Source organism: Haliotis asinina, chromosome 1 (assembly GCF_037392515.1).
Source record: "Haliotis asinina isolate JCU_RB_2024 chromosome 1, JCU_Hal_asi_v2, whole genome shotgun sequence".
Taxonomy (NCBI): Eukaryota; Metazoa; Mollusca; class Gastropoda; order Lepetellida; family Haliotidae; genus Haliotis; species Haliotis asinina.
The window spans coordinates 34,905,237-34,977,325 of NC_090280.1; the positions used below are offsets into that span (position 1 = coordinate 34,905,237).

Here is a 72,089-nt window from a genome sequence, read left to right on the forward strand (position 1 = left end):
TTTCAAGTCGGGGGTCATCTGTTTCATTTTTGAAAAATATCTTTCATACTCGCAATGACACGAGCACCTGTGTCCTAAAGGTGTTCCCCTCGTGAGGGAACTGTTCAAAGATACTGATATTTTGCCCCTTGAGTTTCTTCCATGCCACATTGACAGCACTTCTTTCCACAGTGTATATAGACTTAGCTATCATGGGACGGGGTCTTGCATTTCGTCCTTGAGAGGGACGTCTCCTCACCTGACCAAGACGATGTACCCGTTTAAAACAGATATCTTAACCATAACGTAGGTGTAATTTATCTTTGGTAATGCAAATGAAACAAATGGCGTTCTCAGTGTCAACTATCGATGAGATGAGATATTTTAAGAGGATATCGTATAAGACAATCACGTTTGGTCTCACTCATTCCCTTCAAATGAGTGTTGATGCTCCTGTGAAAATTCCTTATAAATGTTAGTATACCATCACACAAATACTTTTAGACTGAGTGGAAACTGCATCGATACGTGAAACATATTTCATTATCTTACCTACATGTAAAATATCTTAATTTCAATGACGCTTTAACAAGTTCCCGTGACATACCCTGACAACTGGAAAAAATATACGCTGCCACGGTAATCGCCATACTCTCCGTCAAGAAGTTGTATCGCAAACAATCGTATGGCGTCATCTATGAAGGCGAAAACCGTTCGATTAGCTGTTTCTGAGTTCACTATGTACACACGTAGTTTACCAACGTTACCTGCATTATTTAAACTACTTTATACACCGAATCATTAGCTCACTCAACTTAAACATAACTAACCATTTCAGTTTTAATCTTGTCAGAATATGATTCACTGATTTCAAAAATACAGTAGAGAGGCAGACGCCATTTTGTTAACATGTATCTTCAAACATAAAATAAAGTGAAAGAAAAATAAAATGATGGAGGTAAGATAAATACTTTGTATGCTTCTTCGGATAATACGGCCTGGTGTACGCCTCTGAATTTGTAGTAGTGTTATCCCACGCCTACATAATAACGCTATAAGGTGGACCATCATTAGACCGTGCTACCCTCGAGAGAAGCATACAACTGATAATCTTCCTATACTGAGTGAATTGGTTATTATTTAGTGTGACATCGGCAATGTTTCAGCCATATCGTGACGAGGACAATCTGGTTTATATCAAGAGGAAAAGCAATAAAGTTGGAGGAAGTACCACAGGTATATATACATAAAAGTAGTACGCTATCGTAAAATGAAATACCTACACTGAAATAAATTTATGAAAAACTGCCTTGTTTTTGTTCATCTGTGATATGACGGAGATAAAATATCCAATTGTGTATTATATTATTATTTTCAGCAATACAAGGATCCTTCTTTATATGTATATGGATATCAGTGTAGGCTTGTTGGACCCAGGACATATTATTTTCAGCAATACAAGGATCCTTCTTTATATGTGTATGGACATCAGTGTAGGCTTGTTGGAAATTTCAGAAGTCATTGCAAATCTAAACAGTAATAAATCGACCTTGATTCAAGAGTTCTTTAAATATTCATCCGAAATCCTCCTCCCCTACCTTGAAATCCTTTTTAAAGGGCGTTAATGCGGGGCAATTTCCGTTGACTGGTTGTTCCTTTTGTTATTGTTTTGCTCCCGTGAGTACCCGGATGATATCCCACAATTGGTGACTGGTTTGTGATCTCTGCGTCGCAGCCCGTATGCGCAATTGACAGTTTAATTATAGACAGATCAACTAATGTGTAGTCATTTTTACTTCATTACAAATGTATTATGAAAACAAATGAAATACTTTGAAGGTTAATCATCTGCCAGTGGTAAATAAATGGTAAAAAACTATTAGGACGGGGAAATAACGAAGTCAATGCACGTCTTTATATTTTATCTCATAACCCTAATTAGTGTATTGTCATATTTGCATGATTTTGAAAATTAATAAAAGAACACACGGTCTGCTTATACTTTCTAACATGACTGTACCATTTAAACATTGTATAGACTGTCAACGTGGATCGTATGTCACACACGCCCTCTGCGCGATCTAGTGTGTGTTTTCTTTCATACAGATTCTGCTAAATGCTACAATAAATAAATTAAAACAAAACGCAAATAATGAATTTAAAACAGACTAATGTTATAGCAACATTATCAGGCTACTACCTAGTTCAGGAATGTACCCATCAATGTCCACATAAAATAGCGATATTCCATTTATCTGCACCTGGTAAATAATTATGTCGTGTGTCTTACAACAGTCTAATTTGCGAAAAAGTGACACATGTTTCTTTCGATATTAATGTGATTGTTGGCCATCGGCCCACGATTCAGATACATTTGCAGCCTTCAAGCTGCGGTGACGCCGATCATTAGCGTAAAATATAAACACGGCAAGACGTCGTAAGACCTTAGCAGTAGCATTACACATTAGTCGGCTGAACTTACACACGGTTGGATGAGTGAAAACATCAGCGGGAATAAAACGGTTACGTAGGTCATCGTAAGCACATCAACAAGAAATGATTTTCCACGTAATTACAGAAACACATTCTTGATAATTATGCAATGCAGATATGGCTCAATACCTAAAAGAGGTTTAAATTGATCATATAAAAGGGTTTTAGGGCCAGTAGACGGCGCGAAATGCCATTCCTGTAAATATATGTTTCGGGGTCTAGCTGTGAACTCAGAAATGAAAAGGTTTACATTGGGTATGAATTGATTTTCCCACACGTACCCAAAACCCATTGTATACAATAAGTTTCTCAGTTTTGGTGTCCAGTTAATTTTACCCTTTGAATCATCTAACAGTAGTAAATTATAACATTTCACAAGAAAGGGCTCAAGACACAGCCTTGGCGAACTCCAATATTACAATCAAACAGCTGTGAAAAATAATTATTAGCCTTAAGACAAGATTTAACACAGCTATAGATGGATTTAATGCGGCCTAACATCTTGGGTGATAATCCTTTCTGTTGCAAAACTAACAATAATTTCCATCTATTAACCAAATCAAATGCTTTCGAGAAGTCGACGAAGAAAGCATACAGTTTACCCTTTTGTGCCAGAATCCTCTGTTTAATGGAGTGGAGAATGAAATTATTGTCGACAGCTGAGTATCCTGTTCTAAACCCTGCCTGTGCTTCAGATATTTTAACATTAGCTTCACTCCAAAATTTGAGTCTGTCGTTAATAACTGATATGTACAATTTACTAAATACACTGAGGATAGTAATTCCTCAATAATTTGAAACTGAATGTCGAGCTCCCTTTTTATGAATAGGGACAAAAAGACCGACCGACCACTGATCAGGAAACACACCGTTCTAAAAAATCATGTTGAATAAAACTGTTAAATACGGAACAAGAATGTCAGAAGAATATTTAAAGAATTCAGCGATTAACTTATCATCGCCTGCAGATTTAGAGCATTTGAGAGTATTTGTTACTTTGGTAACCTCATCTGCTGTTATGGGAAAATCCAGAATTGTTGTAACATTACTATCCGTAGGCTGATAATTGCCCATGTAACTTGTATTTAGATCTTGCAAACCCGCGGCGTCCTTGTACATATTACTAAAGTACTCATACAACTCTTGAAAAGAATTTATTGTATGGAAGAATGTATCCACGTCGTCTTCTCCCAAGATATCTGCAATGGTGGCATCAATATTATCTGATTCTTTGTCGGTTCTAGCGTTAAAGTCACCACCGACAATGACAATGGGATCCCAGAGGTCACACATAATATTTAACAGGGCTTCAAAGAAAAATGATAAACCGCATGTAAAGTGTTTGGTCGTATACTACGGAGAACCAGCGGGATTGATATATACAACAGCGAGTATAACTTCCCTGTCGAGACTGAACATAGTCTTGTCGAGTACAACAACAATAGCATTGTCAATTATTTTCACAGATTTCACAAAACGGTCAGCAAAGCATTTCTTAATTAAGAGCACTATACCACCGGAAAGCCTTCCTGTGCATGATATTTTCACTGCGTCAACACAATAGCAGTTATAGTCCGTGAATAACGCTGAATAATCATAGCCGGATGTCCATATCTCTTTGAGGCCCATGATATCATAGGATTTGAGAAATGATATAAAGTTCACATCATCAGCTTTATTACAGAAGCCTGCAATATTCCAAAATAAACAGTTGAGTAAGCCGAGGTTCTTGGGATCCCTGCGTTGTGTCTGGGGTCGGCCACACCGTTATCCGCTGTTGTCAGCTCTTGCCATGGTGTTATCAGTCTCATCTAAAATAGCAGGGTCTGGTATTACTCGGGGTATAGAGTCACGAGTAGGTCGCCCTTCCATCACCACTAATTTACCATTTGTAAAGAAGCCATATTTATTTTGTTGTTTCAAGGCAGCTAACGTTTTTCTCTGTTTGCTCGTGAGATCACTGGAGATTCCATACCCGCTAGATTTTAATTTATCACGACAAAGTAAGTCACGCACTTTACACTGGGTAGATGGAAACTTGGCTAATATAGGTCTAGTGCCATTGCTTCTGTTAGACGGGGCACCTAGTCGATGAGCATCGATAATGTCATGCGTATGAAACGGCGTATCACTAGTGGCATGACGAGTAAGAATATCACAAACAATATTTCTACAGTCAAAAGTATCTTCATCAGGCAAATCACTCACCCTATGAATGCGAACATTGTTTTTCCTGGTGCACTGTTCCGTCCTTTTCAGGCTGTCCTGAACCTCGCCCATGTCCTCGCCGAGTTTATCTATGGTTGATTAGTCAGTGCTCCGTTCCACACAAGACAATCTTTCAGAAACATCGTCCAAGTCCAAACGCAGAATATGTTTCTGAGATTTAATGTCCTCAATGTTCTCCTGTATTTCTTTGACAGTCGTGATGAGCTTCCTCGTATCGGTCTTCAGATATCTCATGTCACGGGATAGGTCACCTTTCAGCAGTCGAAGCTGGAGAAGAATATCATCTTTAAGTTCACTACTATCACTGTGTTTCGAGAGAGGGCCGGGGTTGGTTTCAATGTCTCCAGATAACATAAGTGAGTTGATGCTCAGCAAATTGCGTGCTAACACTGCTATACGGTCTAGAGTCAATATTGTTGCCATGAGTCGATAGCCTACATCTACACCTTGAGACCACTTCGAGAACGGGCAATATGGCGCAATATGGCTGACTTGCCTTGTGCCTCGTGGCTAACGAAAAAATCTAATTCTCATCCTCCATTGTCCCACGGTCACTCCCATAACGCTCAAAAGGTCCACGGTCCGACTTAGCAACCTATATGTTCGACAGGTGTACTTGTCGACTTTAGGTGTTAGGCGAAAATGCCTGTTTGCGAACTAGTTACGAGCTGTAAGTCGGGAGGTTCCGGCACACACGTCTTGCCCGTAGCAGGGCCGGTAACTCTCCAAAAAGTTTCAGGTCTTTCACATTGGTGAAAACCTGATGAACCTCTCATTGGTCACCCAAGATAGCACACCTGGAAACTAATTGTATGGTGTCCTCCATTCTAAGTAACTTAGTTAACCAATAATGATGAATCAATCAATCAACGCAATGGTTGTTAATCCTTTGAAGGGAGGATGCTGTATTTACACTTGCACTTTATGACAGGGTGTAGTCAGTATAGATTAGTACATCTACACACACTGCCTTTTGACAAATCCGCTGTAGAAGATCAAAATAATTATCAATCAGTGTGTTATCGGTTAATCCTTTGATCGCTGTTTGTTTTTGTAGCTCATCTGATAAACCCATACACGCACATATTACATAACATGTCATACATATGCCACATCAGGCCTTAATTACTAATGTTGAGTATTTACTCCATACAGGGGAAATGCCAGATGGGAACCTTTTATCGAGTACTCTGAGTGGTGTCACCACTAATTTAACCTGTTATAAATCCATTAACTGACCATCAAGTGAATGATGACAAATTGCACGTGTAGTTTTATACCACCAAACGCGAGTTTCGGCAAGAAAGATGTAATCTCTGTGTCGCATGCAGCCTGAAAACACGTATGGGCCGAAACTGTTTTCAGGATACCAACGGAACTTCGTTGATACATAAGAAATATACATACAGGCATTTGCTGTGTACTTGGCTAAATAGGTGTAATCAGTTTTTTTACGTATGGAAATTTTCAGATTTCTCTACCTATGGAAAAGTCATTGCTTTTAGATTACGAATTCAAATAAATCAACTCTGTGTTTTTATTATCATAGACAATAAACCAGGGTAGCTACCATAACTACCAGAATTTACGTATGATTTTTGCTACGACAGATGGGCCAACCCTCAAAACTATCTCAATATAAAGCTTTGCAATCTTTCAGACTTATATGAAACAAGTGGCTTGCTACTTGCCTGTAGACATCATATTTTCACATGACATGATTAAATATCGACGTAAAAACCACAGAAATAGGATCAAATTGGATCAGTCACTATACCATCCAGGCATCAGAAAACAAAATACACTGCTAGGATATTTTGTTACAATCAGACAAGGAGTACCATGCATATTTTAAAATAATGGCATCCGGCCTCCTGACTTTGTGGTGACGAAATTCTGCTACTGTGGACAGGAGCCCAGTCCCTTTGTCCGTTACGGTCGAGGGAGCGGGTGCTGACCAATTTGCAGCATGGTTTCGTAATTAGACCGTTGGCAAGAAACATCATTCGCTCCGCATCAGTGCCCCTTTAACGTTATGCTTGAAAAGTCTGTCTTTCCAGAGCAAAAGAGTTTGGGGATTGTAATTCCCTTGCACAAAAAGGGATCAACTAATGATACCAACAATTATAGGGGTATAACTCTTTTAAGTGTTTTCAGTAAGATTTTTACCAGTATTATTCACAGACGTTTAGTATTTTGGGCTGATTTTTTTATAGGATAGATGAAGCACAAACCAGTTTCAGGCACGGGTACTCTACAACTGATAGTGTCTTTATTTTGCAGACATTCGCGCAGAAATATTTAGCCCGGCAGCTTAAGGGAGATAAAATATATGCCATATTTGTAGATTTCGCAAAAGCGTTCGAATCGGTTAACAGAAACTTGCTGTGGTCCCGTTGTAAATCCCAAGGTATCAGTACTAAGATTGGTAAACTGCTACGCTGCATATATCACAACGTAAAGGCTTGTGTTCGAAACAATAATAACCTATTTCTATTTGGACCCCGAGTAGATAAATTCTATACCCTCATGGCATCACAAAACCAAAGTCGCAAGATACCTTGCAATGTTTACATACCATGCCACGAATGTCAGATCCTCTGTGTTACAGGTGTGACAATGCATACTATATGTTTGTGTATATTGTGTTCGAAACAATAATAACCTATCTGATTCCTTCTGCTGTAACACTGGAGTAAGACAAGGGTGTATACTAAGTCCATTTCTGTTTTCGTTCTTCATCAACGAACTATCGCTACAAATATATGAAAACTGTAATGAGGGCATCCAATTACATCCAGAAATTATTAAGCCTTTTCTTCTCCTTTTTGCTGATGACATTGTTATGTTCGCGAGCACAGTATCTGGACTTCAAAATCTAATACATCAACTTGAGTACTACTGTCAGCAATGGAAATTGAATGTCAATATCGATAAGACAAAGGTCATAGTTTTCCAAAATGGGGGAAATTTATCAAAACGGGAAAAATGGTTTTATAAAGGTGAAAGATTAGAGGTAAGAAATTACAAATACTTGGGTGCACTTTTTACAAGTCGACTAACTTGGTCATTGCACTGCAACAAAGCCGCACTACAAGAAAAAAAGATTTTAAAAGGCATTTTAAGAACCCTAAGACCACTTCCAAATATTATCTTTGACACCCTTTTTCAAAATTTTTGACACTAAGATCAGTCCTATTCTACTCTATGGAGCAGAAGTATGGGGCCAAGAAATCTATTACACTGTAGAAAAGATTTTTAGGAGTAAACTTCAACACTCCCAATGTCATAGTTTATGGGGAATGTAGGAGATATCCTATGTATATATCTAGGTACATACACGTAATAAAATACTGGATAAGATTGCTTAAAATGCCAAGCACCAGACTCCCAAAAAAATTGTTACAGCATGATGATACTTTACTATATGGTACTTCCGTCTTGCGGCTACCATTACATATGGTACTTCCGTCTTGCGGCTACCATTACATATGGTACTTCCGTCTTGCGGCTACCATTACATATGGTACTTCCGTCTTGCGGCTACCATTACATATGGTACTTCCGTCTTGCGGCTACCATTACATATGGAGAGAACAAAACGTAACAGCACCAGAGCATTTTATACATGATCTTACACAAAGACTACTAGATATGTAGTTTCAAAAGTGACACTTTTCATTATCTTTATACAATAAGTTATACCATACTCCTGTTCAACGTCATTCATTGTTACAGAAAAATATCTTCTAGACATCAATGTCAAGAAGATCAGAACAGTACTAGCCCGGTTCAGATGTAGTTCCCATGATCTTAGATAAGGGTAGGCATTTAGGGATACCACGGAGAAAACGATTGTGTAAACATTGTAGTTATCAATAAGTAGAAGATGAATATCATTTCTTGCTTATTTGTCCATTGTATGCAAATATCAGAGAAGAATACCTAAAGACATATTTCTACTTGGACCCCGGAGTAGATAAATTCTATACCCTCACGACATCACAAAATCAAAGTCACAAGATACCTTGCAATGTTTACATACCATGCCACGAATGTGAGATCCTCTGTGTTACAGGTGTGACAATACATACTATATGTTTATGTATATTGCACCCTCTGCTACTGATGTAAAGCGTACTGTAGGACTATGGCCTCTTCAGTACTGTATATAAAGATTGAACTGAACGCCAGAAGGAGGCGAACATCAGACCGTGCTACCCTCGATTGACATACAACTTATAATCTTCCTATATTGATTGAGTTGGTTATTATTTAGTGTGACATCGGCAATGTTTCAGCCATATCGTGACGAGAACAATCTGGTTTATATCAAGATGAAAAGTAATATTGTTAAAACATAAAATCTGTCATCGAAGGACAGTAACAATACTAGAGTATCACAGCTATATAAATTTAAAAGTAGTACGATATCGTAAAATGAAATACCTATACTGAAATACATTATGAAAAACTGCCCTGTTTTTGTTCATATATTTTGTGATATAGGACTCAGTAAACTGTCCTTAAAGGCACAATGTCACATCATACGTCAATAGAAATAACACAATTAATTCCTGTCAGTATAGCTAATAGCAGTCCTCATGAAAATACCATAAAATTTATCAATAAAAGTTACGCATTTATGCTACGATATTAAATTAAACATTTCGAATGAATCAATGCATTAAATCGCGCACTCTCTCGACCGAACGTTATCTCAAGCGAGCCCAAAAGAGTTATGTCACTTGAAACACTGTTTAGGAATATCATACGAACAACTAGTTCAACAACTACAACACATACTCGATGTACGTAGTGATTCTATACATTTCATATTTGGTAGCTCCATTTTTTGGAAGCTGTTCGCCTCGAAGTTCCAATCATCGATTTCAGGCAAGTCGTAAGGGATAATAAATCTCTTCTTGCATCAATAAGAAGCTAAAGTGAGTGCATGAGCGACAGTAAGTTCTGAAATACAAATGAATGAAAACACAAAACAGTATTGTTGAAGACCTATTCACTTTAGTTACTTCATTTTAATATATTTTATTCAGAAAGCGAAACGGATCGGAACTTTAAAAAACCCTCTCCTATTCAGATTGTTTGGAAATAAACTTGATCAAAACAACTTCTTTCCGAGTTAAAGATTGTTTCTGCGTTTACATTGTGTTTCAGTACATATTATTAGCAAACATATTTGCCTTTACGATCATTCATTTTAGTTCTGTTTTATGAGCATGTCCGAATTCATACTTACTGGTTCTGTTAGCTGAAAACCCGTGAAGGTCCTGGGGTATAACATGCCTTCAGCAACCCATGCTTGCCATAAAAGGCGACTGTGCTTGTCGTAAGAGGCGACTAACGGGATCGGGTGGTCAGGTTCGCTGACTTGGTTGACACATGTCAGCGGTTCCTAATTGCGCAGATCAATGCTCATGTTGTTGGTCTCTGGATTGTCTGGTCCAGACTCGATTATTTACAGACCGCCACCATATAGCTGGAATATTGCTGAGTGCGGCGTAAAACTAAGCTCACTCACTCACTCTCTGTTAGCTCAGTGAAGCAATAGTCTTTAACTATATGTGCGTAAAGCAATATTAATTCACTATAAACGTGCGTGACCAGTTTGGCAACCAGCATTCACCTCACTCTTTACTCTACATTGGGCTGGCGATGGGAATAAAAAAGGTGTCATAAAACCATCTCATTTAAGACTAAAAACCATTTAAAAGAAATAATAATATACTGAGGGAACAAATACGGGATCGCATGGAAGCACAAGTGTTCCCTTATTTTTACCAGGTTTCTTTTCAAGCTATTCAATAGAGAGCCCCTGAAGAAACCTTCGGGGGGAAAAAGAACGCTTGTCCTTTATGTGATCCCTTATATTTCACGTCCTCATCGAAAAAGGGTTGCAAAATTGTGTGCACAGCCACTTCTACTGATCTGCACGCATACAAAAGAAATTACTTGACACTGTCGTTGATCTTATTTGGTAATAAATGGTCTCTGGAATATCGGTATCTGCTTATGTTGCAGGCTGACGGAAGTACGGTTAAGGGGAATTAAACCATTTAAAAAGAGACATAATTGTACCTTGTTACCCAAACCGTTTACAAAACTATATACACAGGCTCATCCGTGCTTTAGCCGGTATATATAAGGAGTAAACGTTGCCGTTGATGTCATTTGATAGTAAATATTTCCTGCAATATTTACTTGTATTTCAGAGTGCCGGAAGTACGGTCCAAGCTTTTCCTTGTACAGGGAGCTCGCAATTACTGAACACAACGACAGGACGCTGTTATTTGAGGCATCTTATAAACTGAAAAGCTGCATTGCCAAGTGTGTTTCCGAGACCTCCTTTGTATGTCGGAGCTTTGATTTCAAGGCTCACTGGGGGTGTTATCTGTCCGCTTCTGGGTATCTCGACGTTGACAAAACATATCGGCTGACGAATGACGCAGGATTCTTATTTGGAACCCGAAATTGTGAGGACTAGCTCCGTCTGTGAAGGTGCCTGCTTGACGTCTACTGATTAGACGTTTAGAGGATAGTCGAGCATCTACACATTCAATGCTGGTTGGTTTGTTGGTTTGTTGGTTTGTTGTTTAACGCCGCACTCAGTAATATTACAATATTATATAATCACACTGGTCCAGACAATCCAGAGGTCAACAACATCCACATGGATCAAACCTATTGGGATGCGATGCCATCCAGTGTAAAGGTACTGTTTACACACGAATTGATGTATTGTAAAACAAATTCGTAACTTTTAAAGGTTATTGTCATGAGTTCAATAAATGATTGAACCTGATGATTTGGGGCGAGTTCTTATCAAAATTTTACACCAGAACGCAGCTGTTCACATTCACCATACTTGCACATCTTCTGTAGCAATTAGATGCCTGAACCTCGTGCAATACATACGGTTTGCCGACGGTTCCCCCAACTCACTGGAGAAACCGTCCACCCATCCATCCATCAATATATACATGTATGCATGCATATAGTATGTGTTTTAAGTGAGTCTATAGCATATCATCATAAATAGTTTACAAAACTGAATGACCAAGTCATGATAGGACTCAACACTCATCCGTTAGTTTGGGATTAATACTTAGGGAAAAAATAAGGGATCACATGAAAGCACAACTGTTTCCCTTTTTTTCAGGTTGCTCCACAAGCTATGCCATACAAAACTTGTGAGTGAGTGTAGTTTTACGCCGCACCCAGCAATATTCCAGCTATATGGTGGCGGTCTGTAAATAATCGAGTCTGCACCAGACAATCCAGGGATCAACAGCATGAGCATTGATCTGCGCAATTGGGAACCGATGACATTTGTCAACCAAGTCGGCGAGTCTGACCACCTGATCCCGTTAGTCGCCTCTTACGACAAGCTGAGTCGCCTTTTCTGGCAAGCATGGGTTGCCTATTCTACCCCGAGACCTTCACGGGTCTACAAAACTTGTAGAGAAACCTTGGAAAAATTGTGGACACGTGTCCTTTTATGTGATACCTTATTTTTCCCTCAGTATATTTATGAAATATAAAGTTGGAACATGACTTTAGCAAATCATCGTCATTATCACCATTGTCATCATCATCATCATCATCATCATCATCATCATCATCATCATCATCATTCAAAACAGATTATAGTCTTTTAAAAGCAGCCATCTTCGATGGCTTTAACTGCAATTAAGCGGAAAGGGACTTATCGTTTTATTTTAAATTCATTTTGAAATTCCTACGCCAACATGAGGTCCTTCTTGAGGTTCACGAGTCGACTTGTTCGAATTATGGGCAGACGGCTGGGTAATGTTTTTCCCCGAATATTGCCGTAAGTTATTTATTGATATAGTCTTATGTTCCACCATATTTCCATCAATACCGGAGACACAAATACAGGGAACAGATTTAGTCCTTTTAACGGGTGAAGCAATGTGATTTTTACAATGTACACAAAAAAGGTCCGAATGTCAGTCAGTTTTGTGTGACACTAGGTCGGATCTTGAGGAATTACTGGCACTATACACGAGTTTCTGAATGTCACAATTAACAAGCTATTTCTGGCACTTTCCAGTTCATTCAACCTGCATGTCGCCATCCAAACTGTTAATGTTTTGACACAACAAAACACGAAATGATGACTCAAGCACCGTTTTATTTCACAAGGGAAAAGTGTTTACAGAGAGGAGACTCAGCCTAATACTGTGACTGTGAAAGGTGTGCATTTTTAAAAACAAAATTAAACAATAGAAATACCTGTGTTTGGTTGCCATTTTAGAAATCGATTAATAGTAGGAAAACTGGGGCAGCTCTTTCATAAAGCCATGATATTGCTGGAATATGACTAAAAGCAGTGTAAACTCGTATTCGCGCATTTTCGTAGCATGCTAGTTTTAAGTCTAAATATGTGGTACTCCAATGTAACTCATCTTGTATAGAATAGAATTCTTATAGAATACACCTTAGTCCGGTGTTTCTAAGATCTACAGTCAGCCATGTCCCCCACCGCCACACATGATACCAGAAAATATAACTGGATTTACACCATCCATTCGGTTGTTGTCAGTTTCGATATATTTACGCCTGAATATAAGGTGCACATATTCCAAGATTAAAACCATAGTGCAACTAAAGCTGCTTCTCTAGCTGGGAATGATGAAGTGTAAATTCACACGCATATGCGTAACGTTAGGCGCATTCTAACAAGAGTGAAAAGTGAGTGATTTATCCTATCTGATGTTGTATGGACGACTCTTAGCCAGATTTGGTTTGGTTTCGTTGTTTAACGTCACAACAAGTAGTCATTACTGATGATCAATTCTAACCCTTTCCTCCGCGAGTGAGAAAGAAAAAGAGAATAAATTGAATTATGTGTTTTTGAAGCATGACAACAACAGATGCCGAAGTTATTTGAGAATTCATGCCTTCAAATGGAAAGTTAATCTCATAGCACATATCAGGTGGCAACAGTCTATTGTTTGAAGCTAGATCATAGAGACTGAGAATTGTTAACTAAATATCGATCGAGATTGTGTGGAAAAGATTAAAGAAGACTAATCCATAAATATCTTGGTCATTAGAAAAATATGTCTGAATTAGAATGAAAAATTTCACATCACTAGTGAGTGGTGACATGTGTTTGCATGGATTATGAACGAAACAGCGTCTTAAATATAAATTAAAAGCAGACCATGATTATATTCCTAAATATGTTTATTGTGTGTGAAAATCAACACTTTTTTCTATGAAAAAAGTTATGTATATTATCAAAACAGAATTGTCATATTGATAAATAACATCGTTTCCTGTTTCAGGATATTTCAGATTATCGATGCTTTAGTCAGCCCTATTGTAATGTTGCAAGAAAATCTAAACATAATACAACATACAAATTTATGAATAGGAACTTCTTAACTATTGTATAGAGTGACGCTTCGATGTAAGTTCGTACATCGTTAACAAGCTAAAAATGAATACAACCAGATGATGAGATGTGTGTAGACATAGTATATATTGACGAACAGATGTTGTACTCGCTCAAAACAGTCGATGCGGGTTGGATTTTGTATCGTTTGTTGAACTCGATTAATCACTCAGACAATGATATGGCTCAGACATTCGGCATATCGATCCAAGAGGACGACCCGTGTGAGTCCGTCTTTAGGCACAGTTTCTCACCAAAAGTCTCCGATATGCTACTCCAGTCTGTCTCTCTGTTTTCGGTACATCTAGGTAACCAGATTTCGAGAGGTAGCAGCAGTTGCGCAACTCGTGAGTCTCGTAGGTAATGCAAGTAAAGTTTTTCTCTCTGATGCACATTTCATCACATCTCGTTGAGGTTAGTTTTCTGTTTGCGTCTTTGTGGCCAACGATATGGAATCCGTTGTATTTAGTGAAACTGTCACCATAAGATTTGCAGCCTGTGGAATAGATTGTAGGATGTCACGTATTATATTGACCAGTGAGCTATCGTACAGAGGAAATCGGGCGCCCTTGAAGTATAAATACGAAGAAATCTGCATTGAGTTAGATCAACTAGGCTTTAATGTAGGAGTTTCAGTAAAAATACTGAAATATTAGCAATATGTAAACAGGAAACAGACTGACATAAATCTGTCATAGATCAATATACCACCGCCAACTGATCTTGCCTTGGCGGTATGTATATACCTTCAAGGGAAGTAACTCTTGCGGTCCTAATGCGCTCACAATATACAAAGACCTGACAGCTTCTAAACCCTTACGTCAGAAAAGAATTAAACATTGCTAAATGTGATAAGTAATTACACAAAATAATCCCTGAATGAAAGAAAGATGCATCAGAAGAAATCCTACAATACGTAATTACTGGAGATTAAATGAGTGTTTGCGACGCCAATACCGATATCTGATAGTAGCAATAGAGGGATGTATGGTCATCGTGACGCTTTTAAAATCAGCTTCACGCTATATTCTCACGTCCTTTTCACTAAATTTCTCAATTTACTACATATCCCCGAACGCTGCCATTTTTAGACTTTTCTTCGTATTCGAAAATCCGATACAACACATCTCTTGTGGAACAATGCACTAGATCAGTGAGTTTGTGCTTTTGTCGGGATCTTCACAACGTCGCGTTTAAATTGTTTTCTGGAAGTGTTCCCAGGATAGCACCTATTTCTGTAAACCTGCCGTAGTCTGACACAGCGGTTGTTGGCAGGGTTGAAACTGTACCCATACATGTCCTGTAAAACATAATGTATCCTGTTATATAAAGAGTGCCCCCCTACCACCTCCGAAATATATATATATAAACAATGAAATAAAAAAAAGGATATATATATATATATAAACAATGAAATTGAAAAAAAAGATAAAATGTAAATAGGGTTGAATCTGTACCCCCTGCAAGTCCAGTAAAGCACACTGTATCCTGTCTGTTATACAGAGAATGTGCTAACAAAAATCTGACTCACGTCTGACACAACTGTTGTTGGAAGGATTGAAACTGTACCCTGGTACACACTTGCACGTCCGGGCGAAACATGTAAACATTCTGTGAGCTGGGCAGTCAGATTTAGTTGAGCATCTGGACTCCAGGGACCTGCTGACTGTGTGACCTGTGCATGTTCTCACTTATTTCAGGCTGCCTTTTGAGTTTACGGTACATGGCATTATAATTTCACACAGCAGATTGTAAAGTGGATCATTTGGTATATTCAAACTTACTAAATCCCAAATGCCAGTGGTTGTTTTCAGTCAAGCCGCTTTTTGCGCAATATTTCAGCAAAATATCACGGCAGTGAGCACAAGAAATGGGCTTCACACACTGCACCCGTATAGCGAATCGAACCCGGGTGTTGGTTGTGACCCAGAAGTGAAGAGGTTATGTGTACAGTTAATTCTATCAATCTGTAATAAAGATGACAGGATGTTCAAATAGGAGACAACCATACTCTCTTTCTCATACACGTTTTAACACACGTGTCATCGTCATGATTTGTTGTACTATTGATATTAAACCCTATTATTCTTCTGGTAAAACAAAAATCCCAGTTTCTATTTTAACAAAATCAAAAGAAAAACCAAACCAAATCAAAAATAAAAACAAACAAAAAAAATACATTTTTATGTTGCATATGAACATAATATTGTTATGAATACTGAAAACAATCCTTGTTAGACATAGCTCCGTGAGTTAATCACTAATATCCTGTCTATTTTTGCAAGATCAGCTTGTAATGGCTTTCCAAATAAAAGTGACTTACGCTTTATACAGCTGTTGTTGGCAGGGTGGAAGCTGTACCCTTGCACACACTTGCAGGTCTTGGTGCGACAACCGAACTTCCTGTCTGCTGGACAGTCTGCGTCAGTTGAGCAACTGGATTCAAGGGAGCTGCTGATCGTGTGACCTGTGCATGTTCTCACTTATTTTAGACAGCTATTTTAACAAAAAAGGATACAGTTAAATTCAGGGTATTAATTTGCAGCCAAGAGTGCTAAATCCAAGCTGTCGAAACTGTAATATCAAAGAACTTGAAGTGAGGTGTTCAACATGTTGTAATTTGTAACTGTATCGGCATCGTTACCGTCACCTTCAGCGAGATCCTCATCTATAACATCACCATCATCGTTACCGTCACCTTCAGCGAGAGTTTCATCTACAACATCACCATCATCGTTACCGTCACCTTCAGCGAGATCCTCATCTACAGCATCACCATCATCGTTACCGTCACCTTCAGCGAGATCCTCATCAACAACATCACTATAATTGTTACCATCACCTTCAGCGAGATCGTCCATCACCATTACCATTTCGTATATTTCAACCACAAGCCCCACCAGCAACGCAAGCGTCTCGTACATCTCAGCTATCTTTGACACCATGTCCCACATGCTACCAGAAGTGTGAGTGAGTGAGTTTAGTTTTACGCGAACTCAGAAATGTCCCAGCTATATGGCGGCGGTAAATAACCTGGACCAGGCAACCCAGTGATCAACAACATGAGCCAGGATCTGCGCAATTGGGAATCGATGACGTGTTTCAACCAAGTCAGCGGGTCTGACCACCGGGATCCGTTAGTCGCTTCTTATGGCAACCATAGGTTGCTGAAGGCCTATTCTACCCCGCACTTTCAAGGGTCCGTTTCCAGGAGAGCCCATCAGTTACTCCTGAACATCAGTTTTCTCTTTGTTTTCTGCCCAGATGAATTCCTTGACATCATATAAAAGAAATACAGTCCGTTCTCTCCCCATCTATAGTGTCATAAAGTACACATTTGCCCTGACCTTACAGTTAACGTACCATGACACAAGCCCCAGTTCTGCTCAAAAGTGTCTTACATATCAAATTAAACAGGGGTAGAACGAGCTGTATTTCTTAAATATGTTTTGGATTGTCCTACACAGTCTAAGATCATTCAACGTTATAAAAATACATCATTTGTTTTCCAAAGAACAATGCTGATATACACCAACATCCAATAACATATACACCAGTATCACCAACATCTACATCTTCACCCTCATATACACCATCACCCTCACATACACCATCACCATAAGGGACATCACAACTCTCCTGTACACTGTCACCGTCATGTACACCATCATCTACATCCTCATCCTCATATACACCATGATAGTCATCTACACCGTCGCCCTTATCTATGTCCTAAACCCTCACCTACACCACCACCTTCATCTGTCACCTATACCGTTATTCTCATCTACACTGTCCCCATCGTGGACATTCTAAACCCAAAACTACCCCGTCACCCTCACCTACGCCACAACATTCGTCTACTCCATGACCCTCAGATACACCCTTCCCCCGACCTAACAATCACCTTCATCTACACCGTCGCCCTAAGCTACACCACCACACTTCTCTACCCCATCATCCTCACCTACACCACAACAGTGGTCTACTTCATCGCCCTCACCTACATCATCATTGCCCTTTTCTTCACCATCACCCTCATCAACATAATCTACATTATCACCATCATCTACTTCCTCACCCACATGTACATCCTCACCTTCAGCTACCTAACGACCCTCATCTGCACCATCACTCTCATTTGCACACAGCAAACAACATGTTCAGAAAGTCTTGTCTTCGCAACAGCCATAAAATTAGTCTCACCTTCAACACAGACTGCACCACCACGACGTCTCTCCACACAACGAGCGTTCGATTTACAGTTCACCTGGGAGCATGCACCTGCTGAAGCCTGAAACATTCAACTTAATCCCAGATCCCCAGATGGTTGACGTTCCTGTCAAGATTGTGATGTACGTAAAGGCATATGAAACATGTTTTCTGTTCGGACACCTTCTCATCTTAGTGAGCCTGATAAATTACAAATGCTTCTTATCTGTTTCTTCTCCAACATAAGGGATAACTATTTCAATATGAAAACAGTAAAGGACCTGTTTAATAACGTTAATTATCACTGAATCATTGATGTTTTAAAGAGATAGATTTGTTAAATGAATTTTGATATATGTTTTGTAAATAGATAAAGGTATATAATTGGTAGTTCTCGTTATCATCTTGACCCGTGAAGGTCCCGGGGTAGAATAGGCCTTCAGCAACCCACGCTTGCCATAAAAGGTGACTATGCTTGTCGTAAGAGGCGACTAACGGGATCGGGTGGTCAGACTAGCTGACTTGGTTGACACATGTCATCGGTTCCCCATTGCGCAGATCGATGCTCATGTTGTTGATCACTGGATTGTCTTGTCCAGACTCGATTATTTACAGACCGTCGCCATATAGCTGGAATATTGCTAAGTGCGACGTAAAGCTAAACTCACTCACTCACTCACTCGTTATCGTCTTACATTGTTAGAATCCTCAAAGGGTGATTATTGTCCTCCAGAGATGGGTACGTAAGGTCAATTTCGCGCAACCGAACATTTAATCGTAGCTTATGTGTTGTTTTAAATAATGGCTAAACCTTAGTACAATCGCCCGCGGCCAAAGGGATAGAGTAAATCGCATACATGCAGGTAGGAAAGGCACTGTATATCTCCATGGTCCTTAGAATGGTGATTTACCTTCAGTTGTTGATGACCTACAACTCATTTTATACTGCATTGTCCTAATTTGAAATCCAATTTTAAGGAAAGATGCTAGATATATTTCTTGATACGGTGATAGTCTAGTTGTTTTACTGTCCTTAATTGACAGGTGTTTATAATTTTCAGTTTAATTATCATAAATATATACACTGACCATTCATGTAGCGGCAAGTCTATATTTGTATCTGCATGTAGGGACACTTTTGTGCAAGCGGATTTATGAGTAGTTGTAATTATATGTAGGTGTGCATGTATGTTGCGAAAGCAGAATATACGAGGGGCCTTCAACAAGTATTCCGCCTCACCTAGGAAATGCTACAAATGCAGCTGTTTTATGTTATATTTTTCTGCACATTGTCTGTCAACCTCAAGCAAATTGGTTCTGCCATGAATCAACCTGACGATTCAAATTTTGTTTCACGCTTTATCTTTGAAAACGCAAGAATCAACAATATAACTATACCAAACTTCAGGACACAAAATATGCAAGAAACATTTTGTATGTATGCATGAGACAGAAGTCCCTTAAAATCAAAGCTTAGACATTAAAGTGCATGAAAAAGTATTTAAACTACGATCGATTGTTGCAAAACTACCCCCTGGTGTTTACTGAAAGGACGTGTTTTGGAGGCGCCACTCACCCTTCTTTCAGGGTATGACGTAATCATACGACTGAGTTGTCACTGTATTGTATATAGTACCAGCGCTTCCTTAAATATAGCCGTCATGTAATTATCAATCAACCAATCCAATGTGCTTTGGAGCTGCTCAAGACTATTCACACATAATACATAATACTTACTTGATCCCCATCCCTTGGGTAAATAACCATTCTTCCCATGGTCCAAGAACCTCTAGGTTTGTGAGAAAGATTACACGCAAGTCTCTCAGTGTCGTATGCAAAACTCATACATGATCCCCTCTGGCTACATTTAAGGTTGCAAAGCTTGATTCCAATACCATAACCTACTTCGCTCTCTGCCAGCTGTCCATTGGGGAGGGTCATGTAGACAAGCATCAGAACAAGCCGTACCATCTTCTCAACGGTTGTAAGATAAGTCTGAGAATGTATCTGAACAATTATCACAAATTGCATTCTACCATCGGTGAGTGTCAACACTGTGGAGACCTTGTCAGAATGCAACCCAGCTCCCTGGATGGCTCGAAAGAAGAAACGTTTCAGCTATAATTGCCTTGTCACATCTTCAGTTGGTATAAAAAGCATGTGACAAAAACACTGAAAGCAACAAGTTTTTATACCACATATAATATCACATATAATCATCGACAATATCGTGTTTCATAGCACCATAATATTATGAGTGAGTGAGTGAGTGAGTTAATATTTAACGTCACATCGGCAATATTGCAGCCATATCGTGACGAGAACATACGTGACATTAAAAACAAAATACATGTGCATATTATGAAGAACCTGTCGACGAAGGACAGTAAAACCACTAGATTATCACAGTTAGTATTTAAAACTAGCATGGCAACGTAAAAAAACAATAGTATCACTATTTGGACAGTACAATATAAAACAGGCTATAGATCGCCAACAACAGACGGTAGATCACCATACTAGGGACCATGGGGACTTACAGTGCCTTTGCTCCTCGCATGGCCCCTAGTTGGATTTACACCATCCCCTCAGCTGCTGCCGACTGTGTGCAAAATTAGCCACAATTTAAAATGACACATATTCTACGACTAAAAAAGTGGAAGATTAAATCTGACTTCAACTGTTTTGGGACTTACGTACCCTCTCAGGAGGACAATAATTTTACGGTACTTCAACCCCCTTCCAGGATACAGCCACTAACAATCTTAGTTGCTAATTCAACTTCCAATCATAAAATATTTATATATTTACAAGTCATGTAACAGGTCTAATTCTTTTTAAAACGCAATGATTAAATGAACACTAACATCACTAAAAAGATCCTTCATGGTTCTTGATTTAAAAAAGTTATCCCTTGTGATGGAATACTCAACACAGTCAAGCAAGACATGCTTGACTGTGATTCTTTCATCACAAGGGATACAAAACGGAGGATCTTCACCTTAAAGCAAATATTCATGTGTATATCGTGTGTGGCCAATACGACATCGTTGCATGATGACCTCTTCAAATCTGGACTGACAACCCAAGTAGGTGTAACCAATGTAGGTTTTATTTCATGTAGTTTGTTGATACCTACTTGAGTGTCCCACCTCTTCTGCATCAGATCACGAATGTAAGACCTAATGATAGCTTTATAATCAGTGTATAAGAATAAGAATAAGAAGTGGTGTCACAGATTTCTTGAGTGCTGCTTTAGCAGCAAGGTCAGCCATTGTGTTCCCAGAAATGCCAGCGTGGCTAGGTAACCAACAAAAGACGATGTCGTATTGGCCAGTAGCAAGATCATTATACAATTCAATAATTTCAATTAAAAGTGGATGTTTACTAGAAACATTTTTAATCGCCTGAAGACAAGAAAGAGAGTTTCAATAGATTATATATTGTTTACGTTTAGGGTGTCTTTGAACATATTCGAGAGCCGTTCATATGGCGTTTGCTTCTACAGTAAAAATAGAGCTGTTACCTGGAATTCTAGAAGATATTGTTCTCGATCCAATGGCAGTGGCACAAGCTACTGCACCGCCGTCCTTGGATCCATCTGTAAATAAGGTTTTGTAACTCCCAATTGCTAAATTTACCTTTTGTTTGATTATATTCTTGTTTATATTGTAATTCATTTATTTCGGATTTTTAAATGAAGTTAATGTTAGGTCGACTTGTGGTCTAACCAACTGCCAAAGAGGAGAAGAAAGAAGACGGGATGGAGCTATGTTTTCCAGCTTAATGCCGGCAGAGGAGAGAAAGGGTTTAATTCTGTGCCCTAGAGGTGGAACAAGAGAAGACTTCTCACAAAGTGGATTAAACACACATTTATAGGTTGGGTTAGATTCATTAGATTCTTTGTGTAAGAGATGGTGCATCAGCCTCAACGTAGAAACTGTCAACAGGTGAGGTTCTGAAGGACCCAAAACAAAGTCCTAGACCTTGGGGATGGACAGAATCTAATAGTTTCAGGTTGCTTTTGCAGGCTCCACCATAGACGATGGAACTATAGTCATGTTTTGAGCGGACAAGTTATCTATATAAGTGGAGGATGGTAGCTTGATCCCCTCCCCACTTTGAATTAGAAACGACTTTTAATAAATCCAGCGCCTTCAGGCATTTATGTTTTAGGAACTTGATATGGGGGAGAAAAGTTAAATGTGAGTCGAAAATCAGACCCAAGAACTTTGCCTCCTTAACGACTTGGATGGGAGTGCGATTTAAACACAATTCTGGGTCTTTATGCGGTCTGTATTTTCTACAGAAATGTATACAATTGGTTTTTGATTTAGGAAATTTAAAGCCGTTTTCAAGACACCATTTGTTTATTTTGTTTAAGCACAAATGCAGTTGCCTTTCAATAGCATGCATATTTTTCCCACGACAAGAAACATTAAAATCATCCACAAAAAGTGATCCATCGATTGAATCATTTAAAACTTTTGATAAACTGTTTATCTTGATACTAAAGAGTGTAACCGACAAAATACTGCCTTATGGAACACCCTGATCCTGATGATAATGATCAGACAGGGTAGAACCCACTCGGACTTGAAATTGCTTGTCCTTTAAAACTTGTGATATAAAAAGAGGTAAACTACCCCTTAAACCGAAGTCATGTAAATCCTTCAAAATGCCATGTTTCCACGTGGTATCGTAAGCTTTCTCAAAATCAAAGAAAATCGATACTGCATGTTGTTTATTTACTATAGCATTTTTAGCAAAGGATTCTTGTCGTACCAGATGATCAATGGTACTACGGTTTTTCCTGAAACCACATTGAATATTTGTGATATGGGTATTGGTTTCAAGATACCAAACTAATCTATTATTCACCATACGTTCCATGGTTTTACAGACACAACTAGTGAGAGATATACTGGTCTGTAATTCGACGGATCTGTATGATCCCTGCCAGGTTGTGTGGTATTGGGACTACAATGGCAAAACGCCACCAAGGAGGAAATTTTCCAGACGTCCATATTATGTCAAATATATCTAACATTGTCATCAGACATGGTTCAGGCAAGTGTTTCAGGAGCTGATAATGAATATTGTCATCACCCCTGCAGTGTCATGAGCTTGCTCAAGAGCTGTATATAACTCGTGTAATGAAAAGACTTCAATATAATCTTCACCATTATTGGAATCAAAATTAAGTTTTTTCTTTTCCTCTTGTTTCTGATATTTCTGAAACTCTGGGACATAATTCGCCGATGATGAATTTTTGTCAATAGTTTCGCCACTTTTATTTGCAATTTGAGTTTTGTCACTTAATAAATTATCTCCATCTTCTAGATGGTGAACAGCTGATTTTGAACCCTTACCTTTTACTCTCTGGTCCATGGACATAGGCAGGCGTGAGTTACGTTTGGAGACATCGTTCTTCCAAGAAAGACGTTTGTTTTGTTTGAAGGTACGACGTGCCTTCGCATTTAATATTTTAAATTTATTCAAGTTGTGGACAGTTGGATGGTGACGGAAATAATTTTCTGCCTTCTTCCTCGCTTTCCTGGCTTGTCTACAATCTATTAAAGCATGGGTTTCGTACATGTGGAGTCGTAGAGGACTTAGGTATACACTCATCAGCAATTTCATTTAGATTGTCAGAAAATATCTTAATGGAATCAGGTACATCATTGAAACATTCTGGTCGTAGTTTCGATTTACACATAGTCTGATACAAGGACCAATTAGCCTTCGAAAAATTATATCTTGTAAATGATGAATCAGATGGAGTTGTTTCTGAATGTATTGTTGGGAAGTGGTCACTTCCGCAAAGATCATTGTGAACTTTCCATTCAAATTCATTAAATAGGTTAGAATCTGAAACCGACAGATCTAAAGAAGAATACGTGCCAGTGGCTGGATGCAGGTACGTGCTTAAATCGTCATTAAATATGCACAGGTCGTTGTTAGAAATAAACCCCTCAAGTATTTTACCTTTACCATTGGTGTGTGTACCTCCCCAGAGTGGGTTGGGGTTGTTTAAGTCACCCATGATAACAGAGGGCTTCGGTAGTTGATCATAGAGAGACTGAAGATCAGTCTGATGAAGTGCTGACGAAGGTGGAATATACAGAGAGCATAAAGAAAACGCAACACCAAGAGTGAGTCGTAATGCTACAGCTTGAAGATTAGTTTTGCGTCTTACATGACTGTGCATAATATCCTGTCGCACAAGGATAGAAGATCCTCCAGTGGCCCGATCATCTGGGGGAGAAAAACAATGATAGCCTTTGTACTGACGTAATGTCAAACTGTCTGCCTGTTTGATATACGTTTCCTGCAAACAGAATGTTGATGGTGCTAAATCCTGGACTAATAGCTGTGCCTCATTGAAGTTAGTCCGCAGACATCTACAGTTCCACTGCACAATGTTTTTGGGTTTTTTTAACCCTTTTTGGTGGGTTAATAGGGGATCTACCCCTCACCTTTTCGAGGGCGACAAGCTATGTGCCCTGGGATGGAAGTTTTTTGACACTTCCATCCCTCAAGCGATCCGTATTTATTGAATAGTTTTACAGGATTTTCTGAGCCCTTCTCTTGTCTGCCACTCTTTTTGAAGATTCTGTTCTTGAGTCAGTTTTACTTTGAACAATATTCTTCGAGTTTTGTTTTGATCGTGATTTGTGAGTTGACTGAGACAAAGATTGTTCTCCAGATACAGATGAAGTCTGACTACAGGACTGTGACGCGACTTGAGTGTTGACAGAAGATGTCAAGGTTTGAGTAGACTGTTCGGGTGCAACAAACTGAGCATTATTTGTTTTAACCCACGTCAAATCTGTCTCGCAATGTATCGACGAGGTAGTTACTTTTGAGATATATTCAGGAGTTCTGACAACTGATGCAAATGATTCAGTGTGTGCTGCAGATTCCACAAGTTTTTTGGCGTCAGAAAAGCTGATGTTCTGGGTGAACTTAATTTTATTGATTTCCACTTTTTTCCAGACTGACCACTCTTTGGCGAAAGACGAATGATTTCCCGAACAATTTGAACATTTTTTATGGCAGTGATAGAGACGGGAATTCCAAAAAATACTTCTATTGACATCAGGTTCGTTGCTTGCTGTTTTCTGCTGCATTCAACCAACAGAGTCTGAACGCAAGCGTCTAATGTTTTTAACCTCACCTGCAAGTCCATGTATACCCTTGGAAATGGCAAAAGGGTTAAGTTTCAGTGATGTCTTGTCTACAGTTTCTATAACTAAAAATCGTGGCCAATAGTCGATTGAGTTGGAAGGTCGTTGGTCGTCATCATCGTTGTCAAGTTGACGTTTATTGCGTTTTTGGGGGGTTTGGTATTCCACAGGTAGTATATATGTTTCATCATCCGAGCTCCCCACCCCCCGCGGAGTATCACAAAGGACAATGCTAAACACAAGCGGGTCTCCGACTTGCAGCACCAAGGATACTCATATGATATACTCCAGCAGAAAAACCAAAAGATTAATTCTTCCACCAGATTGGGCATAAGACGCTAGGCAAAATTCATGTAAACAAAATTCAAGTCAAATAATATTCTGAACAAAGGGTGCCGAGACTAAGTTTAAACAATTCCAAATCAAATTTTGTGCAATTGCATATAATCCATGCACAGGGCTTGGCATGACCGGGCCCATTCAACCACCCGTCTAGGTGAAGTCAGGGCCAAAGTGGTGTATTGAGCATTAGGAACACTGGTCCTGCTCCCATGCCCTCTACCACCAGGATCCCCTCCTCCACCGACACAGGCCCGCAACCCACGGCAAACGGGTTGGTGGACCAAATATGCCCCCGGATCCACAACGGGGGTGTTGGCAAGAGCTCTTGGCGTTACCCAGCACCCACCACGAGGAGGTACCTCGCCACGGGTGCCCCATAATATTATGACTGGAAAACCCGTTACGATTATTTCGTCATAAAATGTGTACTATTCTGATGTGCAGTATGCTTTTATTGCAATTTTACATTAATATCTCTAGTATAATATCCAAACTGACAAAATAACCCAGCGTTTATAACGCCTGGTTATAGTGGCCAATATCTAAGACCTTCAATGTCCATGACGATAGATTTTTAACTCACTCACTCACTCACTCACTTCCACTTCAATGTCCATGTAGAAATAGGTGAGGTTTCTTTACCGTGTACCATTGCAAATACTTATTACGCAATAGAGGGAAAGTCCAGGTGAATCATATCAGCAAACGTTCAGGTATTAAGGAACAACCCGAACAGCTAACATATCTATATAGCTGAAAGGTGAGAGAGAGTAAAACCATAATCAAAACCAGTTTATAGGCATTAAAATGTGAGTATTGAAGACTAGAACTGTCGATCACCAGCAGCTACTGCGCTGATGAATGAAGGCTTGCATTACATTTGTTTCCTGCATTGGTTTTCAGCAGCATTTATACCATCCCTTCAGCCACTAGCCATTCAACTCCAGTTTAGCCAATCATTTTAAGAACACGTACTCACCCAGTATAACTTGAATGAGATTTAACCCATGTTTCCTCGTATAAACTATGTGATTCTAGACTACTTTAACATTGTCACACTTTCTGCATTGTCTCGTACATTGTTATCGCTTATTCATATTTCGTTTTATCACAATTTTAATTCCAAATTCAGTTCCTTTTTTCACCTTTATAAAGTTTTGTCAAACGGTGACTTTATTAACTTTCTCAATATTATTTTAAAACTGGCTACCAATGTTGATATTGCTTTGCAACATCTTCAATGTAAATATCACAAGAATTGATGCTATTACACCATTTTTCAATGACCTCACAACAACTGGATTGTCATAATACTATTACATCTTCAGTTAATGACCTCACAAAACTTTGACATCATGACGAACTATGTCTCGGTGCTCATGAAGCCAGCTGACATTGTGGTAATAATCAATTGTGATTTCAATATGGATCATTGGTTACAATCGGACTCACCCAACTGATCAATATCGATTAATATACGGTCGAATTAAATCACAAGAATAACGTTTATTAAATATAGTACACAATATCATATGCTGTTAATGGTGTTACAAGTATGTATATTCTGGGTTTTTTTTATTAATTGAGTAATAATTATTATTGGGTCACAGCATTTAGTGTTTTGAATAATAATTATGACGGGTCACATTTAATAGCTGGTCAACACTTTTAGGATTCTGGTTTTCTGGAATTTATCTGCTCCTAGTTTTCTATGTGTATACTTCCGGAGACGTATTCGAGGGCATTCTACGGTGTTGACGATTGTTGTAAGTGCCCGAACTTTCAGAAATGACTGAGTATATATAAAAAGGCTGGTTACCGTGTTGAGGGGACACTCATTTATATTTGCCGGAGTTACATCACTGCCAACGCTTGACCATCAAAACCCGTCAATGCCTGAATCTACATTATCCGCTGTCAGACCGATCGCTGTGTTTACATTCTGCCTAGTTGATCTTTTCTCACACTAAGACTTTGGTGAGTTTGCTATATTGTATTTTTGGACCCACTGACTTAGATTTTGTCTCTCTTGAATTGTACCTGAAATCAGTATATATTCATTTTTTATGATAAATGGAGAATGATTATGGATGGTAAATAAAATTGCTTCAAGTTGTCTTCTCATATCAAATATATGAACACTCATATATTTGATATAAAAGGCTCTGGCAAGATTCTCAAAGTGTTCAAGATTTAAACTAAACAAAAGACAAAGCTTCAATGTTGCCATGGTTGGAATGTCTCTTCTTGGGTCCATGATATGATGATATCTTCTGAAACACGTTTCCATAACTTATTTGCTATGCATTCTGTCCTTCCCATAAAGGAATACACTGTTTACTGTTTATGTAAGAAGCGTGGGTAGTCTTTATGAAAGCTATGAGAGTGGAAATAAATTCCGAAAATGTTGGAAATACTTAAAGAAACAAACACGAAGGCATGGTTTCCATGATACTAATGAACAATTAAAAACATAAGTACATGTTCCTTTGACTTCCTGCTCTTTATGGTGGCTGGTGAGCTGATGACACTGCCGATAACCTCGAAAAGTAAATAATTAGATAAGTATGCAACTCATGTAACATGTGATATATTCCACTGAGTTATGATCACCCTTGCTTTGTTTTGTAACTTACATTCTGGTCACTGAACAACACATTTAGTATAACATATGCCAACTCACATATGTACTTCCATTTAAAAAGCTCAGGGATCGATGCTTATAAGTGTTGAAGTGAAAAAAATGTCAGTATCCCTTCTCTCAACTCTCTTCTCTTCACAAGGTGTCTTTCTGTGTACAAAGAGAGTAGGCACTGCATCTCTTTTCAGTTTCAGACGTGGCTCTACCCCTAAAACTCTGGCCTGGAGATCATGCTCAAAGCACACTGGTTCAAAACGGTCTTCACAAACAACCTGCACAAAAAAATTAATAAAACAATCAAAATGAAAAACCTTATTAAATCACATACAATTGAAAACACCTGAAATAGTACCCATCTACTGGAAATAGCTCAAGATGATTATTCAAGTTAGTGATGTCATCTATTTGTGTACATGAATAAGCATTCTTTACTGTTAACATATAAATCGATAACTTTTAATGTGTACAAGAAATTACTGAAGATGGTTGAAAATGTTATGCCTGTTATCATTTTTCATCCATTATTTTTACTAGATGTTCATCAATTCTGCATTTTTTCTTTAGCCTATATCGACATATGTAGCCATATCATTATCAATCTCGTACTAATTAAAATCGAATAAAATTCATGATCAAACCAGTCTGGGTTGAATTAAGTCTGTTTTGGTACATACCTGCGGATTGATTTCGAGTACAAACTTACAACAATGGATCGTGAGAAAAGAGGATTCGCTTCGAATGAATTGGAACCGAAAATACCTTTTTCTTAATGTGAACACACCCTTCAAATAAACATATTTCCTCCACGAAAGTAAGTTATTTAACATATGCAACTATATTAACATAGATCTCTAAGAATTACTTTCAAAATTATCATTTATGAGCTAGTGGAAGAAGAGTTATACACAAAAATGTTATGTCTTTCAAAACCACAAACATTGTGCCGCCAAATTAGAAGGTCAATGCTGTACAGTCCGTGCCGATATTGTGCAGCCATCTACTGCACAGGATCCTAATCTTGTCAGGCCTGGGTATTTGGAAAAAAAAGACTTTTCCGTAACCGGGCACGTCTTTTCCCCGGTCGTTACGGTTAGAACAGCCCCAAGCCTGACAGGCCGGCATCGCGCATCATTGGTGCCAGCGGTGTAACCTAATTTCGTGGTGTGTCGATGACGTCATTTTCTCGCCATTTCGCGCTCTTGTTAACCGTTCGAGATAGCAACATGGCGACGCCCTGCGAGGTGCTATTCGTGATTTTTTTGCCACTTTGTGTTTTATTTAACGACTTTGGTAATAAATTAAAAATGATATGATAACGTGTGGAGTATTGCCTAACCATTCTTTTAATAGTTCAAATTTCATTTTTCATTGGAATATACCTTTAGATCTGAAATAATGGATATTTTTATTAGTTTGTTTCCTTGAGCATCAAGAACTATCCTAGTATTTGAAATACAATGTATATTTCACATAAGGAAGGTGGAAACAATTTCCTTTTCTTGGGCCAAACAGTATAAACATGTGGTTTCGTGTTTACTGGTTATATTAATAGTTTTGTTTGGTGTTTTATATTTTTTAATTCAAGATAGGAGAAAGGATTCCAGCAGGTGATTGAATGCTGTATATAGGCACTTAACGTTCATTGAAGGTTCGTTCGAGTTTCAGTCAGTGTATTATTACCACACGTAGAACCCTAGTCTAGTGATCTGCCATCTGTCGATCTTTTGCCTGTTTTCATGTTGTCCTGTCCAAATAGTGCTATTACTTTCTACTTTCCACACTAGTTTCATTCAAATTGTGATATTCTAGTTGCTTTACTGTCCTTCGTAGACAGGGTTTTATAATATGCAAATATTCCAATTCAGTGTTAAATGTTCTCGGTACCTAATTTTGCCGAGGTGACGTCAAATATTAACTCACTCACTCCCTCACCTTGAATACCATGGACAAAACTCACTGAGTGATAGAGTTAAGAGTTTACGTCCGTAGGAGATTAGCAACATCGTGATTAACACGCGGTATACAGAGTGGTGTCTGTTGAGGCTATCCCTCTGACTGTTGGTGACTATCAGCAAACGTAGCTGTCAAAAGCTACACCTTGAATATGCGAATACATATTCACAACCAATAGGTTCTACTGAGTGCATACGTCAACGTTCAGTGTCCTCTTGGCATATGCATTAAATAAGACATTTCATAAGACTCGTTAATAGTTGGGCATAAGGCATATATTGCTTCTAATGAGTGAGTGAGTGAGTTTTAGTTTTACGCCCGCACTCAGCAATATTCCAGCTATATGGCGGCAGTCTGTAAATAATCGAGTCTGGACCAGACAATCCAGTGATCAACAACATGAGCATCGATCTGCATACTTGGGAACCGATGACATGTGTCAACCAAGTCAGCTAGCCTCACCACCCGATCCCGTTAGTCGCCTCTTACGACAAGCTGAGTCGCCTTTAATAGCAAGCATGGGTTGCTGAAGGCCTATTCTACCCCGGAACCTTCACGGGTCTGCTTCTACTGAGCCATTCAGGGAGATGTGATATATTATGAGCTGGATCTGGTCGTAGTTAGTGTGCTGTCGGTCTTTGAGGCCAGCGGGTCGGTAGGGCAGCCTCCTGGCGAAAACTTTCGTAAGCCACGCCGAAAGCCCGTGTCCGATCGACAACATGGTTAAATTGTATGAAGCTAACATTTGGTGTCCACCGCCGTGAAATTGCCGGATTATTTCTCAAATACGCATAAAACTAAATTCACTCATCCATTTTGAGGGCAACAATATCTTCAAACCTACATCCCCATGTAATCACTGTTTCATTTGTTTCTTGTTTAGCACTGTAGACACAAGCTGTCAGCGACGAGCGCTTCTCACACAGGTCATATAGACTCTGCAGTTTGTGAGGGCGGTGGGGTAGCCTAGTGGTTAGAGTGTCCCTCATCACGTCAACGATTCGGGTTCGATTCAACACTTTGATACAATGTGCGAAACCCATTTCATCCTCTCTAGTTTGTGCAAGATAGGCTGAATGCTAGCTTTAGGACCTAACCTCATCGCCACACGACCTGCCTCGCCCCTAGGTGAACGTCTAATGGCCAGGGAGATTACATGGTGTGGGTAAGCACTTTCTTTGATCAAACAATCTGTTTCATAAAGTCAGAGATCTGATCTGCTTCCCTCTTACCTGGTTCGCCGTAAAAGGTAGGCTGCCTAGGAATCTGACTAATAGTTGCTTACCTCAGTTATTTTCATCTTCATGTTTCACCTGGGGCCACTTAACCTAATGCTAGCTTTAGGACCTAACCTCAACACGACCTGCTTTAAGTGAATATCTGATGGACTAGGAGATTACAAGGTGTGGGTAAGCATTTTCCTTCATCTAACAACTTGGAGTGTTGCAAATACCAATGTGTAATAGTATGGAGTTCGTTGTGGGAGGGGTGAATAGTGACCATTACTATGGTATTATGGTATTAGTTGTGCTACCCAACATAATCGGAGTAGCACGATTGAACTTAGGACTTTAAATATGACTAACGCTTATTTTCTAGATGTCTAAGAAAGGTTACAGAAAGACCAATGGTTTTGCCTTTTTAAGGCATTAGCATTACAGAACTGGGTAAGTGGAAGGGAAGTTAGTGCTCTTTAGGAATTGCCAGACAGTTTATATCAAACGGATAGGACTCTCCTCCCCATAAGAGGTCGGATTGTTGTAAAGCTTTCTGTTACAGCTGGGTGTTGGTACCACGATTAGACGTCAAGGACCTCTTTGCTGTATTCGACACAATGATATAAGGTGTGGCTAATCTGTATGCGTCCCATTAATGGACTTTTGTCACTGTGCACATATGTCCCAATGTCACAATCAGAACTATGAACGTCACAATACAAGCTACTGATGGCACGTCTCGGTACATTCGGTGGGGATACAGATTTTAGCTCTGTAACAACCTTCAGGTCACCAGCCAAACCTATAATGGTCAGACAAAACAAAACAACGACACCATAAAACACGAAATGATAACTCAAACAACGTTTTATTTCACAAGTGCAGAGCATTTACATAGAGGAGAGTCAGCATTATTTCAGCAATACTGTGACTGTGAAAATTGCATAGTATTAAAAACAAAATTAGACAATATCAATGCCTCCCTTTGGCATTTCAAAAGTTACTGTAACGTCCCTTTACTTGTTGGCTGTTTTGATACATTTAGCCCTGCAGGCAAGGAGCACACATTCTAGGATTAAGAACATATTAAAGTTTACCTCTCTAACTGAGAATGATGTAGAACATAATAAATATAACTTCACACAAACACATGTCCAGTGTTGCTTCCTGACTGGATAACCTTCATGAAGAATGAGTGAGTTATCCTCAACTCATGTTGAATGGACGGCCCCTTGCCAGATTAGTTTGGGTTCCTTGTTGTTAAACCCACTCCGAGCAATATTGGTCGCCTCTTACGACAAACATGGGTTACTGATGTTCTCACCCAGCTCTCCACGGATCAGAAGTAACAGAAAAGTAAGTTTTAGCTTGGCGTCAAAACAATGGTTTGTTTTTAAGAAAGAAAACATGACAACAACAGACACTGAATTAGTTGGGATAATTCATGCCTTCTAAAGGAAAGTTCATCTCACGGCACATATCAGTTGCCTTCAGTCTATTATTTGGGGCTGACTACAGATATAGATCATCGAGACTAATAATTGTTAACTAAATATAACATTTGATAACATTTCGCTGGGGTTAGCCTTCTTTTTATATGTCTATCTTTGTGACCAGTGATACGGACGCCGGGGTATGTAGTGAATAAGTAGAACAAGCTCAACAGACCCGACACATTCGATGCAGGTTCGATTGGTTCAGTTTGTTGAATTTAACATGTCAATTCAAAAGGACCTGAGTGAGTCCATCTTTAAGCACAGTTTCTCATGGAAAGGCTCTGAAATAGTACCCCAGTCTTTCTTGCTCGTTTTGGTACATCTAGGTACCCAGATTTGGAAAGGAAGCAGTGCCCGTCCACTTTGTGAATCTCGTAGGTAATGCAAGTGAAGTTTTTCTCTTTAATGCACATTTGATAGCATTTCGCTGCCGTTAGTCTTCTTTTTATATGTCTGTCGTTGTGACCAGTGATACGGACGCCGGGGTATGTTGTAAAACTGTCACCATAAGATTTGCAGCCTGGGAAAGAGATTGTAGGATCACATGTACACATACATACACACACATTGCTTTTCAGTGGCAATATCGATATTTAATAGAAGCAAGTCTTTAACAGAGAGATGTACAGTCACCATGATGCTTATAAAATCAGCTTCTCTCTCTCAAGTCATCTCACGTCCTTCTCACTACATTTCTTAATTTAATCAGGTTACCCCAACGCTGCCTTTTAAGGCCTTTCTTGTTATTAGAAAATCGCACTCAGCTCATCGTTTGTGGAACCAGTGGGTCAGTGACTTTGTGTTTTTTATCGGGATTGAAGGGCTAAAGTCGTTTTCACAACGACCAACGTAGCGTTTAAATAGTTTTCTGCAGCTGTTTCCAGGATAACACCTATTACTGCAAAACTGAATTACGTCTGACACAGCTTTTGTTGGCAGAGTTGAAGCTGTACCCTTGCAAGTTAGGGTAGCACACTAGCACCTACTTATTATGTAAAGAATGACTCAGCAAAAGTACCTGACTTACGAGTCACACAGGTGTTGTTGGACGGGTTGAAACTGTAACCTGTTACACATTTGCAAGTCCGGGAAATACATCTAAACTTTCTGTTTGCCGGACAGTCAGAGTTGGTTGAGCATCTGGATTCAAGGGAGCTGTTGACTGTCTGACCTGAAGATGTTCTCACTTATTTCAGGCTGCATTTTCTGATTACGATACATGGCATTGTAATTTAAAGCAACAGATTAAATTGTCAAGTGGAGCATTTTGTAAATCCATACTTACTAAATCCCAAATGTGAGCAAATGAGTTTTGATTTAAGTCGCTTTTTGCGTAATATTTCAGCAACATATCATAGCAAGGAGCATCAGAAATGAGCTTCACACATGGGTGGTTGTGACCTTCAGACGACAGTCATAGTCTCTTTCCGTTTTTACATACGCGCCTCTGTCATGATATATAGTACTAAAGACATTAGAAAATTTACAGCCAGCGTGTGCCTCCGTTAAAAAAACATTACGTAAACTAAATCACCAGTTTTTATAGAAAAGAAAATACAACAGAAAACGAAACAAAAAACAAACAAAGAATAATGATAGAAAAGGTGTTTCAACCAAAGTTTTCTGACTGAAAACACAATTATGTTATGAATACTAACATCCAGATCCTTTTCAGGTGAACAAAGATTTTCCTCTGGTTAAACACAGCTCCATGGGTTAATCACCAATATCCTGTCTATATTTTTGCCAGCTGAGCTTGTAATGACTTTCCAAATAAAACTGACTTACGCCTAATACAGCTGTTGTTGGCAGGGTGGAAGCTGTACCCTTGCATACACTTGCAGGCCTTGGTGCGACAAACGAACTTCCTGTCTGCTGGACAGTCTGCGTCAGTTGAGCAACTGGATTCAAGGAAGCTGCTGATCATGTGACCTGTGCATGTTCACGCTTATTTTAAACAGGTATTTTAACAAAACAGGACATAATGAAATTCAGGGTATTGATTTCAAGCATCACTCGTACTGAATCCAGGGTGTGGAAATAGTAATATTAATGAGGTTAGTGGTTAAGTGTCAGTATGTTGTAAAGTGTAGCTGTATCATTATGAGTGAATGATACACATGACAACATTTTATACCATTTGGTAGTTTACAAAACCAAATGCCGAACAGATTGACAGATGTCTCTTTGGCAACCACTGAAAGATCATGCAGCATCTCCACCAGGAACTCAACCATCGCTGACACAATACCGTACACCTTAATCACAAGCTTCATCAGCACGTTTGTTATCTCTGACACCATCTCGTACACCTTAATCACAACCTTAATCATCCCTAGGCTTGTGGCCTTCATACGAATAAATACTTTCTCATTCTTTTAGTTCTTGTGACTTTAGTACATTACCGTAATGAACACCGTGACCATCATTGTTACCATCACCCTCAGCGATATCCTCATCTACACCATCACCATCAGCGACATCGTCACCCTCAGCGAGATTCTCATCTACACCATCACCATCATCGTTACCGTCATCCTCAGCGAGATCCTCATCTACACTATCACCATCATGCTCACCGTCACCCTCAGCGAGATCCTCATGTACACCGTCACCATCATTGTTACCATCACCCTCAGCGAGATCCTCATCTACACCATCACCATCATCTATAACGTCACCCTCAGCGAGATTGTCATCTACACCATCACCATCATGCTCACTGTCACCCTCATCGAGATCCTCATCTACACCATCACTGTTACCATCACCCTCAGCGAGATCCTCATCTACACCATCACCATCATCTATAACGTCACCCTCAGCGAGATTGTCATCTACACCATCACCATCATGCTCACTGTCACCCTCATCGAGATCCACATCTACACCATCAATATCACTGTTACCATCACCCTCAGCGAGATCCTCAGCGAGATCCTCATCAACACCATCACCATCATCATTACCATCACCCTCAGCAATATCTCATCTAATCTGTTTGAATGGCATTTTAGAAGTTGATGGATAATAGAAACATATAATACTTTATGGATAGCAGCTTCGTTATTTCTATGATGCGACGTTTCGTCAACCTCGTACACACCCTCACCCTCAGCTGCACTATCACCCTCATATCGACAGATCATCAACTGCACCACGACCCTGGCTAGCTATTCTCTAAACGCTAGTAGCGCTACGAACTTCTTAAGCCCATTCTTAACACATGGGCTACGATCAAAGTTAAGAATTTTTAGGGCTACGAACGCTTCGAGAATAAGGCCCCTGATCTATACCATCACCCCCATCTACACCATCACCCCCATCTACACCATCACCCTTATCTACACCATCCTCTATCTACAAGCCCTTGAAGATCCAGGTTAGAACTGGTCTTCATAAACGAGACCGGGTGGTCTGGCTCGCTGACTTGGTTGACACACTTATTCGTATCCCAGTTGCACTGATCAATGCTCATGCTGTTGGTCACCGGATTGTCTGGTACAGACTCTATTACCTACGGCCATATAGCTGTAATATTGATGAGTGCAGCGTTGAACAACAAAACGCCCAGTAAAACTCTTCCACACCACCAGTCTCAATACAATTAGACTATTTCTTGCATAAAGCATAGTTCTCAGAAAGTCTTGTCTTAGCAATGGTCATAAAAGAAGTCTTACGCTCAACACAGACTGCGCCACCACGACGTCTCTCCACACAACGGGTGTTTGATTTACAGTTCACCTGGGAGCACGCACCTGAAACCTGAAAAATACAATGTGATCCCAGACCCAGTCGTTGCTGTTGTTCCTGTCAACATACAAATCCGTCTTATCTGTTTCACGTGTAGGGGATCATGTAAATTGGAAAACTTGTGTTTAAGGGTCCGTTTATGAAATGTGCCTGCATGCTGGAGTAGTTGTTTGTAGAGGTATCCGTATGTAAACTGACTTTTATGTTGGGACAGGGGTGCAGGGGTATGTGCATGTAGAGTCTTATGAGTATAATTACATGTTGGTGTACATGTATGTTGCTGTAGCTGTATGTTCGCGTCAACCTCAAGCAAAAGCTATGTTCCGGTCCCACAATCCTCATTTGGTTTGACGTTTTATCTCGCTAACCACCCAAAACGCAAAATCTGAAAAAGCATCACGATCTTCAGGAAACAAAATATGCAAGCATGCTTTTGTATGTTTGAGAAAGGCAGGAGTCCTCTAGAATCAAAATTGGATATTAAAGTGCATGAAAAAGCAATTTGAAACTGCAATCGATTGCCGAAGTGAGTCCACCCTTCAGATTTACTAAAAGAGCTTCTTCTGAAGACACCACATACGCTCCCTTTCAGGGGTATGAACTAATCATAAGGACATCACATATTCTCATGTTTTCACTTATTCAAACATGATACCAAGGGTTCAAACTAAATACTGATTGGTCACACAAGCATAAGCTCTTAATATATTGTAAATAGTGCCATCTTGAATCTGGACCCAATACTTTTGAAAGACCAAAATGAGCGTGTCCTTGGAACAGCCCTCGTGTAAATATTGATCAAGCAACCCAGTGTGCTTTGGAGCTGCTCAAGACTAGTCATTATCCGTGTTTCCAGCTCACACGAATATACGCATAATACATAACACTTACTTGACTCTTATCCCTTGGGTAAACAGACAATCTTTCGATCGTCCAAGAACCTCTAGGTTTGTGAGAAAGATGACACGTTAGTGTCTCAGTGTCATATGCAAAACTCATACATGATCCCAGTTGGGTGCATCTAAGGCTGCATAGCTTGATTCCAATACCATAAACTACTTCGTTCTCTGCCGGCTGTCCACTGGGGAGGGTCATGTAGACAAGCATCAGAACAAGCCGTACCATCTTCTCAACGGTTGTAAGTTGCAAGTCTCAGAATGTATCATGACATGTACCACAAATTGAATGCGTTCATCCCGGCTCCCCAGATGGCTCTGAAGAAAGAAATAATTGCCCACGTAGCATCTTTAGTTGGTATATAAAAAATGGGCAAGTAAATGGCAAAAACAATGATGACAAGTTTTAATCGCCGGTACTGTATTACAGTATCTTTCATCGGTAAGACTGTAATTTACAAGAAAGTGGAAAGCCAATAATATGTATGTGCTCATTAAATATTCACAAATCTCAATAGCCCTGTATTTTTCGGCCATCATTAATAGGGAGTTTTCAAAGGTTTTCGTATGAGATACTCTGTTGTTAAAAAGGTACACCTGAACATTTTTTAATTAACGTTCGAAATAGAATTGAAAACATTCGTTCCTCATTCATGAGAAATTTTTGCTAAAAGTAGAGTATATTGTACAAGTATACAGGATATCATGCCATATTATGAACATATGTTGGTTTCAGCAGCAATTCAGCTGCATGATATCTTAAGAGATTTACATGACTTTGGTTTGAGAGGCCGTTTGCCTCATTTCATATCACAGTTTTTAGCAAACAGACAGTTCAAGTTCGTGTCGGATCATCCCTGTCTGACCATTATCATCGGGATCAGGGGGTTCCACATAATGTTTAGCATAAAATCAATAGTCTGTCGAAAGTATTAAATGATTCAATAGCTGGGTCATTGTTTGTGGATGATATTACCGTTTCATGTCGTCGTTAAAAAGCATGCATACCACTGAGATACAATTGTAGATGTGTTTAAATAAAATTCATAAATGGTCACTTGAGAATGGATTTAAATTTTCACAGATAAAAACCAAATGCATACATTTCTGTCGGAAATATAAACTCCATGAGATCCTGAACAAGGCACAAAAAATTATTAAACGAATGTTCGTTTCATTTTTTTCTGTCAATGTATTACTACCGCATCTAATATTGTGAGGAACATGAGGAAGTAAAAGAATAAAGAGTGGAAGAAGATTAAATGTCATATCACTCAATTCGTGGATTGTATATTGTCTATGTAAATTGCATTTCCGTCAATAAAAGTCGAATTAATTGCTAAATTTTAAAAAGGATATATATTGCAAATATTAAACTTTTAATTTGGGAGAATGAAACAATCAAATGGATAAATGTTGAAAAGCATATACATGATAAATAGGAAGTAAAGCATAAGAAAGAATATCTCGGATGGTTAGTGACTCTACTTTCAAAGGAGACTGAAGTGGACTAAATTAATTGCCTTTCTGCCAAGATACATTGTCTATCAAAGTATTTTTCATTGTCCTTAAATGTTGATATGTGATTAGGTACTAGATTTATGTGGGATTTACTAAATATTTTACTGTGTTCTGCTGACAGATCTTAGAAGTGTACAATCTTCTTTTATCTTTGTATACCTCGTAGTAGTCACGATGTAGCTACTATACTGTCGATGCTACTTAAAATCTTAACTCGCTCACTGACTCACTTTTGTCAATGGTATTTAAGGGAAACTTACTCTCCCTCCCATTTCACATCATATGCATGCGATGATCTTTTACCCTGCATACGCTGGCCATCTTCTGTAACCAATGCCAGTCGTAAGAGGCGACTAACGGGATCGGGTGGTCTTGCTTGCTGACTTGGTTGGCACGTGTCATCCTATTATAAATGCTCAATCTGTTGGTCACTGCATTGACTGGTCGCCGCCGTGTGGTTGGAATATTGCAGAGTGCGGCGTTTAACTAAACTCAATCAGTCACTGTTGAGACCATCACTCTGAATATGGTCGGTTATCAGCAAATATAACTTACAAAAACAACAGTATCATAATCTGAACATCACAGGCAATATTCACAAACGATAAGTTCCACTGAATACATACGTCAAACATTCTGTGTTCTCTTCTCAGATGCATTAAAAGTCTGAATTATTTACAGAATTTCTTTTCTTCTCTTAAATCCAAGTAAAACGTCTTCTGATGTATATTCAGTGTTGCCTTCAGCCACACGGCCATTAATCATCTGAAATTCTCCCAAATACTTTTAACTTGACAACTACCGAATACGTATACAATTGTTTCTCTTTCTTTAGAACAGAATGTATGTAGACAAGTGTCTTTTGGACCGATGTTATTTTTTAAAATGTCTGTGGGAATAATATTACATAATATCTGCATCTGCAACAATTTCAAATTGCAAATTTTTGTACATCGATTTGTCATTGTGGATTAGTTTCGTAACATGGCGTCATCATACTGTGTTTCAGAGACTCTTTCTATGGGCAAGTGGTTTATTGTAATTTGGGCCTCTTAAGAAAGCATAAAACGTTTTAAGCCTTTAACACTAAGTTTGGATATATGGAATGGTAAAACTGGAGAAAATGGTCTTGTTAAGAACATATCTCCTCTTTAAGCATATAATTATGGAAGTTTTGGTAGTGTAATATCTCGGCTTGTTTTGATTTGATAATTTGCTTGTAGTTCATGAGTATAGAATTATCCTGTAGTGATTCTCATAGATCACATGTAGTGTATGCCTACATTTCATCAGCTTGTTACGTATATTAAAGAGTCATTTTCGACAGTCAGAGTTAGTTGAGCATCTGGATTCAAGGAAGCGGCTAACTGTGTGACCTGTGCATGCTCTCACTTATTTCAGGCTGTATTTTATGTTTACGATTCGGGACATTGGAATCTCACGCAACAGATTACGTATACATATCACATATATACATATGGGCAGTAAGCAATGTCGACTTGACAACGACTGGCAGATCATGCACAGCCTCCACAGCACCTCAGTCTATTCTGTCACCATCTCCTACACGTCGCACACAATCTGCATAGTACCTCAGTCAACTCAGACACCATCTCGTACACCTCAACTATCTCGTACAACTGAACACCACCATCCTAGGGTTTCTCTGACAGCACACGTACACCTCAACCACTATCAACCATACCAAGTTGTGTATGTTCCTAGCAGTTCCACCATCCGCTGCTTTAACCTCAGCATCACTTAGGTCTTTCTTGATAGGCTGCTCCTATAGTAAGTTCAAGGCAACGTTGCTTGTTGGAGGTCCAAGCATACATACGTCACCTCTCACCATTAGTGTGAAATATGTTCATTGTCGTCATTTTTGGCTTAAATTACATCTCTAAAATTTAGCGATATTCGATAGATATTTAATTAACAATAAAAGATCTCTATGTCCTATAGCCGTCACTACCTCTCATACACTTACTGTTGTCTGTGATATGAATAGGTGAGGCAAGTATTTAAGAAATGCAATATAACTATTCATAACAATACAAAACATAACTGTGCTGTCGATTACCAACACGTAAAGTGAGTGAGTTAGCATTTGTCACATCGGCAATATTCCAATCACATCGTGACTCTGAAGTCTACGATCGAGCGAGCGAGCGAGCGAGTTTAGTTTTACATCGCACTTAGCAATATTTCAGCTACATGGCGACGGTCTGTAAATAATCGAGTCTGGACCAGACAATCCAGTGATCAATAACATGAGCATCGATCTGCATACTTGGGAACCGATGACATGTGTCAACCAAGTCAGCTAGCCTCACCACCCGATCCCGTTAGTCGCCTCTTACGACAAGCATAGTCACCTTTTATGGCAAGCATGGGTTGCTGAAGGCCTATTCTACCCCGGGACCTTCACGGGTCGTCTGAAGTCAACAGTAAAAACAAGATAAAAATATAACGATAGAAAACCCTGTCAACAAATGAAAGTAAACTAAGTACAATATCACAGCGTCAAAATTAAAACAAGCAAGTAACCATAAAAGTATATATTCGGTATCATTAAGGAAGGGTCAATAAATTCTTTCAATTTGCAAAATCTTCGTTTTTGTTTAAAAATATACAACTTAGTGTTTACAAACATATTTTAACAGTATGGAAAACACATCAGACCGTGAAAATGCCATAACTATGTTCTTTAAAGCCTGATAGCGAGTTAGTGAGTTTATATTTAACGTCACATTGGTAAATATTTCAGCCACATCGTGACGATAACATTTAACACTGAAATTGAATATATGCATATCATAAATACCTGTCGTCTAAGGGCAGTAAAGCAACTAGAATAGCACAGTTACAATTTAAAATTAGTGCGGAAAGGTAGATCTAATGTCACTATTTGGACAAGACGATATAAAATACGGGCTATATATCCCCAACAACTGATTAAAGCCTGATATATTTTGTTACAAATGGCATATTTTTTATTCAAACTGTCATGCAGGTAGCTAAGGTACTCTATGTCCTCATGGACCGTTGTGTGGTGATCTACCTTCGGTTTTGGCGATCTGGACCCTGTTTTTATTATAATATTGTATTGTCCAAATAGTGATATTAGTTTTAACTTTCCTCGCAAGTTTTAATGATCATTGTAATATTCTAGTTGTTTTGCTGTCCTTCGTTGACAGGTTTTTATAGTAGACATATAATAATATATTTCATTTCAGTATTAAATGCTCTCGTCACGATATGGCTGAAATATTACCGATGTGACATTAATATTAACTCACTCACTCACTTATTCACACTGTCAATATGGAAATCCACCTGCCACTCAATGTCAATGATTTCCACGTGCAAGTCGTTTTATCCATGGGAACTGGAGGACAATACACATGTGTGATGTATGATGCTGTTCTATTGTCGTTCACTGTTCAGAACCTGTTTGAAATCGCAGCTTAAAATGAAACGTTGCTTTGACACACGCTGAAAGAAGTCAGATTATTTTATTTTTGGAATCTGGTCAAACTCAGAGGCAGGTAGCTGTCCGCTTTAATGTGGTTCATAGCACAATTAGTAGACCGTGGCAGAAATTTCAAGCCAGTTGGTCCGTCGAATATGCATGTTGAACAGATCGTCCCAGAGTTACAACTTTAGAAGACGACAGCTATATCAATAACAGATTTATAACCGCAGCAGATCTTCAGAGAGAACATTTCTATGTTGTCAACAATGGAAGGATATTCAGGAGCACCAGTCGTCGACGTGTAAGGACACCCGCACTGCAATGTAGGCGACCGGCGGTTCGTCCGCCACAAACACCATGTCCCCCGGCAGGCGCGTTAGGAAAAGACATGACCGCTGGAATCTACGTCAGTGGTCAACTGCTTTTCATCGATGAAAGCAGATGCAACTTCACCTTCCATGGTGGTCTGCACAGGATTTATCGTCGCAATAGAGAGAGAATCACAGATGTCATGCCATGCAAAAATGTTTTGGAGTCTGGACACTGATAACTCCTAGTGGACGTATTCTACTGCACGACGTCGACAGTAATCTTATCGGACGGCGTGATCGGGATGGGATTCTCGCTCCTATAGCATAATCATTCCTGCAAGCTATACATAGCTTTTATGGTCGACCCTCCTTACTGCAAGACGACATCGCTAGGTCTCAAGTGGCCAGTACTGTCGCGAACTTACTTAAGCAGCAGGGTGCAGAAGGGGATGGAGTGGCCAGCATGCTCGCTAGACCTTAACTTTATTGAGCGTGCCTGGGATGAACGTGGTCAGTGTGTGTAAACACGTCTCTCTGTTATTCTTTGGGGACGCTCTTTTCCGTAATATCCCTCAAATCTGATGCAATCTCGCTTACTCGGCCACTTATCGAAATAATGTTCCTCTGCCCATGAACAGTGAATTATTACTTATTTGAAGATTAATACGACTTCGTCTTGATATCGCTGACCCATGCTTGCCATGAAAAAGCAACTGAGTCGTAAAAGGCGCCTAACGGGATCGGGTGGTCAGGCTCGCTGACTTGGTTGACACATGTTGTGACTTTTGTGACACATATTGACACTGTAACTTGGTTGTCATCGGTTCCTAATTGCGCAGATCGATGCTCATGTTGTTGATCACTGGATTGTCTGGTCCAGACTCGATTATTTACAGACAGCCGCCATATAGCTGAAATATTGCTGAGTGCGGCGTAAAACTAATTCACTCACTCACTTGATATCACTGAATATGATATTAGTGGGAATTTCCAATATATAGTGCCGATACCCGGTTTCGACCTCTCAACCTTTCGCTTGCTGGCTTGGCGGTTTTACCCACTACGTAACGCTATGAAGATTGAGATTGAACTGTGTGTTCCTCGCAAGATGGGTAGTGTGGGAAGCCAAACTATATCATTTGACCCTTAATTTAATTACGCCTAGTATATTTTCTAAATGACCTAATACAAACGGGCTATATAAATTCAAATACTAACGGTAGATCATCTTAATATACCCTTGCAGGAATATACCCTATCTACTGACCATTATCAGCTAGTTCATCTGACAAAATAAAATGCAAATACCATCATAACTGAAATCTGACAAAATAAAATACAAATACTATCATAACTGAAATCTGACAGAATAAAATACAAATACTACCATAGCTGAAATCTGACAAAATAAAATCCAAATACTATCATAACTGAAATCTGACAAAATAAAATGCAAATACTATCATAACTGAAATCTGACAAAATAAAATGCAAATACTATCATAACTGAAATCTGACAAAATAAAATACAAATACTATCATAACTGAAATCTGACAAAATAAAATGCAAATACTATCATAACTGCAATCTGACAAAATAAAATCCAAATACTATCATAACTGAAATCTGACAAAATAAAATACAAATACTATCATAGCTGAAATCTGACAAAATAAAATGCAAATACTATCATAACTGCAATCTGACAAAATAAAATACAAATACTATCATAGCTGAAAGTGGCAAGGGATGTTCACAAACAATATGTTTTATTGAATACATACAACCTTTAGAATGTTCTCATGTCAGATGCATTAAAAGTGTAAGTATAGATTACACCAGGTCCATTATAGTTGGGAAAACGAAATACAAAAGTTTCTAATGAGTCAGTCGGGAACTGATATTCGAGGGGCGTTCAATAAGTAATGCCCCTGACCCACTTCCCGTAGCAGTAGAGCAATGAAACTTGGCACACTTATTAGTCTTTCTCTACATGGGAACCACCCAAAATAATGCATTATTCCCATTGTTTAATGCAGTTCTGGAGACCGTTTTTGTAGAACACCCCATTTTGGTCCTCAAACCACGAAGTGACTTTAGATATCAAGGTTGCATCATCTGGGAAACGCTTTCCTTTCAGAAACAACTTCATGCCTGGGAAGAGATGAAAGTCAGAGGGTGCAAAGTTAGGAGAGTAGGGAGGATGGGGGGAAGGGGTGTGTGTGATTTCATAGCCACACGCCTGTGCTTCTGATCTGGGAACATGCGAGTTGTGCACCGGAGCGTTGTCCTGCAAGAGGAGGATACCTTTGCTGATCTTTCCCCGCCCCATGACTTTGATTTTTTTCTCTTAATTTCCTCAAAAGGGAAGCATAATAGGCTCCTGTAATTGTGGTACCCTTTGCCAGGAAATCTGTCATCACTACTCCACCCTGGTCCCAGAAGACTGTGAGCATGACAAGGTGGGAGCTGTTTCCACAGACTTCCTGCCATGTTTGAATTCACGATGCCAGCATTTTACAAGGTCATATGATACGTTTCCTTCATTTCATCAAAAGTTACCTGTGGTGTGCGTCCTTTCAGATATAAAAACCGTATCACAGCGCGACACTCAGCAGGCTCCATTTCACTCCTTACCCAGTTCAAACACTTGTTAATCTGAAACCACAAGTAGTTCAGAGCTCAATTTTGCCCCATTATCCATAGAGATATCATTCAAATCACATGCAAATGTTTAGCTAAACCAGACAACTGGAAGTGGGTCAGGGGCATTACTTATTGAACGCCCCTCGAATTTTGAGTCTGATTTTGTCTATGTTTTTTGTTTGGTTTGCTTTTTCATTCTTTTAAGGGCAACGTGGTCGTGAGGTAACTTATTGGTCTAAACGTTCACTCTCCATGCAGAAATCCGGGTTCGATTCCCTAAATGGGTACAGCATGTAAAGCCAGTTTCTGATGTCTGCCATGGTGTTATGGCTGACATATTTCTGCAAAGGGTGAAAAATTAAATTCACATGCTCACTCACTCTTTCTGAAAGTTGAACACGCTAAATTAGTAAGCATCAGTTACATTCAATCTAATGCATGTTCAGATCGCTCATCCACTATCAGAGAGAGGATAGTACGTAGACACGTCACACTGACAGTGATCCCTCTTCTTGCAGTGTACCAGAACAACTGGTGAGATTAATTTCCCTACCACTTATGATTAGGTTTAGAATTGGGCTTCAGCATCCCACACTTGTCGTAAGATCGGGTGGCCAGGGTACCGTGACTGTTGACACATGTCACCGTATCCAAACTGCACAGATCGATGCTCATGATGTTGATCACTAGATTCTGTTCAGAGTCGATTATGTACAGACTGTCTACATATAGCTGGAATAATGTGGCGTAAAACAACAAGCCAACCATAGAAACAAACAACAAAAGCGTATCTAGTTTTCCATAGATTTCATAATCACATCTGAATTGCAGCTAGCTTCAACATTCTCCAGTTTTTGCACTGAGAATTCTGTCACGAGTCATCTTTCGTCTCTCGGACTGATGTTGCACATGTGTATTTCGACAGGTAGCAATATCGAGTTCTTCGCATTTGCCTCAAGGCATGACAATTACACATGTTTCTTATGTACTTTTTAATGTATCAAGTCCATGATGCTTACTGGTGAACTCTAGACGTCGGTATGTTGTGAATCTTTGTGAATAGATTGTTTGACGCATGAGTGATGCATGTTCACGTTAAACGTGAAATGATATTGTTGAATGTACACGTATACCGAGGATAGTTGATGTATCTTAACTCGCGCCTCGTTGTCGTTTCCTGTTGACAAATATTTCACTCTAGTCAAACAACATACACAGCTCTGTATGTCAAATGACAATATCACAACAAAACCGACTAACGTCTGACACAGCTGTTGTTGGCGGGATTGAAGCTGTAGCTTGGTTCACACTTGCATGCCTGAGTGTATCATACAAACCACTGGACAGTCAGTGTCGGTTGAGCATCTCTATTAAAGGGAACTACAGACCGTGTGACCTGGGCATGTTCTCACTTATTTTAGACTGCGCTTTTAACAAAACAGGACACAGGGTATTCAGGGTATTACTTTGTAGCAGCAAGAGTACAAAATCCAAGCATTGAAAACAGAAGGAGAATGCTTTTGAGCACCTCACGCATATTTGACCTCATCGTGTACAACTCCAACACCTCTCACAGTTTCTCTGACACCACCCATTCACCTCAACTACAACCATTTTAATCACATTAAGATACGTATTTTTCCAACAAAGAAACACATACTTGGGCGACACTCAGGACAAAACGTTCCTACATCTGGACCCTTAACCTCACCATCAGCTACCCCTCACCTCACCATCAGCTGCCCCTCACCTCACCATCAGCTGCCCCTCACCTCACCATCAGCTGCCCCTCACCTCACCATCAGCTACCCCTCACCTCACCATCAGCTGCCCCTCACCTTCATCGATATCACCACCTGCAGCTACAAACTGTAACACTAATTCAACCATAAACTCTTTTTTATCAATAATTCTGCGTGAATCAAACAAATAACACATGTTAACAAGAAGTGATTTTGTGACAACCTAATGGTATATGACATAACGCCGCTGAGTAAAAACAGTTACATGTATTAGTTTGGAAAATTGCAATAGCAGCTAAATTGAGTGAGTGAGTTAACTTCAGAGTCTACCTGAAATGTACAGTCAGAATCCAAATGTGAATAAATTTAGAATGCTACTTTTTTTTCGAACGATGAGATGTTCCTGACAAGATCTTTTAAATGTATTTGTCAGGACTGAGAAACAATATACTAAGAATGGGTGATTAATGTTATGTATCATCTGTGAAGTTATTTATCATTGTAATATACACCTATGCTCGTCCTCTGTATATGGACTAGTGGCCTTTACTAGATTAAATGATACGTCATTCGACACGTCGGTAATATCTCAACCTCTTTCATGGCATTAACTATAGTGCTCACTTAGAATTCATAAATCAAAGAGTTACATAAAAAGGCAGCAACAGACAATATAGCAGAAAATATAATAAAATAAAATGGTAATAGCGACTAAGTCAGTGATCATGATCTTGAAGAAGCATCATCATCTTTCAAGTAGGCCAAGGCTGGATACTGGAGATGAAAGTAAGCTGTCAAGATCCCGAAAGTAGGCCAAGGCTGGGACACAGGACCCTCTGCATGACGAGCAGAGGGTGCTTGACTGTGGGAGTTGTATGTTCCAATTTTCACTACATCCAACAAAGTTCCAGAATGTGTTCTTTATTTTGACAGTGTAACCCTAACTATCACATGTGTTAGAAGTGTTTTCTGGCTAAATCATCATTTCAATTTGAGCGGTATCAAGTAACGAGCAACCCATTCCATCTCCGCTATGTCCTCACCCCCATCTACGCCATCACTCTCATCTACACTCAAATATACACCATCACACCCAATCTTTGAGAATGCTTCACGCAGAAAAAATAACTCAAGACCTTGTCTCAACGAAGATAAAAAATACGTTTCTCTCTTGACACTGACTGCGCCATCATGACGTGTCTCCGCAGAACGGGTGCTCGATTTACAGTTCATGGCTGTATGTACGTGTGGATGTATGTAGGTCTACATGTATGGAGTTGTGGATGTAAATAGGTCTACACATATGTAGGAATTAGTATTACAGGATAGCTTAATGCAGGGATGACAGTATGTAGGTAGGGATATACTTGCATGCAGGACAGCTTATTTGTATCTGTACGTTCATGTTAATATAGTCGTACACATACTGACGTATGTTGAGGTGAGAGAGCGACAAGAAAATCCTCAACAGCGTCTTCACGGGGAATGGAGTTATTAACGCTACCAAGCACACAAAAAGGAGGTTGCTCTTCATGTGCCTTGTATGTTGTGATACTTATATTGAAGGAAAGATTCTGTGTATGTGTTCTCTCTCTGGGGTTTGCTCAAGACTATTCACAGACTTTATTATCCACAGTTTAACATAATATATAAGACTTACTTGGTCCCTGGCCCTTGGGTAAATAACCAATCTTCCCATGGTCCACGAACCTTTATGTTTGTGAGAAAGATGACTCTCCATACCGTTTGCAAAACCCACATATGATCCCCTTTGGATGTATTTAAGGTTGCATAGCTTGATTCCAGTACCGTATACGACTACGTTTTCTGCCGGTTGTCCATTGGGAAGGTTCATGTAAACGAGCAGCAGAACAAGACGTACCATCCTCTCGGAATGTATTAGGACAATTACCACAAGTTAGATGCTATCATCGGTATCCCTCAGTAAGGACGCGAGACCCTCCCTGAATGCAACCCAGCTCAATGGATGGCTCGGACGAAAGACAAAAGTGCCTCCTTATCAGTTGTAATTGTCAACCTGGCATCTATATATTTGGTATATTAAGCATAAGACGAAAAAATATAATGCAAATGACAAGTTTTAATCGCACTTACTATGTTACAGTGTCTCTCATCGATAAGGCCGTAGTTCACACGAGATAGGAATGTCGGTAATGTGCATGAGGTTATCAAATATGCACAAATGTGATGCGTTGTATACGTGTTCTGCCAGTTTACATTCATTACTCATCTGGGGTAATATACAGTTTAACAATACTGACACAGTAGAAAACGTTATGGTAAGTTATAGCGGCAGGTACCTCAGATGTTCAATGTCATGTAGACACAGCAGAATTTATCACCATGCGGAATTTGTTTCCGACGATATTTACAGCTAGTCTTTTGCATTGAAGTTCTATATTTAAGTTACATCAGCTTTTGTTGTTAACCCAGTCCTGCGTATGTCACCACATACCCACTGATATGAAATGTGTTGATTTTAGTCTTTTCTGCTCAAAGCTAATTCACCGATATTTATCGATAATCGAGCTCCGTGATCTATAAATGATTGCCAGACCTACCTCTCACTCACTAGTGTCTATGAGTATTTAACACCATATATAGTCACTTCAGTTTATCGTTCAATTCGTGACTGTGAAGCGTACAGAACAATGAAAAAACAATCCATAACGACATGAAAACGACATGATCTAAAAATGCTTATATATCTCCATATAACCAATTGGACAGCACATCTGCTGCAGCAAATAGAAGTAGAACGCCTTAACGGTGAGCAGTATGTGTACACCATCACTCTATCGGTTAGCCATTATCATCACATTTACCTGACAAAAAGACTTATTGACTTGGTCATAACTTGAACTTGGCAAGCAATTTACACACACGATATGTTCCACTGAATACATACGTCACTATTCTGAATGGTCTCGTATCAGATGCATTTAAGCTGTACGTATAAATTACAATAGACCCATTATAGTTGGACGTAATGCACTAGTCGGTATATCATGCGGTATGCTTTGTAGCATGAGTTATATCCAGTTGTAGTTTATGAGATGTCTGTCTTTGAGGGCGGCATCGTGTTCCAACTGATCCGATACGTGAATGAGTAAATTTGTTTGCCTTTCGCAATATCCCAGCAACATCACGCCTGGAAACACCAGAAGTGGGGTTCACACCTTGTATTCATTTTGGGAATCGAACCAGACCACATTGTAATCCGGTCATCCTCTCTGTAATGCCACGTGGTGTACTGATAAGATTAATGCATTAGCTCATACATTTAACAGTAGTATTCACTTCTTATTTATGAAAAAAAGCACGAGACCAACAGTGTTATAACAAAGCGGTTTGGCCTAAAATTTAATTGAAAATGTTATTGGTCTTTTGGATAGATTAATAGTAGAGGGCTGGACTTGTTATCAAAAATACTGTTATTGTACTTTAGGACTTTGGATATTGATGGAAGATATATAATGGTAGATGGAAGCATTAATGGAACGAAAAATAGATGAATATATATCCCCAATGATTCTATAAATGGCGTAGGTGCTTTAGGAAAGCAAAAGAAACGCAAGTTTCGAAAAAATGAAAAAGTAATCGGTCATGTTTAAGTCATCAGTTTCAAAACTTGTCAAAAAGACAGAGTTCCGTTTCTTTTGCTCTTTAAATTTCTAGTTACAAATAAGTTCATAATATTAGGGGTGGATTGTATTTGTGTTTTCAAATTACTAAGCCAGATAAAATTCAGACTTTTCTATTACTAACGTCCCTGCTAACACAAAAACGTTTTCAAAACGTTTTGAAATCTTTCCGCATCGTCAAAAAAGACGTGCTGCAAACGCAAATGTGTGGATTTTGTTACCTTGTGAAATTGTTTAGGAACATTTGGACTGAATCGTCTTGCGATTGTGGAGATATCAATGAGTGAGTTACTAGTTCTATTCATTTTAGCTAAGATCAGGTATTTCTCAAGGATGTACATAATTCAGTTTTAGATTTAGAATTTAAAATTATTTGTTGAGTTTTGTGAAAATAATATCCCCCAGTCCAACGATATTACTGGGTTACTCTGGTGGGATGAATTCAGAATTGTAATTAAACATTTTGTTAATAATATAAAAAAGCTCGTCGAGAACAGCACAATCCCACATAAACGTTTAGAACATCAGTATCAAAATCTATGCCGCGCAGGATACACTAATCCCCATCAATATACTGACCAAATTAAGGAGTACAAAAACACAGTTTAATGATTTCTAAAACATGAAAAAGGTCATTTAATTCAGTCAGGGAATAAATATATATTAAAGGAACATCATTTAATTACATGTCAACGAAAGACAGTAAAACAACTAGACTATCACAGATAGACATTTAAAACCAGTAATTCAATCTAAAACATGTTAACTATGCATGACAAAAAAAGGATGAAAAACTTACATACCCTCTCAGGTGGACAATAATTTACAGTACTTTAACTAACCACCTTTGACAAAAACTCTGAGTTACTAATTCAAACATAAATAATTTATCGTTGTTATGGAATTTTCAACACAGTCAAGCAAGACATAAATGACTTTGATTCCTTCATCACAAGGGATCCAAACCGAAGGATCCTCGCCTTTCTAAAGGCATTCATGAGTATGTGTGGCCAATACGACATAGCCGCATGATGACCTCTTCAAACATGGACTGACGTCCCAAGTAGGCATAGTCAGTGTAAGGTTTTATTGCATGTAATTCATTCATACCTACTTGAGTGTCACACTTCTTCTGCCATCATATCATGGATATGAGATCTAACGTAGCTGAATGATCGGTGTGTGGAATAAGATGTGGTGTAACAGATTTGTTGAGTGCTGTCTTGTCAGCAAAATCGGCCATTGGTTAAAGGTATTCCAGAAGATACTGTTCTGGATCAAAGACGTCAAATAACCGGAATACTGTTCAACAGACGCGGCACTAAGTGACCTTCAACACTCCATCGGAATAACACATAATAACACATAATAACAGGCTTCATCACCTCCATCTCCTGAAGCTGACAGTGATAATGAGACTAAAATCCATTGCGAGGCTTATATGAAAAGGGGTGGATGAAGGGTTGCAAAGTGGAGCCTGGGTTTAAATACTGGACAGCTGAATAAGTGTTGTATTGACAAAGTTGTGTGTTGGGGAATTTACATTTTGCATTACAACAAATGAGGAAACCCGCACACGTGGCAAAAGCAGTAACCCGCTTTAAACCAGATGCTTCACTAACACTGACTGTCCAGCAGACAGAACGTTCGTATGCTTTGCCCAGACTTGCAAGCGTGAATAAGGGTAGTTTCAAAACCCCTGTGGTTTGGTAATTTATTTTTTTAGCAGTGGGCCAACCCAAATGCCATCCGTGAAGATATGGGTTAGATTTGGTCTTGTCGTAAAGGTGACCAACGGGATCGGGTGGTCACGCTGGCAGATGTGGTTATACATGTCCTAACTGTTTAGACCGATACTCGTGATGTTGATCCCAGGATTGTCCAGGTGTTATCCAGGAAACGATCTGAAAGTTACGGCGACCGTAAATACCCACCTTCAAAGTTTTTAAGACTGGCTGAGATTTCTTTGTGCAAATGGACCCCTGTTTCTTGCTATCGATGCAAGTGAAAATAAAAACTTACTCATCTAGTAAATTGTTCCACAAGAGATGAGTGTCATTTTCTAATGATAACCCGGTACACTATAACAAGTAAACCCCTATGTTTAAAAAGAACGAATCTGCTATAGAAAAAAGCTATATGGTCAAGACTATATGTATGATCCTACATCTATTACCCTTCCCCAGGTTGCAAATATTATAGTGACAGTTTCATGTCATATCCCGGTTTGACTATCACAGGATGTAAATGCAAAGGAATGTCATCTTTAGAGGGAAAGCGAACGCGTGTGTCACTGACGATTAGTTAAAGCGTTGCTCGACAATAAACGTGACGTTGATGTGCTCAGTCTCCGATAACTGAAGAACAGTATATGATAATGCATCTTGCACCATGCCCAGTACACATTCACTTTTGTCTGAAGGTATTAAATTGTATGATGATCTTGCTTCTGTCCAATATATCAACTACTGTTGGTTACCCAGTCGTGTCGAAATCGTTCGCAACACGATGGTTATACTGCAGCTAACAAATCTGTGACACCACTTCTGACATTGATCACAATACTAGCCATGGTCCCTGGTATGACGATCGACCTTCCTTCAGTTTCTGGCGATCTATAGCCCGAGTACATATTGTATTGTCCTGAATAAGTCATTCAGCACACGCATGTAAATGATTCAAGTTAGAATTCGTCTTCAAAGGCCCATGCCAAACAAAACTCACATGAAGCTGAATTTGCACAAAGGGTACGTGTCTAAGCACAAGTGCATGTTCTCTGTCTGACCCGTGAAGATCCGGGTTAGATATGGACTTTTGAAATCCATGCCTGTCGTAAGAGGAGACTGACGGGATTGGGTGGTCAGGCTCGCAGACTTTATTGACACATGCCTTTGTATCCCAGTTGCGTAGATAGATGATCCTGCTGTTGATCTTGAAGTTTCAGTTCAGGGTGAGGGGCATTCACAATGTCGTATCTACGGTGTGCACATGGACAGATAATAGTGTGTCACAATCCATATCATTACGCAATGTCCAGATGTACATGCCTGATCTACGAATCACAAGTCGACAGCTTCACTACAGCGACGAAATTATAGTCACAAATCACATACATATAGCCCATATTGTCCAAAGCAATAGCTGATGGCTTTCTGAACTGATCCGATTTCTCAACAACATTACACACGAAAGATCCACATGTGTTAAGCTGGAGAATTACTTCTGATGTATGATCAGCCACAAAAACAGCACCACTGGAGTCTACTGCAGTTCCCATAGGGTTTTTATACAGCTTCTTCTTCTTCTGCCACAACAATTTCCAGTCCTTTTTAAGACACGTCAGTGCATGTGCAGAAAGATCAGTGATAATCATTTTCCCCCCAGGAGTCACAGAAACGTAGCAGTTGTCTGGTCGTAACACGTTAGGCACTGGGACCTTGTATCCATCTTGCACTTTACCATTCTGGTCAACGATGTCAACATCTGTCCCAGTGGTCACAAGAAACATCCCATCCCCTAAATACGCAATCCCATCATACGACTTCTTGGTTTGAATTCGTTTCTGAAACAGTAACTCATCCTGCATGTCATAGAGTGCAATTGCATTTGGATCTGACGTCGTTACAGCCACGGTATTATCAAGGTGGCATATCCGGATAGGTTTTGCCTCAAGGTTAAAAGAACGTCTGTTGACTTCCTCCAATGTTGGATTTAGCGTGATGGCCAGCAGACTTTTCCCTTCGTAATTAGGCGCCAGGATTATCTTCTTCTCATCCTGAACAAGTACCGTGAGATCATAGCTTACCTGATCCCCGGTGGCGAGGACAATACGGCCCTCTACAGAACCCGATACTGCTTGGCTGCTGTTGTCAGTCCCTTTCAAGATATTGGTATCAGTTGTGTGAATTATAGAACCCGATGTAATATCACGAGACTGGACTCGTTCGGCATCATCCCGATGGTAAGTGCTGCCAATATCCTCACTTGCTGCAGATGGCACATGTCTCGGTGCCTGATGCATCCCGGTAGGGGCCATCTTAGAATTGGATGTTGATACCGTCACTACAAATACAAAACATGACACTACAGACTGACATACGTTATTAGTAGTCTGCATTTTGTTGATTATAAGGACACAAATTACAAAACCAATCTGAAAATAATGAACAATTCATGAAAGAAAAAGCATTTTATTCTTCTCCACACACGTTAACTTAGAGGAGTGTCTCGATTCCTGAGTAGAGAACATTATTCTCAGATGCGTATCTGCGAAATTACGCACAAAGGAAAAATACGATACATATCTATAGCCAAGTATTAAAGAGTGTTTCCGTTAAGACAATTAAATAGAAATAAATTTAAACTGTTCACCACATCGCTGTAACTCATCACGCAAAGACGTCAGCTTGAAATCGTGTTTGAATTGATTGGCCCAGGTCTCTTTAGATTTCTTGCGATTTGGAGGTCTTGTTCTTCTTTTGCAGATAGGACATTTGAAGCTTTTGCTTTCTCCTTCAACCGAATGTATTATGTAGTCCTCTAGACATTTGCAACAGAACGCATGTAGGCAAGGTAGGCCTCTGGGATCTTCGTAGACATCCTGGCAGATAATGCATTTTAAGTTATTCTGTATCACAGTCGACACGTCAATAGCTGTCGAAAAGAAACGTGCAGTCAGTGTGCGCAACAGCATCAATCCCATCCCCCACCCACCCCACAAGAAACACATGCGATAAAGCAAGGTTCTTATTCCGTCTTTTAGTGAAAGAATTACTGTCGATCAGATTGATTTTACCATGACAAGGGGTCAGTATTTAAAATTATGGTTCATGAAGACAAAGAATATTTATAGTGAAATGAGCGTTCATGTTTGCAATTGTATTTTTAATAAGGAACGGTTAAATTTGAACAAATGTCTTTCTATATATATATACACACATACATACATACATACATACATACATACATACATACATACATACATACATACATACATACATACATACATATATAGATATGTGTGTGTGTGTGTGTGTGTGTAGTAAATAGATTGTAGAGTGTGTGTGTCGGAGTGAGAGAAAGAAAGAGAGCGAGAGACAGAGACTGATCGAGAGAGAGCGCGACAGAAGGACACACAGACAGACACACTCAAACCGAGTCTGATGCGTGCTATAATACACTGAAAGCTTAGCACTTACGCAAACCTTCTCTGCTACCCTCCCCTGCCATCTCGCCACTGCGTAGTTGTAAACTGTAAAGCGAAAGTAGGCGGGCAAATCCCAAAATCAGGCCTATTAATAGCAACATGTCACGATAACACTTTGCAACGTAGTATGGCATAATCATCGATGGTATTTGCAGTCTGTGTTCACGGGGGCGTTCCACGTGTCAACAGCAAGCGCTTGCGATCAATGAATTCCTGTGGTTGTGTAAGTCTGGGGTTAAGTCCTTTACTTATGTCAGGTACTTGTGATCAGCTTGTACATAACGCTAAAAACTGTTATCAAAGTATTTACTATCACTGACGAGGACTTAGAGCTATATCCTACATAGTGCCAAGACCCCTTCATTGATAGTACATACCTTGATGGCAGTTTGTATAGAAGTAAGACCCCGTATGTGACAGCACATACCTCGATGGCAGTTTTAGCGTTACAAGTGCCTGTGGTGATTAGTGAATCGCTGTGTGCCTGAGATCGCCTCTAATTTACCCGCATCATTTGGTGTCTTCCTGGTGTGATATGAATAAAGGTAACCTAACGTGCATACCAATGACAAAGCAAATTTAGTCGAACTGCGTACAGCGAATTACAGTTAAAATGAATTAATATACTGAATTATAAAAAGAAACCTGAATTATGAATTAGATTGAATATGGATAGTGCAAAGTAATTAAAGGCACAATGTCACACTAAACTTGTAAAAATACGTAAGGCATTTCTCTCAATAATACTAACAAACAACACTCAGGGAAGCTACCATGTAATTTATTCAAAAACAAATCCCGTGTTTAGATTACAAAATTAAATTAAAAAGTTGACTGAATGCCACGGTGTGTTAAATCGTCTCTCGCGCCGAACATAATTTCAAGCGAACCCCATAGAGTATATATACCTTGGAACGCTCTTTTGGAATATCTCATAAAGGAAGCTAAAGTGAGCGTATAAAATATAGGCCAAACTATTGTCGCAAATGTGTGATATATATGCCTTAATATAGACAGATATTAATCTGATGCAACTGAGGGTTGTGGTGAATTATACAGCGCGCATCCAGCACGCTCGTGTTTGAAAACTATTCTGCACGCGTGCAAGCTCATGTGACCACAGTTTCTTGTGCCGTTTGATGAATGTGCCGGTGGCTAGGAAAGAACACGTTAGCAGTCCTTGAGGGATAAACAATTTATAAAACGTATAACACGTGTTGAAAGTGAACGTCAATCAATTGATACTAGGCTGTGATTGTTGCACGTGCCATGAGATGCAGTAAACGGACAATTCTGCCGAGGTCAGGACGGCTACGTCTCACGTCAGGTCAACATAATTATGGTACCACATTGCAGGTTTTATGTTAAAATGGTGCTTGCCTAGAGGTTTTACGTTTGCCACACGGTATCACATAGAAGTGAGGTTAGGTTTACACCGCTCTTAACAATAATACATGAGGCCGCATACCAATTAGTCAAATATGTAATATCACAGAGGCAAATTAAATAATTCGACAAATAAGCGTTGTGGTCTTACCTATTAATTACTAGTAGTTTGTTAGACATTGGAAAAAAGGTAAGTTTAGGTTTACTCATCAATATTCCAGCTATATGGCAGCCGTCTGTAAATAATCGAATATGAACCAGGCAATCCAGTGGTCAACAGCATGAGCATCGATCTGCGCAACTGGGATACGATGACATGTGTCAACCAAGTCAGTGAGCCTGAGCGCTCTATCCCCTTAGTCACCTCTCACGACAAGCATAGTCGCCTTTTGGGGTAAGCATGGGTTGCTGAAGACCTATCAATTCTACCCCGTATCTTCACGAGTCGAGCATACCAAATAAGACGCAAGGAATGTTGTTACTATTTACTTTCATTTTGTATTGCATATTACAACCAAAGAGTAATCGTTGGGTTTTGGGGTTCTCTTTATTTACGTATTTTACTTTCTCTTCTTTGCGTACGTTTGTACATATAAACATATAAACACCTTCAAATCATATCTTACGCAAACACATTTAGGAGATAAGCATCATGTGTTGGCCAATTTCCGGTTATAATTGAGTATTTGAAGCACGGGAATATATTTGGAACCGACAATCGACAATGTAAACAATAAAGTAAACCAAACGGTTTCACTGTCTGCACTCGTTTACATCGAGTACGACTACAGCAGTGAAGTGTCATCGGCTGGCCGTTTCAGCTGGTGCCCATGGCAGCATCTGGAGTTGCTCATTTGTGACGTCATTCTGACTTTACGTCACAATATGAATGACGTCACTACTGTTGATGACACAGCAAAACAATTGTTTGCGATTTTTCTACGCGTGAATACGCAGCGAACAGTCTTGCAGTTTCCGGGAATCAAGTACCATTTAATCATGTTTTTCAACCAATCATAGTACAGAACCCAGTGACTTTTGGTTTACAATGAGTGAATGTCAAACATACTCACCACATTCCAAGCAAGTGGAATGTGGAATTCACATTTTTCCATTCTACAGTCTGTTTTCTCTCGGCGGATGCGTTGGTCAGCTTCAACGTAACGACAACGAAGTTTCCGGACCACAAGCTGCGCTAACTTCCCTTTTGTGACTGACTGTTCCCTCGAGATATTATGAAGGCATGACGTCTGCTGGTTCAACTTGTGATGCAAATCTTCTAAGCAACTCTTGTTGATAGTCCTGTAGGAGGTGTTGGTGTAGTGGTTCCATGCGCCTACTGTCCTCTGTGTCGTGACTGAGTCCATGTACTTCGTTATTTGATCAACACACGACTCACAGTCATAATGAGCAGCCAAACATCAGCTCCAGGGACAAGAGCTAGACCCTCCCTTTTCTTCCCTAGCGACCAAGGGCGGATTCACTAAACTTCTTAGAATTTTCTTAGTATTTATGCACACGTCTGATTATTGTTCAACATATGAAGGTCCCGGGATAGAATAGGCCTTCATCAACCATGCTTGCCATGAAAGGCGACGTAAGAGGCGACTAAGGGGATCGGGTGGTCAGGTTCGCTTACTTGGTTGACACTAGTCATCGGTTCCCACTAGCGTAGATCGATGCTCATGTTGTTGATCACTGGATTGTCTGGTCCAGACTCGTTTATTTACAGCTGAAATATTGCTGAGTGTGACGTAAAACTCACTTAGTCAACGTATGGGTAATTTTGTAAATTTCTATATATTGCAAGTGGTGGACTGTCGCCTTGTTCCGCTTTAAACGAAGCTACAGCAGTTGTGTGGGAAATACTAGGGAAGAACAGCGTGTCCATGTCAGGCATCCCGGAATCAATGGTCTCAACTCTTCTGCAGGTAAATGAGTCTACTCAGTCAAGGTTTGTCAAAATTTGAGAATTTATTGCACGTGATTAGACAATTCCTTCAATGGATTTGGTTTCATCGCATTCCAGATATGCTTGACATGGCATAGTCTCACAAGCAAAATCATGAAAATCACTAACTGTATTAATGATAAATTGCATTTATAAAATAACTCTTGACGAGTTTGATATTTATCTTGACTGTCTTCAATATTTGATATTCATAATTTTCACAGTGCATTATACCCAAAACCCTTCTACAAGTGACTTAGTCCTACCTATATGAAAAGACCCTTAGCCTTGACACAATGTAAAATGAACGATATGTATAAATAACATGTATAAATGTATATAAATTCAGTCCTGATTATATGATAACAAGTCAAACTGGATAAAGGATATTTAGCTTTCAGTGATGCCATGTCACTGTTAGATATCCAGGCACTGACAGGTGTAGGAGGGTGCTTGATCACCAGTGTAGCAGGTGTGGCAGTTACTCCAAGCAGTCCAAGTGATGCAGCAGTTCCTACTGTCAACGCTGTACACACAGTCACAGCACTACCAAGTAGTACAAGGAGATCCCATCTTGCATCCTGCTGTGAATGTGATGACATGTATCATAAGAACATGGAAGTAGAAAATGAAGTTCTAGAGCTCAAAAGGGAAATGATGGAAAACAAACTAAAAACAGAATTTGAAAGAGTAAAAGTCAGAAATCAGAGTTTCATTGGTTGCCTTGTATATGCCTGATGCCTTTAAGGATGATATTGAGGATGAATTTGATATTTTGCTTCAACGTGCACTATATGTTAATATTAGATATATATCAATGAGTCTGTTGTTATTACTTTACAAGATTTTAACATGAGTGCTCTATATAATGTTGGAAAGTAGCTATGTCATGCAGAGAATATGATCAACGTACAATATGCTTAGTTATGCAAATATTTTTCTTCTATTTTGGCCTCAGGCCCTTTATTGAATAAAAATGTCTTTCTGTCTATAATATTGTTCTTGGTGAATGCGTCAGATTGTCTCTTCAAATTACTTAAATGTCACGGTCAGTTACGTATCGGTGTAGACAATTCACTCTTCCAACTGGTAGATTACCTTATGAGTATTACTGAATGTTAAAGTTTTTGAATGAATCTGGACACACGTCATTGACATCTCATATCAAGAATATATATTAATCAGATTTGAATTTTGGTCAGTTTGGATTTCACATGTTTGAAGATACTGAAGGTTTATCTGTCTTTATGCAGATATTGACTGATAATCCCTCACAAAATTAGTACTCATTCCTGCATAATATAGCCAAGTGTTCCAATAATATACTATTCAAGTAACTCCTAAATGTTGAAATTTATGTAAATAAAGCTCATGTTATTTCTTTTAAAGTGCATGTCAATTTATTCATGAAATATTGTTATATATGCTTGTGCTGTCATGAAATTCTTCGTAGGTTTTGAGTGATATACATGCTACAGTTAAATTACGTTGGTGGTAAATCCTGATACTGTCATGTTGATGAAAATATCAGTAAATTTGTATTAGCGTATTAATGATTGTTGGCAAAGTCGTTCCTGTAAATAAGGTTATGTCCAGGTTATGTGGGACAGTCTGTGGTTGGTCGTCCTCATCCGGCTCGATCGAATCGCCATCAGGCAAAACGCCACAACATTCGAAGACCTGTTGTGAAAAGTAATTATGTGTATAAATGTTCTTTTCAGTGGAAATTATTATCAGTAGACAATGTCAGATATCTTGTTTCTCTTTTATGTACATCACTATATTTTTCTCTCTGGAAGACCGTCATTCTGATCACGTATGCTGTTGACATTTCTGTGTTCATTTCTCTTAATGAACAATAGTTTTGAGAAAACGAAACGTTACCAGATATAAGACGAATCTTTATGTGGCGTCATATGTCTTTGTTGGAATAATTTCAATCGATTTTTAATGATGACATTTTGACGATATAAATGGAGTATTTAACAATACATATCAACACTTCACATACAAACATACACATGCATGGAAGCACACACATGCTTCAAATACACTTTAAGAAGCATATATATATATAGATAATATAAAATCATTATATAAGATTATTTTCTTCTTGTAAACATCTTTAAACATCTACTGTTTTAGCAGAATGTACTCATGCTATATTGCATTAGCCTGTTAGAATGGCATATATAATTGACACATAAGCAATAAAGCATGGTTTAACTATAAAAAAACATTGGTTTTACTTAGATGAATAACTGTCCTCAACATTTATTATGTAACACTTGCATTTTGCATTTTTTCTGGGGTTAATCTAAGTTCTCCATGTTCTCCAAGTTCAGCCTCTTGTGCTGACATATTCCCCCCACTACGCTGCGAGTCTCCTTATGAGCTCTGTCAAAAATTCAAATGTTATGAAAATTATTAACTCTGCTATAGCATATTTGCAATTATTAAGTGGCCTGTAAATACATAACATGATATTTATGAATACGGATAAATAATATTTTCAGCCTTGAAGCATTCTTTCATGGTTACTGTCACTTCAAAAAGAAAAGATTTTCGTGTATTCTAGGGTTGTAGATTCTTCCAGGAAAGAAATCACTACCTTTTTATAATGCAATCCCGTTAGAGTTTTATAGTTGTATTGGAAAGGGGGCATAACTCTAATTTACTTATTTCTTATATTTATTCATTATAAATATAGGAAGTCATGTCGTTTGCAAGATTCAGTTTGATTTGATTCAATTGTATACTGCCTGAGAGCCGGGAGTTTGCTGAAGATAAGGAGTGAGGAGTCAGTTTCTACATGAATATCCACTGTCTTTAAGCAAGTGAAAGCCAGAGCGCGTCGTGTGGCGAGTGAATAAAGCACAAACGCCGTTCTCGATCAATATGCGCGAGTCATAATTGTACTCAGGCCATTTTGCAACAGCATCGATGATTTGTGAACTGTGGTCAAAGACCACAGTTCTCTATGATTAACAGTATTGATGATGTGGTACTGCTTTCTGGTCACATAAGCAGGTTCATCGTGGGATGGTGCCAGAATCTGAATGTGGGTGCCATCACCCTACCACTCGGGGGAAATTCGCGATGCCACAGAAACCAAGGAGGTTTCTCGAAACTAACCGACAAACAACGACAGGGGCAGATAAAGCAGTTATTGTTTGTGTAATGGTCCTACTCCCTGAAGACTGTGAACCACCTATGTGGTTCGCATTACACAGCTGCATCTTCCCCATGGCGAGGTAACGCAACGTCAGTAGAACTTTGTCAGTAGCCGATAAAGGATTAATTCTCTGAGCCAAAGGTCATGAGACTTACTAAAACTTAGATTATCATCTTTGGATAAAATGAAACTTACTAAAAATTGTATATCATCTTTGGAAAATCGAATTCTGTATAATAAGAAAATTCTAAGAAGTTTAGTTAAACCCGCCCCTGAACTCCGCATCTTCTACGTAGGTCGTAGCGAGCCGTACGGTTTCTGTTCTCCAAAGGGCCTAGGCAAAATGGAAAAGGCACCCACGGATCTGCACTGTAGGGAATATTTCTCTCTCTCTCAAAATAAACCTTCAGTTGGATCGGTCAGTTTGACAGATCGCTTTTCATTCTACACTAACAGTGTGGATCTGTTGTATTCTTACCCTAATAGTGTGTGGATCGTTTGTCATCCTACCCTATCAGTGAGGATCAGTTGTTCTCCCACCCTAACAAGGTGGATCGGTTGTCATCCTACCCTGTGCTCTGATGGGTGACCGGCAACTCCTGAGAGTTTTTAGAACTTCAGTCCTGTCACACAACGAAGTGCACATGGCACATGTGTTGTTCAAAACTGCTTCTGTTCACCCTTGTTATTATTATTATTATGTTTTACAGATTAAGAGAGAAATGCACTAGATTCAGGTGATCCTAGTGCAGTCGGGTTGGTAAAGCTCATCATCAGCTCAGGGCTCACGCCGCTCTAACCGCAGCCAGGATAGCGAATGGGACTTATCCCAGGAAACACTGCCTTGTCCAACCCACCAAGACCTTTCCTGAGAATATGAAGGCCCCCAAACATTGCAGTCTTCTGCATTACCCAGGTTGTCAGAGGAGGCTGAGCTCCCGGTAGAGAACCCGTGCATTCTCCTGATCTGCGCCAAGAGTTCAGGAGGTACCAAACCGAGGGGGAACCTGACTAAAGTGTATTTGGGATGCAAGCGAGACATTTCAAAGATGAGGTCCCCACATTTATCATGTTCGTCCTGAATCACGTTTCTATCAAAAGGGGGTGGTGGTGGGTGGTGGATAACTCTAGGAGCTGTTCATACCCACTTTGTGGACCCGTGGGATATTTGGTTCACCAACCCGTTTGCCGTGGGTTGTCGTCCTGTGTCCGTGGATGAAGGGCTCCTGGTGTTTGAGAGCAATAGGAGTCTGTAACAGTGTTCCTGTTTCTCAATACACCACTTTGGCCCTGAATTCAACTTAATGGGTGGTTGAATGGGCCCGGTTCAACCAGTCGGCTGGACATGCCAAGCCCTGTGCATGGACTGCATAAATGTCATTACACACATTTGATTTGGAATTGTTTGAATTTCGGACTTGCCTCTATTGTTAATCTGAAACGTTTTTGATTTTGATATATGTTATGAACTTTGCCTAGAGTCTTATGCCCAGACAGTGGTGGCTCATGGGCCAATCTGGTGGATAGCTGATTTATAATTCTTCCGCTGGAGTACATCATTTGATTATCCTTGGTGCTGCAACTTGGAGACCCACTTGTTTTTAGCATTGTCCTTCTGATACTTCGTCATGGGTGTAGAGATTATTTGATGAATTTTCAGTTATGGAACACCAAAGCCCCAAAACACGGAACAAACGTCAACTTGATAATGATGATAATGACCAACGACCTTACAAACTCAATCGAATACTGACAACGACTTTTAGTTATCAAGACTATAGACAAGATACCACTGAAGTTGAACCTTTTAGGAATGTCCAAGTGTGTCCAAAGGCATAATCAGAGACAGAGATCAACTGTTTGCTGATATTTCAGAACTAGATAATGTTTCTGAGATGAAAGAACCGCATAAACAATGAAACAATCCCAGCAAGTCTGTCTATTCTCCTTCTCATCTCCGAATCTTCCGGAGTCTGTCAAGGCTGTATACTGTAATGTTTCAGGTGACACCTACATCCCAAATCCTTGAAGTTTTAGATGACAGAAGTTTGGACATGGTGTATATACTTGTGCCCACTGTAGTGAGACCACTCATGTCACAGAAGACTGTACCAGTAACCTTAAAAAGTGTACAGATTGTACGGGAAATCGTTCTTCTTTCTCCAAAGACTGTCCAGTCTGGAAAAAAACGAATGTGAATCACTAAAATTAAATTTACCCAGAAAATCAGTTTTGCTGATACCAAGAAACTTTTGGAATCAGTAAACTCACAAATCATGATAAAAACAAATTCATAGAATAATGTTCAGGGTAAACCCGACTCAAGAACAGAAACTTCCGAAATGAGTGGTAGACCCCCGAAGGTGACTGACACATCTATTATTGCAAATAAAATTCGCGAAGCTCTTGCCATAAATTCATCATCAGTAAATTATGCTCCTGAGTTTCAGAGATATCAGAAACAACAGGAAATGACAAAACTTAAGTTCGATTCAAAGAACGGTGAAGATTAGAGTGAAGAGTTTTCATTACGTGAGCTACATACTGCTCTTGAGCAAGCTCATGACACAGCAGCAGGTGATGACAATATACATTATCAGGTACTGAAACAAATACCTGAACCATGTCCGATGACCTATTTAAGTATATTTGACCAAATATGGACATCTGGAGACTGTCCTCCTCCATGGCGTAATGCTATTGTAATCCCAATACCAAAACCTGACCGGGATCATACAGATCCGTCAAATTACAGTCCGATTTCTTTAACCAGCTATGTCTGTAAAACCATGGAAAGAATGACCATACCAGTAACCTTATAACCAATATTAAATGTGGTTTCAGGAAAAATCGAAGCACCATTCATCATTTGGTACGTTTGAATCCTTTGTTAAAATTCTGTGTCAGATAAACAACATGTTGTATCAATCTTCTTTGATCTTGAGAAAGCTCATGATACGATCTAGAAGCATGGCATTTTGAAGGATCTACATGATTTTGCTTTGAGAGATGGTTTGCATCTTTGTAGTCCGAGTGGGTACAGCCCTGTCTGACCATTGCAATCAGGATCAGGGTGAACCTCAGGGCAGCTTTTTGTCTGTCACTTTATTTAGTATCAAGATCAACAGTTTATCCAATGTTTTAAACGATTCAATTGATGGATCACTTTGTGTGGATGATTTTAATATTTCTTTTCGTGGTTAAAAATATGCGGAATATTGAACGGCAACTGCAGTTGTGTCTACACAAAATAAATAAATGGTGTCTTGAAAACGACTTTTTTATTTTCTAACTCCAAAATTAATTGCATCCTTTTCTGTAGACAATGTATGCCCCATAAGAACCCAGAACTATGTTTGGATGGCACTCACATCAGATTTGTAAAGGAGGCCAAATTCTTGGGTCTAATGTTTCATTCCCATTTAACTTTCCTGACGCATATTAAATGCCCGAAGGCGAGCGATTTATTAAAGGTTGTCTCCAATTCAAAGTGTGTGTGTGTGTGTGGGGGGGGGGGGGGGGGGGGGGGGGGAGAGGGGTCAAACTGCCCTCCTTCACTTATATAGATCAATGGTACGATCTAAACTTGGTTATGGCTCCATCGTATATGGTGCAACCTAAAACTACTTGATTCTGTCCACCACCAAGGTCTAAGACTTTATCTTGGGTCTTTTAGACTCCTGTTGACAGTCTCTACGTATACGTTGAGGTAGATGAACCTTCCCTTACTCAATGCCCTATCAAACTAGATTTACAATATATTGCGAAACTCTATTCTAACGAGTCTATTCGTCCTCTGTTGGTTACCCAGCTACGCTGGCATTTCTAGGAACACAATGGCCGATTTGCTGCCAAGGCAGCACTCAACAAATCTGTGACTCCGCTTCTTATCTCATACACTGATTGTAAAGCTAACATTAGATCTTATATCAGTGATCTGATGCAAAAGAAGCGGGATACCCAGATAGGTGTGAATAAATTCTATGCAATAAAACCTTATATTGGTTAAACCTATTTGAGTTGTCAGTCCACAGTTGAGGAGGACGTCGTATTGGCCACAGAAGATATACTTATGAGGACCTATTGAAAGGTGATGATACTCCATTTTGCGTCCCTTGTGATGAAAGAATCACAATCAAGCATGTCTTGCTTGACGGTGTCTTGCTTGACGGTGTTGAATGTTACATCACAAAGGATATCTATTTCAAATCACGAACTATGAAGGATCTTTCTAATCATTTCAGTTATCATTTAATTATTGCATATCTGAAAGAATTAGATTTGTTAAATGGTTTGTGTATTTTCTGTAAATTGTATTATTAATTAAGTAATAATTATTATTGGGTCACAACGTTTAGCGTTTTAAATGATAATTATTATGGGTTACAATCCGTATCATAAATGTTCAGTGGTATTAGTATTTTATCGGCAAGTCTTGAAGGTAGTTCTATAGAGTTACCTCCCTTTGGTAGTGTTATGCGGTAAACACGAGGCTGGCCCTTAGTGGCGATGGTCGTGAGTGCTCGAGTGAGTGAGTGAGTCAATATTTAACGTTACATCGGCAATATTGCAGCCATAATACGAAGGACAGTAAAATCACTTGACTATCACAGTTAGTATTTAACACTAGCGTGGAAATTTAAAAAAGTAATAGCATTACTATCTGGACAGTACAGTATAAAAACAGGCCATAGATCGCCAACAACCGAAGGTAGATCACCATACTAGGGACGTAAGTGCTCGAACCTTCAGGAAATGTTGAATATATATATATATATATGATCGTCCTGCTTAGAGGGTACGTCAGTCACAAAACTGTCACAGTTTACGTTTTGCTTACCCGATTTATATATAGTATATTTCTTCATTTAGATTACGAGTAAACATTCCTACAATCACAAACTTCCCTACAATCGCCAGCGGCTGAGGGGTTGCTGTAAATCCATCTCGGACCCATGCAGGTAACAAAGGTACTGCAAGTCCCCATGGACCCTGGTATAATGATCTACCTTCAGTTGTTGGCGATCTATAGCTCGTTTTTATGTTGTACCGTCCTCTGTATTTAAACTGTTTTCCATTTAATTACAAGTTTTAAATATCTATCTATCTATCTATCTATCTATCTACTTGTTTTACTGTCCTTCGCTGACAGAATTTTACCAATCACTATTATGTATAATATTAATGGTTCTCGTCACGATATGACTCATATATTGCCGATGTGACGATAAATTTTAACTCACTCACTCCTTAAGTGTGACTAATAGATCTTCGCACAGCATAATGGAAACCTCTTCACTTTTCACGGAACAAAACCATTAACACGAATTCCTGGCGGTATAGATTTTTTTAAAAGAGCATTTAAGCATCGTTTTATGCTATCATCTTACTAAACCTTCTCAATGTTTCATTTCTGGATCTTATGCAGGAGAAGCGGGACACCCACGTTGATATCAATAAATTACATGAAATAAAACCCTATATCGGTTATACCTAGTTGGGTTGTCAGTCCAAATTTGGGCACACAAGATATACCAATAACTACCTACCGAAAGGTGAGGAGCCTCCGTTCTCCATCCCCTGTGATGAAAGAATCACAGTCAAGGACGTCCAGCTTGACTGTGTTGAATACTCCATCACATGTTGGGATAAGTATTTTAAATCACGTACTATGAAAGATGTTTTAGCAATATACGTTCTGATTTCATTATTGCATTTTAAAAGAATTGGATTTGTTGACTGATTTGTAAATAGATCAGTATTTTATGATTGGAAGTTTCAAGTAATAACTCAGACGTTAAATATTAACTCACTCACTCACTCAGATTGTTAGTGGCGGTACCCCCAAGGGAGGATGAAGTACCGTAAAATTATTGTCTTCCTGAGAGGGTACGTAAGTCACAATGCATTCCAAGTCAAATTTAATCTTCCACACTTTTAGTTGTAATATTATTGTCATTTTAATTTGTGACTAAACCTGCATACAATTGCCAACAGCTGAAACGATGATGTAAATACAGCTGAAGCACTGTAAGTCCCCATGACCCCTAGTATTGTGATCTACCTTAAGTTGTTGGTGATTTAACTCTTTTTGTGATACTGTAGTTATTTTACAGTCCGTCGATGACTGGTTCTTTAATTACTTGTGTTTTTTGTGCATCTACAGCATTTCATGGCGATATGACTGAGACATTGCCGATGTCACGTTAAATATGAACTCACTCACTCACTCACCCACCCAACCCACTCACTCACTCACTCACTCACTCACTCACTCACTCACTCACTCACTCACTCACTCACTCACTCACTCACTCACTCACTCACTCACTCACTCACTCACTCACTCACTCACTCACTCGCATGAGTATTTAGCATAAATCGAGTCCAGATATTTCAGCTAGTCAAAACTCCTATACGGAAAGCAGTTTGCCATAAGTTGTATATACCAGACACCATCACCGGGCAAAATAGTTGGCCATAAATTACCGGTCTCCATCGGTTATGTTCTTTTTACCATTTCTTACATTATTGCATATACAAGTCTAACATAAAAAAAGAGTAAGAAGCACAATTCAGTGATCAATAATTTAGTCATATCATGTCATTGTTACGTGAATGTTTTAAGAGATTAACCCATTTACACTATCCATAATTCACAAAGGCACTGTTCTAACTTGAAGTGTCATTGATCACTTCATGAGAGCTGTATATGTTTCCATATTTTAAGTAGCTATTTCTGTCATTTTTTCTGGCTATGAATAGTTCAATTGTACAAACATCCTTTATTATTGAGATAAATCTGTCAAATGATAAGGTAAGCTGTACTAGAACCGAAATGTAAATAAATCTTTTCGCTGTGAGTACGATATGATTAACTATGTGAGTATTTGAGCCTGACACAAACTTTGCACGTTTTTTTATTTTTTTATTTTTTTGTTACTTTCGTATTACTGTGGGAATAGTAATGTATTAATGAAAGTCTCTACTTTTACTATAAAAGACAAGTAGAATATTGTCAGAATCAGTTTTTCGAAAAGAGCATATATCATCATAAAATAACTTCATTTTCAATAAGCACTTTTTTGTGTATATTGCTCAGTTAATGAATCTGTGTTGAAAGTCTAACGGCTTGTATTCATTTGTACATTTCGTACAACAAACAGAGGGATCGTTCCATTTAATATCATCATCAAAAACAGAGTTGCATTGTCCTAATACCTTTGGAATATTATCATTCATAATTGTTTTATCATAAAATATTGTTGAGTTTGTATCAATAGAGGTCATATTCACATCAATGCTATTGATATTCAACTGACATAAATACTCAGTTTTGCTTCTAATAAGACGCGTATCTGGATTATTGTGTAATAAGCGTTCATAATCTAGTTCTGTACATCTGTTGGATTTTCCTCGAAGCTGAGAAAACTACTTTCACAACAAATACCTCTGATACTGTGTATACCATGTGTTACGAGTGTGTTTTTTCTGTATAAAATTTGTTATTAATTAAGTAATAATTATTATTGGGTCACAATGTTTAGTGTTTTGAATAATGATTATAATGGGTTACATTTCGTATAATAGATGATCCGCATTTTTAGGATTTGGGCAACAGGCTTGTCCAGGATATATCTTGCCTTGACTTCCTGTTTGTTTACTTAGGGGAAGCTATTTCGAGAGCATTCTACAGTGTAGGCGATGGCGTAAGTGCTCGTACTTTCGGGAAACGACTGAAAATGTATATAAAGGCTAGCTGCTGTGTTGTGAGCGACACAGACAGAGACACACATTCATTGGAGTTACATCATTGCCAACAATCATCAACGCCTGACCTACATTAACCGATCGCTGTGTTTACATTCTGCATAGTTGATTCTCTCTGGCACTAAGACTTTGGTGGGTTTATTATATTATATTTTGTGACCCATTGCCTTAGGTTTTGTCTCACTTATATTGAATTTGCAATCAGCATTGTGAAATGGACTTGTGGCCTTCTATACCTTGCTCTCGTTGCTAAATAATAATATCTGAATATTTTAAACTTGTCTTTGTTCTGTTTGCTGGATCACAAAGCGGATTTCTTACGTCGTTTGTCACGGTAAATTCTTAACCGTAACGCATGATCAAAACAATTCTTTAATCATTTCTGATGATTTAACCACAGTGGTTGTGCCATGATTTGGTCTATACATTCATAGTTTAGTGTGTGTTTTCTACAAAATATCCCCCAGGCCAAAAAAAGAAAGTCTGGATTAGATACAAAAAAATCGACAGTATTTGAGCCAAGAGTTAACAAATGTCTTAATGGAAACATGTTATTAGAGTGTGCATTCTTCTTTTATAAAACGTTTTAGTGATTTCAAGGCATTTGGTCAATCACGTTAAGGCCACATTCACGATAAGTTCTAGTCATGGTGGTTCTTACGTTTTTTGTCATGTTATCACTTCACAGAAATTTGAAGACTATATTATCCAAATCATTAGCAAAGGTTTCTGGGTGGGTTAGGAACATGGAAAACATGTACTAGATTTGAAACAGTTAGGGTTTTAAAGAACGGTGATTCTTTTCCAATCCACCGGTCAAATTAATAATATAAGGGCTGTGTATATGACATGACGGTTAGGGACTGTTCACAATTCATGTCTCGGGATGATGATTTATATGGAGATGCATATATACTGTGACCGACCATCCAACTCCCCACCCCCACTTCAATATATATGTACAAAGTAAGTGACAACCCATACCCGACCCCATCCCCCCTGCACCCACCCCATCCCCCAAAGTACAAAATCAAGTACACCTTCCCCCTTCTCATCTTTTTAAGCATCGGTTATAAATACTTTCAAGTACAAAATTTATGCTTCCCACCTAATACAGTGGAAACTGTCTAAACCGAAACTCATTGGGACTGAAGAAATAATTCCGTTTAGACAATGTGCCGGATTGTAGAGCTGATGATAAATGTACAAGCTGTGGATGGAACTATACTGGTGTTTACAACTTGCCAGATTGGACAGATGCCGGTTTTGACAGCTTCCACTTTACATGTGAACCAAACTGATGATCCCCTACCTCCCAGAATAAAATGGGTGACTACCACCACCACCACCACCACAACCCACACCCCCTTAAAATCAATCTTATTACTGCACAA

At 39.1% G+C, this 72,089-nt stretch overlaps 2 protein-coding genes across 2 annotated transcripts; one reads left to right on the plus strand and one right to left on the minus strand.

Annotated features, from left to right (window-relative positions):
* The first annotated feature begins 35,606 nt into the window (after window positions 1-35,606).
* LOC137272042 (uncharacterized) lies at window positions 35,607-36,221 on the plus strand. Its single transcript, XM_067804416.1, has one exon. The coding sequence runs from the start codon at window positions 35,607-35,609 to the stop codon at window positions 36,219-36,221; it is 615 nt and encodes a 204-aa protein (XP_067660517.1).
* Window positions 36,222-51,793: 15,572 nt separating this feature from the next.
* On the minus strand, window positions 51,794-56,467 carry LOC137290656 (probable E3 ubiquitin-protein ligase MID2). The gene is made up of 3 exons (XM_067821735.1): window positions 56,406-56,467; window positions 55,579-55,860; window positions 51,794-55,269 (listed from the first exon to the last, which is right to left on the minus strand). Exons 1-3 carry the CDS (start codon window positions 56,434-56,436, stop codon window positions 54,260-54,262), a joined length of 1,323 nt encoding a protein of 440 aa, XP_067677836.1. The 5' UTR covers window positions 56,437-56,467; the 3' UTR covers window positions 51,794-54,259.
* Window positions 56,468-72,089: the final 15,622 nt, after the last annotated feature.

Bases quoted from the DNA above. Each gene is read 5' to 3' on its own strand.
- LOC137272042 (XM_067804416.1), top strand. From the start codon at position 35,607: ATGAACACCGTGACCATCATTGTTACCATCACCCTCAGCGATATCCTC.
- LOC137290656 (XM_067821735.1), bottom strand. From the start codon at position 56,436: ATGGCAGGGGAGGGTAGCAGAGAAGGTTTGC. The intron at 55,861-56,405 runs GTAAGTGCTAAG...TCTTTTCGACAG, and splicing joins GGGTAGCAGAGAAGGTTTGC to CTATTGACGTGTCGACTGTG. The intron at 55,270-55,578 runs GTGAACAGTTTA...TTGTATTTGTAG, and splicing joins TGATGAGTTACAGCGATGTG to TGACGGTATCAACATCCAAT.